Genomic DNA, 64,792 nt, shown 5'->3' with positions numbered 1-64,792 from the left:
ACTTTGACTTTTCAATTTTAACTTTCCTTCCTTACAGGTCAAATGCTGACTGACATTTTTCATACTAATTGTTTGGTCATTATTTACACACAGAATTATCGACGTATTTAGTCCGTTATTTACCGATCGTGACAAAGAGCAGACCGTGGGTGTGATTGGTCGGCAGGGATTGCTTACTCCTCCATGACACCTGATCCCACCTCTGATGTTTTACAGGTGCGTGTGTGCTCTGCTCCAAGATTTGTATTGTTTAATGGTCGGACTTTTGAGCTTAATTACTGTTCGATATCTCCATATATTTCATTTACTTATATGAAGGGCATTATCAAAAATAAGCAAAATTAATTAGAAACCATATACAGTGAAACCTGTCTAATCCAACATGCACTGGGAGATGAATTTTGTGTAGGAATAGACAGGGTGTCGGATTGCACAGTGTTAAAAATAAGGAAAATACTAAAATGGGAAAGAAAATTAACGTCGGAATCCACAGTGTATCGGATTATTCAGGTGTCGGATTAGACAGTTTTCACTGTAGTTTAAAAAGATTTCATTTCTGTTACTCAATTATGCCTTAATATAAAAGAAAAAAAAATAGCATAAATCTATTAACCTATTAATAATGTTTTTATTTTTCTTGTGACTTATATTAATCTATGTTAATGACGTTTTTGTTTTGTCTAACAGCTTGATTAATTACAGGCATACAAAGATTATTTAGTAATAACTATTGTTATACCATTATAAATATTATTCTATACATTTATTACTGACAGAAAGTCCAACAAAAGAACTGTTTATTACATCGGTCTAACAATTTCACTATTGACCGGTCTTACATAAGAATTGTTAGACCGCAACGTCACTCGTCTGTTACGTCACAAGTAATTAATCATCGTTCAATATCGTCGACGCGAAAATAACCGAAGTTAAGAGCTACAAGAGTTGTTGCTAACAGTAAGGTAAGGAAGAGGGGAAGAGCATGTTTTGTGATAAATAATTTTTGTTATGCAATAGATATGTAATTGATTTTGTTCTTTTTCAGCTTGATGTTTTATATTTACTGAAGAAGCCATAATTTTCCATATAAATAATTGATAATATAGCGTGTATTGATTAAATTGATCAATCTTAAATGAGCAGTGAAGGGTATAACAAAACAGTTATAGACTGGGATTCGGGCAACATATGATTTGTTGGACCTGAAGGTGAAAATGTTGCCCTTGGCCTGCGGCATAGGGCAACATTATCACCTTCAGGTCCAACAAATCATATGTTGCCCTCATGCCCAGTCAATAACTGTATAATATGAAACAAACATCTTTTAAACAGATTTTAATTACGTTAGATGCTATGGATTCTACATTATGATGACGTGCTTTTGCATCATATGCTTTGGTTTCTTCAATTTGCAGAGGTGCCTTTGCATTATATGCCACGACTGTGGTTTCTTCATTATTCTGAGGTGAATTCTATTCTCTGACCAGTTGACTGGAGATGCAAACTCTTCCATGGCACCTGCTCCCCACCTCTGATCATGTTTTTAGAGGTCTGTGCTGCTTCTGATTTGTATTAAGGTGGCTCTCTACGACGTCACAACATGGCGTACTTCCGTTGAAACACCATTTTGGTCCAAAATGATCTGATTCTGCCCCAAACAAATTCACTTAACACCGATAAATCACCGGGTATAACACAGCATGAGATATTGTGGACAGAATTTACAAACAATATTACCTCGAGGCGACGAGAGTGGTCAATATGTATCCTTTCTTTAAACATGAATTGTTTGTTAAGCCGGCCTTCCTTTTTGCCCCTCCGCTTTCTAGGGCTTTCATACTTCACATATGTAATTCTTTTGATAATATCATTGGAAACCAAGAAGTTAACCCTTTGACCTTGACCTTGGAGTTCAGTGATAATTTCTAAATAGATGACTTATGATAGGGCGTTGTTACAACGCGAAATGTAATAACAACGCGAATGTAATAAACATGGATTATCACATTTTGCGTTATTACATTTTGCGTCGAAATCAACGCAGAAGTAATCACGCAAAATGTTACAAAACACTTTTGAGGATTATTACATTTCGCGTTATTACATTTTGCGTTCGAGATCAACGCAATATGTAATAACGCAAAATGTAATAACACGATTTTTTGATTATTACATTTTGCGTTTTTACATTTTGCGTCGAGATTAAGCAAAAAGCTAGAACGCAAAATGTAATAACACATTCTTTAGTCAGCCAGATTGAGTACAATTTTTAACAGAGTAGTGGCCGATGAAGAGGAAATTAAAAAAAAAACAGATATATGCAATTCAATTGCTTCCAATTAATGAATTTCATAATTCATTTTAATAAGCTACTTAATTATATTTATAATCAGTTTAATAAATGTATTCAAATTATAGGTGCTGCAAATTAGAAACGCGTGTGTGTAGGTGGGGTTGTTGGGGATATTGACCAGAGTACTTTTGCTTTTTTTTTTATAGACAAATGCAATGAATCTAAAGAAAACCTTTTTATTTGTACTTGCAGGTGTAAATATATATATCGGAAGGGGTTTTTAACAATTGTGATACCATACTGTTCCATGCAAATCACCAGCATTGCAGACAAGCAAAACACCCCCCACCCCCTCTCTATCTCTCCATCCAATAATAAAATGGATTGTTTCTGCATGTCCATAATAATACAATGATAAACATACTAAGTAAACACTCCACCCTATCTCTGCCCTTCTCCGCTTGACACACACATACACTTCCTTGTTAACCAATGTACACATGGCAAACATGCATATCGAGAGCTAGTAATGAACCTATGGTCAATCTTTGGTAATTAAATAAATTATGTGCTATTGGTTAGAAATTTAATAAGACTACAAAAATATGCCAATCAAAGTTAAATTAGTGCTTCATAATTTAGCACAGTGTATTCAATATAACTAAAGTCAGAGTCAGAAAATGATGGATATGGAGATAACGAACAGTATTCAAACTCGAAGTCCATAAAACAGTACAAAATAGGAGCAGAGCAAACACGAACCTCCGAAACATCAGAGGTGGGATCAGGTGCTTTGGAGAAGCGAGCATCCTCTGCTGACGATACATTTTGATGTATTTATGTCCGTAAAAGCTCTAACTTTGGTCTCATTGTTTTAGTTCTAAATATTTTGTACAGCGTGTTTCCCATGTTGGTTGTGTGTATATTTTGAATCAATGTTATGATTTTTTGTTAAACGCAATCAAAAAAAATAATTGTATTTTGTTTAATTTCATATTGTTTTATTACATTTTGCGTTGTCTTCAGAGCAAAAATAAAATAACGCAAAATGTAACAACAAAAAAGCACGTTATTACATATTGCATTGATCTCGACGCAAAATGTAATAATCTTAAAATTGTGTTATTACATTTTGCGTTATTACATTCTGCGTTGATTTCGACGCAAAATGTAACAACGCAAAAAGTAATAATCCAGGTTTATTACATTTCGTGTTGTTATTACATTTCGCGTTGTAACAGGGCGTTCATATTAGACACAAAATGTCACAAAAAATGACATCTCACTCAAAAAAGACACCGAAAGCGGGGGACCACAATTCTTTGAATTTGCTTATTAGATTTTGTCGAATCAATGTTTTTACAATTCTCAATGCATTTCCTATGTAAAATGTTGATAAAAAGAACCTACATTATTTTTAACCATACGATTTCTCTAAAACACGTTTATTTCATAGACGTTTTGAATAAAATATATTGTTGTATCCTTATTTCCGATGACATGCATATATTTTGGCTGGAAATGCAAATATAGAAACAAGACACTGAAAATCCAGCACTGTTCTTGAGTTAATATTTCCCTTAACATTTTATTATTCGTAATAATCAAGAGTTTCTGTCACATGTAATTTACGTTATTGGAAACAAATTGTCATAAATATATTTTCATATATTATTTTTCGTAATTACTAAACGATGCCTCCTTCATGTCCTATAGAACTGTTCTCATCCTGATACCTAGCTTTCACCACTTCAGCAGATGTCACATGATTGCCCTTCCTAGCATAGCTATAGTAAATGACGACCTGTTGACTCTCTGTCCCCTTAGTTAACGCAATGTAAAACAATCACTGCTTTTCTTTCTTGCTGTATAGTTGATTCTATCCTTTAAAAACACATGACTGTGGTTTTGTTTACCTCAGTAACATATACGCTTTATTTCCAGGAGTAAAGAAGATTTTTAAAGATTGCATTAAGTTTGGTGCTTTTGGTTCCAACTTCTCAGGCCCCAGTGGGACAGGGACCATGAAATTCATAAAATTTGTTCCCCTTTGCCCATAAATACTTTTGTAAAATTTATTTGAAATTGGTTGAGCGGTTGCAGAGAAGCTGAAAATATTCAAATGTTAACACACAACGCACGACGACGGACGAAAACGGATAGCAATAGGTTACCTGAGTTTCAGGTGACATAAAAAGATTATGTTAGGTACAATTTTTGTTCCCCTTGATCCATAGATGCTTTGTGCCAAAATTAGTTAAAATTTGCTTAGCGGTTGCAGAGAAGAAGCTTTAAGTGTTCAAATGTTAACACATGACGGACGACGAGGGACGAAAACGGATAGCAATAGGTCACCTGAGTTTTACTCAGGTGACCTATAAAGCCAAGAGTTTGCCAGCTTTACTCTTAAGGATAAATAACACAAACAAACTTTTTTCAGAAATCAGCATTATTTCTCATAGATTTACATTTAAATTGACAACCTGAATAATGTTAACCAAGTGGAGTGGGAGAATTTTATAAGATTTTGTCTTGAAGTTAAAAAAATGTGCAAAATTTTGTATGGAATTATATAGGAGGCAAAATAAAATCTCAAATCTAAGCACCAAGGAAAACCTACGATTTCTTTATCTTTCAGGGATTTATTATTTATGTCATTACATATCAAAATCAGTCAAAAAATATATATCAACCCGCGCATCCATTTTTTGTTTGTGGTAAGTACCCTTAAAGTAATACACGCCGTATGGATGCCGATTTGTATGTGAAACAAAATGATTAAATGATTTGAAACACATAAAGTGTAATGAAAAAATAATATTTCCACAAAATTTAACTATAAAACTCGTTGTAATAACAGAACAATAAAGCAATATCTGCAATCAAGAATTCAGTCTTTTCATGAATATTGATAAAGGAAGTGCGTAAACAGTAGGTCTAAATATAGACACGTATGTCCACGGGAAATTATAGACAACGAGGCACGTTGCATTTTGACAACGATTATTAATAAAAGGTTAATATGCGTCATAACAGAGTATAGATGGTTGATACTGATTACATTTAAAGATAAGTTATATTAATAGTAACACGCCATCCATGTCAAAAGTGAGTTGTATCTCAAAGGGCTTACCTCGTTTTCTTGACGCCGTGTTTGTTTATCAATCTAAAAGTAGCGACGGCGTCACGTGGTGGATTTACTTAAAAATAGACATTATTCTCCTTGCAGGATCATAAATAATTATAATTTGTTAACTTTATAACGAATTTTATTTAAATGGTGTAATTGACAGCATTTTTACAGCATTTTCGTAACTTTTATTGGTAAACAAAATATATAAATTTCCAGCCGTATTTTAAAATGGCGCACGTTATAGCGTATATTACTTTAATTTGGAATAACCAATTTTAAAGATAGAGTAAGCTACTTTTAAGTAGGAAAATCCAATTTAGAAAAAATATATATTATACGTGGCGCTATTTTAAAACGCTTCTCTGATAAAGAAAACACTGTTCCTAAGTTAAAAATCGAGGAATTTTCCGAGAATTACTTTGGGACAACTCGCGTGAGAAGTAGCACATTGACCTAGTTTATAACACTATATAATCAGAGGTCTACAGTCTACAGACTGGGTATGCAAACATTCTCATGGAACTTTGCAAAAAAAGTAAACGATATCCTTAATTGTTTTTAAAACTTAATCATAAAAATAAGAAGGAGAACTTGAAACAAGTTTTATCTAATGAAAATATATAATGGCGATAGTGTGCGTCAATGAAAAGTAAACTTATATGACATTAAACAAAATAATTTAAAATTGTACCGGTGATTGCCTTTGATAATTTTAGCTGTTTGATACGTTTATCTCTCACATTAATCCTTATCTTACACATACAAATGAAAACTGAACGATGGAAAGGGGGTATAAATTCTTACGACTGATCATCACCCCATAGTTTGAGATTTTCAAAATGAAGCACGGTGTTGGCTTACTTCTTTTTCTTTTTATCGTACATGTACAATGTCTTTCAATTCTCACAGACAGCAGTGGCCAGAATATCACTCAGCTGGACACAAATGACATCGACTCGAAAAATGTGGACGTATTTCGGCAACTCCTGAACCAAGAAACCATCATACGAATAGCACTGGTGAAAAATGTTCACTCGCTGATGAAGGACATGGTCGACCTGAAACAAAATATGGAGACACTGGAAACTTCACAGCAAAAAACAGAAGTAGAGATCACAGCATTAAAACAGGAAGTGAACGAACTGAAACGTGAAAACGAGAGACTTAAGCTTGTAAACAGACAATGTGAAGAAACATTCAATATCGTGAAGGAAAATTTTACAAAGCTCGATGAAGATTTCCAAAGGGGTTTGGAACAGATTGAGGAGAAAAGAATAGACTTTGAGAAGAATACGAGCACGATACTTGGCGACTTGAAAGTTGAAGTTCGTTATTTGTCAGTCACTTTGCTGGATTTGAATAAACACACCCTAGAGGAAATTGATAGAAGTATTCCAGAAATGGTCCAGGAAAAGTACGACATATTATCATTGACATTGAATTCTTCACTGACAAATTTACAAAGCGATTTACTAGCTACAAACTCCAGACTTACTAGGTCAATATCAAATCTGGAAAACGATCAGATTACGATTAAATCATCGATTGTTGGTAGGTATACTTTACTCTTATTAGCACGCATAGTAGTACTTTCTTGATAATTAATTTTTTCTACGATGTCTTGCAGAAAAATCAAAATGCCCTTCAGTGTGTAGTTTTAACGTTATATACAAACTATCAAAACTAATTGTAAAGAGCGATATATGGTAAGTGTCTCGATTGGCCCCTTAAAATGAATATCTTAATTTTACTTCATATATAGCTTTAATTTGTACAGCTATATATGCGACCTTTATTGGTCATTTTCATTTTGATCAAAATGCCGTTATTTTAGAAATATGACATAATAAAAATCACGTTTTCCCGCCATTTTAGCATATTTTGTATAAAACTGCTTATTTTCAAACAGTTTTTCTTCCAGAAAATATAGAGCGCAGCCTAGAACAAGTTTTATATTTTTACCAAAGATGTATCTATCCAATACAGAAAAATTATGTATGTTCTACACTGCGCTCTATGTTTCCCAGAATAAAAAACATGAAGAAAAAGGCATATTTTTGGGTTTTTTTGTTAGATAGCAAAAATAGCATTATTTCTCATGTCATTTACAGCTAGTGAGTGCATATAAATGTGAAAAATATATTGGAAGTATTTCTATTATAATCTCTTCATCAAAATAAATATCAATTAAACATCTCTGAATGTCATTCTAAAATGTTGATTTTTAGGGGGCCAAAATTGGCTCTTATCATGTATACTCCTTTATTTCAGGGTTAAAAATCAACAAAGTTCTTTTTTACATAAATGAAGATTATATTATTCGGGATTTGTTTCATGTTTATCCGTCCTGAATTAGATAAATGCTTTTCTAATGATTTTTTTTAAATAAATAGAAAAATGGATTACTTTCAAATTAGTACATGATAATTGATATGTGTGTTTATTGATGGGAGACTTTGATGCAAGATCTGGCCACCTACCTGATTATTTTATATAGTTTCTTTTTTGTCATAAGAACATATACTAGTATGTGATGATTTTACTCAAGATGGAATTGAAGCAAAAAACATTTTTCATTTTGGAGATTTATTCAAAACGTTTAAAATGAAATGTTCAAAACTCGAAAATCAATAATTTTTGTTGTAAACTGACTAGATTTTTATATTTAAGAAAAAATATTTATTTTGCCCGTTGCCCGTTCACAGAAAGAAATATTTTTTATTGCGTTTAATCGCAATATTTATTGCGTTTAAACGCAAAAGATTGCATCTAAACGCAAAACATTGCGATTAATTGCAATAATTATTGCGTTTAAACGCAAAGTAATTTGCTTTTATTCGCAAAAAATTGTGTTTAAACGCAATCATTTGCGATTAAACGCAATAATTTTTTGCACTTATACGCAGTACTCTTTGTATTTTAAGACAGAAGTCCTTTCTTCTAAGGATTCATTTTGCATTTAAACACAATGGTTATAGTCTTGTAGTTTGAAATTAGACAGCGATTAGCAGAAGATTATAAAAAATACTACGGTCCGATTCTTTAAAGAAGAACAGTTTGGTTCTGTGTCTTTTTTCAAAATGTTGCAGCTATTGAGAATCGAAGTTAAACAGTGGCAACCTAACAACCAGAGTTTCTTACACCTGTTAGATTTTAATTTTGATTTCATATAATAATATTATAATTCCATCTCCTAAGTTCTCGTGCTTTCTTCATGTGATCAAAGGAAAGGTACATATAGATGATATGGACATGTACATTTATATAAGTCTTAATATTCCATCTGTTATTTCATTAACCCCTTTATACAATGTTTAAACTTTGTGAAAGCAACGTGGGATGATGTTTTTTATATCATTTTTCTTCTTCTGTATTTTATTTCAAAAATCATTTTAAATTGCTTGCATAGTTTCGAGGTTAAAAAGTAAAAAAAAAAAAAAAAAAAAAAACAAGAGAAATTGTAATTTGTGTTTGTAGGGGAATATTAAAAGGCTTATCTATACATGCTAAACTATGCTCCGTTCTTAGGTTGTCTTTGTTTCCACAGACAGACACCTCTTTCTCCTCTTTAAAAACACACCAATGATTTTTAAAACCGTTTAGAAAACAATGTTTGTTCTGAAGAATCTTATTCTATAAAGCTAAGCAATGTACAATTCTTTTAATATTTTTCTTTCTTTGAACTGGCCTCGATGGGTTTCCGTAGTTTTGTTCAACTTAGCTGGAGAAAATGTTTAAGAAGTTGAACAAGATATATTTTTTTAGGTTTATGCATAAAATTATCAAGCAAGCCACTCGATTGATCACATCATGAAACCAAAAAACTAGACAATTATTGCTTAAATGAATTATTGACAATTTTGACATCCCTATGATATACTGTACCTTCTTTTTAAAATTATTTGTTACATCTCTTTGTTTTATCTGAGTTCCTTTTGGACTTTTGTAAAGACACTGACTTTTACAGTTGACGGCTTACTTTTACACCAGGAAAATCTACGGGAACTCTTTTGTGAAAAAAATATTGATCTCAGCATTCAACAAAATGATAATAATGGGCTATTTCAAAGATTCTATTACGTTGTCTTGGAAGGATACTGCAACGATCCTACCCTAAACACCTTCTATACCAGTCTTGACTAACTCTGCCGAGTTTTCCTACCGAAATGTTTCTTTTTCTTTATTTCATTTCTTAAGTTATTGAAAATAAAAGGATATATTAATTCGCTTGAATAATGCATCTAAATAATTTTTTTCTACCATCAAATATATTTTTGGGTTTGATAAATTATTTCAAAGCATCGAATACAATAACTTTCACCTCAATGGATGTTTTCTTATTTTTTTCAATTCCGTACCTCCGTACATGTCGAAGGTTTAAATGTCCAAGTAAGCCGTCATCTGTAAAAGTCAGTGTCTTCGCAAAAGTCCTTTTGTGTGAAAATCATTGCCAATTTAAGTTTTGTAAAGCAATGTCCGTGATATATATGTATATAAAAATTAAAGTATATTAGTATTTTAAAAAGGTTTGATTTTATTTTTAATTTAAGAACAGCTAACCTCATCACTTATTTCGTTTCGATACATGTTTCTGAATTTCATTGTGAGTAATTTTTGGGGAGGTTCACGATCGACTCGTTCTTTTTATCTCGCATTGATGATTTCTTCTTGTATGTTTTTCAATTGCAGATGATTTTAACAAAACCATAGCCGGTCTACAAAATGATGTTAAACAATCACAGTATGACCAACTGAAATTATCTTCTACTGTCTCATCCCTTGAGGTGTTCCGAATGAATGTTACCAGCAATCGTTGTGGTATGTGAAATACTTTCTTTGTAAATATGGGGAAAACATTAAGTTTTGCAACGTTGCGGGCACAGTTAAAAGCCCATGGGGCACAACTAAAGTGAGTTACAGTACCCGCATCGTTATTCTTTACAAATCTATCGTGTCCTATCGTGCATGTATCCTATCGTATCGTGCGTGTATCCTATCGTATCGTGCTTTCCGTTTATCGTGTTTTGCGTTTTCTATCGTGTTTTCCGTTTATCGTGTTTTGCGTTTATCGTGTAGATCGTTTATCAGGTTCTATCGTGAATCGTGTTTTGCGTTTATCGTGTATATTCGGAAACCCTCGCTTTTTATCTTTACTACAGAAAGAAACTACCGAGGTATTCCAAGTTTCTTTTTCGTTTTGTTAACTAATTAAAATAAGATTATTTTAAGCGTGGAAGGAAAAGAATAAATATATAAATAATGTTATTAATAAATTGAATAATTAATTATAAATTAATTTAAAAAAATAATCAAATCATATTAAAGCAGAGAATCAAAATTAATTTTTGAAAATGAAATAATCGATTCCCTGCTTTTTAGGTCACCTGAGTAAACTCAGGTGACCTATTGCCATCTGTTTTCGTCCGTCGTCGTGCGTTGTGCGTTAACATTTGAACATTTTCAGCTTCTTCTCTGCAACCACTGAACCAATTTCAACCAAATTTGGCCTAAAGCATCTATGGGTGAAGGGGAACAAAAATTGTGAATTTCATTATCCCTGCCCCCCTGGGGCCTGAGGGGTGGGGCCAAAACCACTAAAATTAGTGCGATCTTTGAAAATCTTCTTCTTTACTCCTGGACATCAAGCAGTCAAACTGTTTGCATGATTGTAATCAGCATTGAGTCCTCTACCAAAATTGTGAAATTCATGGCCCTGGGGTCAAGGGTTCTAGTGCTAGGGCGGGGCTAAATAAGTATATAGTGAAAATGCATTATTTCTTTGAAAATCTTCTTCTCTGCTCCTGGGTATTAAATAAACCAACTAAGTGCATAGTTATAATGAGCAAGAGTGCCTCTACCAAAATTGTGAATTTTATGGCCCCAGTGTCAGGGGTTCTGGTGTTAGGGTGGGGCTCTATAGATTATATAGTGAAAATACATGAATTCTTTGAAAATCTTCTCTACTCCTAGGTATTAAATAAATAAACTAAGTGCATAGTTATGATGAGAAAGGGTGCCTCTACCAAAATTGTGAATTTTATGGCCCCAGGGTCAGGAGTTCTGGTGTTAGGGCGGGGCTTTTTAGATTATATAGAGAAAATACATGAATTCTTTGAATATCTTCTTCTCTGCTCCTAGGTATCAAATGAATAAACTAAGTGCATAGTTATGATGAGCAAGAGTGCCTCTACCAAAATTTTGAATTTTATGGCCCCAGGGTCAGGGGTTCTGGTGTTAGGGTGGGGCTCTATAGATTATATAGTGAAAATACATGAATTCTTTGAAAATCTTCTTCTCTGCTCCTAGGTATTAAATAAACTAACTAAGTGCATAGTTATGATGAACAAGAGTGCCTCTACCAAAATTGTGAATTTTATGGCCCCAGGATCAGGGGTTCTGGTGTTAGGGCGGGGCTTTATTGATTATATAGTGAAAATATATGAATTCTTTAAAAATCTTCTTTTCTGCTCCTAGGTATTAAATGAATAAACTAGGTGTATAGTTATGATGAGCAAGAGCGCCTCTATCAATTTTGTGAATTTTATGGCCCCAGGGTCAGGGGTTCTGGTGTTAGGGTGGGGCTCTATTGATTATATAGTGAAAACACATGGATTCTTTGATTTTTTTTTCTCTGCTCCTAGGTATTAAATAAACTAACTAAGTATATACTATAGTATTGATGAACAAGAATGCCTCTTCCAAAATTGTGAATTTTATGGCCCCAGGGTCGGGTTTCTGTTGTTAAGGCGGGGCTCTATTGATATTATAGTGAAAATACATGAATTCTTTGAAAATTTTCCTTTCTGCTCCTAGGTATTAAGCAGGTGAACATACCTATATAGTTATGATGAGCAAGGGTCCTAATCTTCCAGAATTGTGAATTTTAAGGCCCCTGGGTCAGGAGTATCATAGACGGGGGGAGGGGGGGGGGCTACTTATATACTAAAAACGAATGAATTGTTTGAAATCTGCTCCTTGGTATTAATCAAATATTTTTGAAAAGCAAGGATGCAATTGTGCAATGTTTGGATCTAGGCCTAAGGGTCAGGGGTTCATGTGTGAAAGGGGCACTACTGATTAGTTGACATGCATTTTTTGCTCCCCTACCCTGCCTTTGGGTATTCAGTAACCAAACTAAGCAACTGCTAAGTGTATTGTTATAATGATCAATGGTGCCTCTTTCAAAAATTGTGAATGCCATAGCATCTGGCTTAAAACATGAATCAAATTCAGTCACTGGAAAGTTGTTGCATAATGCTCAGGTGACCTATAAGGCCCATGGGCCTCTTGTTTTGTTTTTTTTTTAGTTCATCGAATTGTATGATTTTCTGTCAAAATTAAATATTAATAAGATTTTCTTGAATTAGTCAGAGTCACTAGAGGATGATTTTCGGTAAGTCACGGTGTATACGTAACCCCCCCCCCCCAAAAATTAAAATAATAATTAGCAAGGGATCTATATGTATCTTTTTTAAATGCAATATTCATTTTCTCCCAAACAATTTTCTGGTACTATTAGGAATGTGTTTTCACCTCTGATCCGCATGTATGCACGATTATTTAAAATCTTGAGTAAAAAAATAATAATAACGAAGCATTTAAGACATTGATCCAGATAACTTTTACACTGATTTTGTCCGTATAGATATTATTTTTATCACTATCTTAGTAGTTAAATTCCTTTATATGTCTAAATCTTAAAAAAAATCTAAATTATAAAATGTAATGCATGAAAACGCTCTACCCGATTTATCACACCATGGCAGTTACAATAAAATAGAAGTTTTTCATTAATTTTATCTGGCATTAGATAATCTAATAATAATAAACAGGAAAAAACATGATGACTTTTAACAGCTTACCTTTTTGGCGTGGAAATATACTGAAAATATAATGCACCTGAGTGTCAAATCGAAGATTGATTGATTGATTGTATACTTTCAACGTCCCTCTCCAATATATTTCACTGATATGGAGACGTCACCATTGCCGGTGAAGGGCTGCAAATTTAGGCCTATGCTCGGCACTTACGGCCTTTGAGCAGGGAGGGATCTTTATCGTGCCACACCTGCTGTGACACGGGGCCTCGTATCGTGTATCCTGTAAAGAATAACGATGCGGGTACTGTACATTCATCCTCATTAGATTTTCAAAAAAAAAAAAAAATTCCCTTCTTGTTCCCAAGAAAAATGCGCAATAGTAGTGATGAAACCATGAATCTACGTCAGATTTTACTGTAGCGCCTCCCCATAGGACCTCACTAGATGACGAGAGGCAAATCTATGAAATTACTATTTAGAGTAATGGGCAAACAGTTGACCAATACTGTCCAATCACAGTCACCTAGCATCGATTTTGAAAGAGGGGGTGGGGGCCGTCAGAGAATTTTTTTTTTACTCACCTAAAAAGTGTGTGGTGAAAAAGTTGACAAGCAAAAAAAAAAAAAAAACGGCCAGTTGCCAAAGTCGAAAATCCTATTTCGGGGGTTGGGGTGGGGGGTGGGGGTTGGGGTTAAGGGACTAGATGGACAAGAACTGACCAATCACTTGACGCAATTCATTATCATGGTTGTCATAGTTATTTACTGAAGGAATACATAGGGAATGTGGCCCTGACCAACCCCCAAGGGTCATGATTGGAACAAACTTAAATCTACACTACTTGAGAGTATTTCTTTAAAAATATGACTAAGCATGGCTTTGTTGTTTTTAGAAAAGGTTTTTGAAGATATTTCATATATACTGTAAATGTATTGTATTTAGCTTGTACGATATCTGGAGGAAACTGATTTTTGAAAAAATTAGCGAAGATTTTATTTAGCGCATTTACTTTTACTTGTGTTCCGATTTATATACCCGGGTATACATGTGCTAGACATTAAATAGCGTTGTATACTTGATTTAGCGGAGGTTTCTTTCCGCCAAAGACGCTAAAAAGAAAGCACAGCTAAGTTTAATATGTTTAAAGCATTCCCATGTAAAGCTTTGACCCCTTTTATGATCTATCTTCACCCCCAGGGTTATGATATAAACAAATCTAAACCTAAAGTATGGAATGAAGTTTTTACATAAGTTTCATCTTTGCTTGCTCAGTGGCGTACGAAGATTATTTTAAGAACCACATTTTTCACAAATTCTTAATCATCTTCCCTTGAAAGAAGGCGTGGCATTTCAAACTTAAATCCCCTTTGTCGTCCAAGGATGCTTTTGTGGCAAGTTTGGTTGAAATTTATGAGGCGCCGTTTTGGTATTTACTACCAAAGAGGGATATCACCTATTCGAATCATAGGCACTCCCCATCTTAATTGTTAAAAAAAAATATCTCTACTATACTATAAACAATTTTGTTTATAGTATAGTAGAGATATTTTTTTTAACAGTTAAGATGGGGAGTGCCTATGATTCGAATAGGTGATATCACCTATATATTCATTTCCAATAGGTGATATCACTTTTTGCCAATGGATTCAAAAGACAGCAGATAAAATATAAGCTACAGGTACTCGGTGATTTATAGATATAGTGTTGTGTTTTTGTATATAGGCCTAGTATGTACTATTCAGATATTTGAAGAATTGAATCATAACAGACGTGGTTGCAAGTAGATAATATTCAAAATACCGGGGGGAGGGGGGTCTGCTTCACTTTCATATCCATGTCGTACATGTCATAAAATCAATGTTTTTGTAGACTTGTCAAAAAGAGTGGCCTTCACCGCTGGAGTGACGTCTACCAGCAGTTCCTGGAACAGCGGAACATTGGTGTTCACACAAGTCATCAATAACGTGGGAGGAGGTTATAACCCCAACACCGGAATCTTCACCGCACCAGTGGACGGAGATTACGTGTTCTACGTCAGTATCCAAAGTTATAATCACAATCATGATATATATGTAGATATTGTACTTAACGGATCTAAAAAGGTTCGAGCGATGGCAGAAGTGTATACTTCTGATGATGCTTACGAAACTGGTACAAACCTGGTGACTTTGCCATTGGATCAGGGAGACACAGTATGGGTCAATCATTATTCTGGATCAGGTTATTATACCTACAGTGACGCTCCTGTCACCACCTTCTCTGGATTCTTGTTGTAAACAACTCGATGCAATATTTGAATGCACAAAACTCATATTTTATTGTATAAATATCGTATCTTAGAACTTGAATAAAAGAATTATGCATAGCAATTTGAATTTCATTGATATCTACAACTCCTTTTTTTGCAATGTCATTGTTATGTACAGTCAAAAGAGTTGTAGCAGGAATTGACATGCAAAGATGGACCAGTTCCTGAACCAATTTAGTGTCCAGGGAAGATGTGGTCGATTAGAATACAAGGTTCCCATCATTCAAAACATCCAAGGTAACAGGAAAGCAGTATACACCACGTTTTCTTAGTCCCTGTACAATCGAAAACGTAACATTATGTTACCTGTTGTGCGCCATTCTTTGCCCGTCTGGTCAGAAAAGCTCACTTGAGCCTTCGGCTCAGGTGCATGAGCTGAAAAGTAAGATTTTTTATCTAATAAACAACTGCTTCTTAAATATCAAACTGAATTTAACAATTTTCAAATCACAGAATTTATCATCACAAATATATATTGTTAAAAACCACTGATACTATTTTCAATTACTCTAAAGCTGATATTTAAAGGATGCTAGTTAAGTACTTCTTCATGAGAAAGAAGAAAACACTTGGATTTTTATTCATGCTATGACCATCCAAAATATTTTTCTATTTATGCGCATGTTATCTACATGCGCCCTGGTTTTTTTTTTTTTTACTCTACTGATCAAAAAGACAAACAAGAGCAGGAGACCTAGCTACAACCGATTATTCTGGTTGCATTTTCTTTAGTTTGCAATTTTTTTGCATTATTTATGAAACTTAATCCTTTGATGTTCTGAAGGACGTCATTTTCATGACAAACAAGCCTAAGTTCTATTTTTGACTTTTTGTGTGGACTTTTTGACTTTTGACTAGAGTAAAAACATAAGACAGTTGTTCTTTAGTTTGATATTTTATTTCAGTGATCAACCTTTGTGAACCAAGGAAAATTGAAAATGAGATAAATGACATTTTAGATCATGTAAAAATTACTGAAAGCAACCTAGCTAGTTTATACAACATAATTCTATAAAACCATATTCCTTCATAGCTATTTCCTACAAATAGCTTTAAAATGAACATGAATAACAAAGAATTTGATATGTAACAAATAAATAATGATTTAGACTCCCATAGAGAGAAAAGAGATAAAAATACTAGTAAATAAATATAATTAATAAATTATATTCTTCAAAATAAAAGAAAGACTTATCAAATGTACATGTACTTGTAAGATATTATGGACGGAGTTGCACAATACAGTCAATCTGAGCTATGTAAATTCACTCAGGATGGATACATTGAGATCTCAAAAATACTGTACATATGTATATTTTGCAAACATTTGTTAAGAACATTTGTAAATGTAATTTTTTAAATTATTATAATAATACTCATTTTTGTTTGTCATTTTTAATAGAACAACAAATACTTTTCAACCATTTCAATTCACATCAAAATTAAATTTGTTGATTTAATTCTTGAATGAATGTTATTTTATTATTACCAAGGATTTCTAGAGTAAGATTTAACATAAACAAGATTGAAAAAGTATATAAAAAGTTTTGTTTTTTTTAAATAATAGGCATATTTTGAGAGTGGGATGGGGGTGGGGGTGTTAAATCATGCTTCTTTTTTAATCATTAAAAGAGAAATTGTAAATACAATGTATATAATATAGAAAATACCCTGTTTAATATATTATAAAAATGTTTTAAATAAACACACTCTTTATATCATTAGAGATGAGACACATTTCCTTAATGGCACAGTTAAAAGTGTATATATAAACCATCCATCATTGTATTATCAATATTATTTTCTATTCAAAAAAATTAACTCCGATCAAATAACCATAAACTTAAATTTAGAAATGTTTGCAATAAATTTTTAAGTCATATTATTTAATGAAAACTATCAAATCCTTGATATTAAAATACATAACTTTCATTGAAAGATGAAAAAATTCTATTTGAAAATTTGATTTTAGTGTCTCAGTACAAAAATTTATAGACTATGTTATAATTTCAACAATTAATGAAATGGGAAAAAAACAAACTAAGGCTAGTCACATGACAGATCACATGACTTTTTTGTAAATATCACATGACAACACACACCCGACTGTCTCTGTCAGGATTAGAGCTGTTTCTTCCCTTCACTTTGGCTAGCTCACTCTGAAAAAAATCAATTAAACTGTCCATCATAAAATGATTGAAAGATGACAAAAATACTTGGTTCTATAATTTTGATGTTCTCTGTCAGAGGATTTCAAACTTACATACTTTTTTTTATAAACTTGAAATGAACAACAGTCTTAATCCTTATAATAAATATGTATAGATAGTCCTTCCTTTAACAGTTTACAGAGTGATTATGGTTACCTGTAAAGAAGTGAGTAACTTATGATTGTCCTGTAACTTAGAACAATGGGACTGTAGTTCTTGTTTTAACATTTGTATCTGAGCCTCCAAATTCCTTTCTCTCTCCTAAAACAATATACATGTATACATAGATGAGAAAAAAATAACATAATTCATAGATATTTACTTAATAGAGGTGTTGTACTGATAGACGGAACCAGTCAGCTTCATTTCAAAGTAAAAGGCAAAATTTTTACATTTCCCAACAAAACAAACTTAATTCTTTGTACTCTTAAAACAGGAAGAACAATACACCAAGACTGATGTGCAAATAATTTTTGCTGTTTCGTGTACCTGAGCTTTCCTCTCTCTGGTATATTACCTATACCTTACCTGAGCTTTCCTCTCACTGGTATTTTACCTATAACGTACCTGTGCTTTCCTCTCTCTGGTATTTTACCTATAACAGACCTGTTTACCCATAACGCTGTTTCTCAGTATTTTTTATTAGATTTTTCCGTGAGATTTGATATTTGCCAGTAAGATTTCACTTTCCATCAATTTTACATATATTAAAAGAGAAAAACTGCTTTACTGATTACAAAAACATGGTTTAACAACAAGGTCTTTGTCATTTAATAATACCACAGCGTTTTGGGAACCTAACATCGCTGTGTTTGAAATCTTTAGCGATAAAAAGGGGAACATACTAAAGACCTGATATTTTGACCTGATGAAAATATTTCGTATAAATTATCAATTTAAGCATTACAATTCATATTTCTGGAGCAAATATATCATTCATAGTAGCTAAAAATTATATACTAAAATACACTTTTAGTGGATAATAAGTAGACGTTTTGCTTTCTGTTAAGGTATATCCACAAAACTTGATGACCTGATATTTTGAATGACCTGATATTTTTACTTTATAGACCTGATATTTTAAAATGAAATGGAATTGCTGCAAATATTCTAATTTTATAAAGTTTAACATTGAAATCTGCTTTATTTTCCTAAAAATATACTACAAGAATGAATCAGGTCATTCAAACTCATCACATCATTTTAAAATAACAGGTCATTAAAAAATATCAGGTCATTAGTAGGAAATCATCAGGTCATTTCAAATCTAAGACAGATCATAACGAAAACTAACTGTTAAATTCCAAACTTATGTTTTTTCGATTTCCGTATTTTCATAATGGCAAAACGTGAGACGTATTTTAGACTAAAAATCCGTACAAAATACGGCGAAATCGTAAGAGTAAACAGGTCTGCTATAATGTACCTGCGCTTTCCTCTCTCTGGTATTTTACCTATAACATACCTGAGCTTTCCTCTCTCTGGTATTTTACCTATAACGTACCTGAGCTTTCCTCTCTCTGGTATTTTATCTATATATACCTGTGCTTTCCTCTCTCTGGTATTTTACCTATAACATACCTGAGCTTTCCTCTCTCTGGTATTTTACATATAACTTATCTGAGCTTTCCTCTCTCTGGTATTTTACCTATAATGTACCTGTGCTTTCCTCTCTCTGGTATTTTACCTATAACATACCTGTGCTTTCCTCTCTCTAGTATTTTACCTATAACATACCTGAGCTTTCCTCTCTCTGGTATTTTACATATAACTTACCTGAGCTTTCCTCTCTCTGGTATTTTACATATAACTTACCTGAGCTTCCTCTCTGTGGTATTTTACCTATAATGTACCTGAGTTTTCCTTTCTGTGGAATTTTACCTATAACGTACCTGTGCTTTCCTCTCTCTGGTATTTTACCTATAACGTACCTGAGCTTTCCTCTCTCTGGTTTCTCCATTTCTCTGGTATTTTATCTATAACGTACCTGAGCTTTCCTCTCTCTGGTATTTTATCTATAACATACCTGAGCTTTCCTCTCTGGTATTTTACCTATAACGTACCTGAGCTTTCCTCTCCAGCTCCCGTTTCTCCATCTCTCTCTGGTATTTGTGTTCTTCCTCCATTATCCTCAATCTCTCCTCTGCTTTCTTCTTTTCTTCACGGGTGATCTCTAACTCATTCTGTCGTCAAAATAATATGTACTATAAATTACTTGAAAAATCTACATCTTACATCATTCAATTTATGCACTATCACATTAGCACAACAACCTAACTAGGGGACAAGACCACATTTATCAGTAGAAAATGGGAAATGACTAGCCTACATACTCAGATATGACCATGGAGAGCATCTCTTCTCTAAAATAAAACTTTGACCTCTCACATAAATAACTTCCATTTGTTCTTCCCAATGTCTTGTATACTTCAAAATAAAACAAAACAACTGTACCTGAAGTGCCTCTTGTTTTCTTTTTACTGTGACGTCTGAGACAAAACCTCGAGCGGCCAATTTTTCTTTCCAGGACAAATCATTTCTGAAGCATAATACAACAAAATCTATAAGTAAACAGTTTTTCAAAAAAGCTTTTTTAACTAACAACACAGACAGGAAAATAAGACACATTTAGCAGAGCCAATTTTTATAAAAATGTATTTAGGTCAAGGTTGCTAAATTTGACTCACCCTCTTGTCCTTGGTTGACCTTTGCCCCGGGGCAGGGGTCTCTGTGGCCCTGGTGGTAGTCTGTTCTGTGGGGGTTTCTTGGCAGTTGTTTGTGGGCTCTTCCTGATCCCAGGGGTGTCACTAACCCTTCTACTCCTGGCCAAGCATATAATCAAGTTTACAGAATATGAATTTCTTGATGTCAATATGTAAGGAATGATAGAGTTAATGTAATCAGTATACCTGGTTTACTCCACTTTTAAAGTAATTTCTTTTTGGTTTAATTAGAATTCTTACCCGTTGTCAGTTGAGCAGTCAATCTCGCTCTCTGTACTGTTGGTAGATATTGACCGACGAGAGAAATCCTGGACCTTCACCAGTTTAGACTGAAGTAGAATTTCAAAAACTGTTTGATAACAATCTGTTATCTTTGTAAAATATTTTAATGAAAAAGATGGCATTTCTTTACTTTTCAAAGCACAGGGGAATGATAAATCTGATTAAGACACAATTATTTACTGTATTAGAGGCATTTGGTGTTTTGGTCTGCTCTTTCTTCTTGTCTCTTGGACTTATTTCTATAATTCCTGGATCTAAATAAGAAAAAAAGAGATTAAAGAAAAAGTAAACATTGCCATTTAATAAAATTATACCTTTGCGAAATACACAACCCAAAATACCAAAATCACTATTCTGATAAGTTTTTAAAAACTTTGACAAATTATGCAAATGTTACACCGAATGCTTCAATGTATATGTACTTACTTGGAGCTAAGTCTTTGTTGATCTGTATATTGGACATAGAGCTGTCAACAACTCTTCTATGTAAGGCATCATCTGATTGGTCACTTGTGTCGTCTGCTTCATTTCCATCATCCTTGGATTCATGTTCACTGAATCTAAATTCATTTCTTATCCAAGATGGAACCTAAAAAAAACGGTTTTTAATATATTTTTGTCTGATTGATCACTATGGACAAGCACATCATGGTTATAAAAAAGACACAAACTGATGAAGCATGTTCTTATCTCTATGAAGGTAAAGAAGATTATAATTCAGTCACCAAGTTCTTTTGTAAGAAATTTGCGTCACTTGTCTTTCAATAATTTTCCTCTATTAAATTATATGCTTCTTTCATAGAGAATAATACTACATGTACATACTGTGCCCTGAGTGTCGATTTCTGAGGCTTCTGATGAGTATTCATCCCCTCCCTCCCGACTAGAGGCAGTGTATAGGGCCTGGGTCTCCGCTGGAACATTGAGTGTGTTACCACTAAATCTCTTCCTAAAACACAGAATTAAAGTTAAGACTAGAGGCAGTGTACAGGGCCTGGGTCTCCAACTGAACATTGAGCGTGTTACCACTAAATCTCTTCCTAAAACACAGAAGTAAAGTTAAGACTAGAGGCAGTGTACAGGGCCTGGGTCTCCGCTGGAACATTGAGTGTGTTACCACTAAATCTCTTCCTAAAACACAGAAGTAAATTTAAAACTAGAGGCAGTGTATAGGGCCTGGGTCTCTGTAACACAGAATAAAAGTTAAGACTCGAGGCAGTGTCAGGGGATGACAAATCCCATTGCCCGACGCCCGGGGCTAGTTAATTTTAGGGGTGGGCAAGTGAAATTTTATCAACCACTTGCCCGTGGGCAAGTCACTTATCAAAAATAGAATTTATTTGTAGGCCATAAATTTAAAGCTCGGCATAGGGGCTTGTATTTGTCTTTCTCATTTTAAGCTCTACTGGTCAGAGACCAGAAGAGCTTATGCGATAGTAATGCGTCCGGCGTCCGTCCGTCTGTCTGTCTAGCTGTCTGTCTGTCTGTCTGTCTGTCCGTCTGTCCTAAAATTTAAAATCTGATTTCAATATTAATTGGCACACAAGTAGACTACACTAAGATACATAGAAAAGTACATCGGTTTTTAATTTCGATGAACGGTGTTGCCATGGTTACTAAAAATAGAATTCTCTGTAAAATTCCATAAAAACGCTACTCCTTCTACATTTTTTGTCTGATTTCAATATTAATTGGCACACAAGTAGACTACACTAATGTACATAGATTATGGCATCGGTTTTTGATTTCGATGAACGGTGTTGCCATGGTTACTAAAAATAGAATTTTCTGTGAAATTCCTTTAAAACGCTACTCCTTCTACAGTTTTGGTGTGATTTAAATATTACTTGGCACACAAGCAGACTACACTAAGATACATAGAATAGAGCATCGGTTATTGATTTCGGTGAACGGTGTTGCCATGGTTACTAAAAATAGAATTTTCTGTGAAATTCCTTAAAAACGCTTCTCCTTCTACAGTTTTGGTGTGATTTAAATATTACTTGGCACACAAGTAGACTACACTAAGATACATAGAATAGTGCATCGGTTTTTGATTTCGATGAACGGTGTTGCCATGGTTACTAAAAATAGAAGTTTCTGTGAAATTCCTTTAAAACGCTACTCCTTCTATAGTTTTGGTCTGACTTCAATATAACTTGGCACACAAGTAGACTACACTAAGATACATAGAATAGTGCATCGGTTTTTTATTTCGATGAACGGTGTAACCATGGTTACTAAAAATAGAATTCTCTGTGAAATTCCATTAAAACGCTACTTCTTCTACAGTTTTAGTTTGATTTCAAAATAAGTTGGCACACAAGTAGACTACACAAAGATACTTAAAAAGGTTCAATGGTTTCTGATACGTACAAACCAGTAGAGCTACAGTCTCAACAGAGACTTTTGGTTTTTTAAAAAACAAATATCTATAAATACAAAATTAGTTTATGGAGGGCAAGCAAAAATTCAGGTAGGGCAAGTCAATTTTGACGATCTACTTGCCCTTGGACAAGTGGCTTAAAAATCTATTTGTCAGCCCCTGAGTGTATAGGGCCTGAGTCTATGTAACACAGAATAAAAGTTAAGACTCGAGGCAGTGTATAGGGCCTGAGTCTATGTAACACAGAATAAAAGTTAAGACTCGAGGCAGTGTATAGGGCCTGAGTCTATGTAACACAGAATAAAAGTTAAGACTTGAGGCAGTGTATAGGGCCTGAGTCTATGTAACACAGAATAAAAGTTAAGACTCGAGGCAGTGTATAGGGCCTGGGTCTCTGTAACACAGAATAAAAGTTAAGACTCGAGGCAGTGTATAGGGCCTGGGTCTCTGTAACACAGAATTAAAGTTAAGACTAGAGGCTGTGTATAGAGCCTGGGTCTCTGTAACACAGAATTAAAGTTAAGACTAGAGGCTGTGTATAGAGCCTGAGTCTCTGTAACACAGAATTAAAGTTAAGACTAGAGGCAGTGTATAGGGCCTGGGTCTCCGACAGAACATTTAGTGTGTTACCACTAGGGCTGGGACGATACAACTTTTTCTATATCGATACTTATCATGATATTTGAGCCAAGATATGTCATGTATCACGATATGTTTAATTGCTTATAAAATCTTTTTCTGCATTGAAATAAACAAATTATTTTTTTGCAAATGAGAATAATTCATTCAAAATAGTTGTTTTTATGTTGTATTTTTTTTTTTCTCAAGTGGTGTTAATTATTATGTATTTCACTTCTATATTTATATTTAACTTAGTTATTTCATATATTAAACCCCAAATGTTAAATAAACAAAGAAAAACAGAAGTAAGATTTTTTGGGGCAATATTTCTATATTTTTTCAAATATATCAATATATCGTCCCAGCCCTAGTTACCACTAAATCTCTTCCTGGAACACAGAATTAATATAAAGACTAGAGGCTGTGTATAGGGCCTGAGTCTCCGCCAGAACATTGAGTGTGTTACCACTAAATCTCTTCCTGTAATTCCAGAATTAAAGTTAAGCATGATTTACCAAAAATCAAAGTTACCTCCCTTATTTTTTTCACCTTTTGCAAATAATAACTAAAAGGGGAAATCTAAAACAAGAGGCCCATGGGCCACATCGCTCACCTGAGAAGCTTTGACCATTCTGTTCTTTACCAGATTTCACCCTTGTTATACATAATGCATCCCCACATTACCCCACTGATCATAATTTAGACATTTTGAAATCTACACTACCCCATGATCCTTCCATTGGCACATGTGTTTCAGCTTTTTTGGCCCAGTGGTTCTTGAGAAGAAGATTTTCAAAGATTTTTCCTATATATTTCTATATAAAACTTTGATTCCCCATTGTGGCCCCGCCCTTCCCCCGGGGGTCATGATTTGAACAATTTAGAATCTACACTATACCAGGATGCTTCCACATAAGTTTCAGCTTTACTGGCCCAGTGGTTCTTGAGAAGAAGATTTTTTAATGACCCCACCCTATTTTTGTCTTTTCTTGATTATCTCCCCTTGCGAGGGGATATGTCCTTTCATTTTCACAATTTAAATTCCCCTTTACCCAAGGATGCTTTGTACCAAGTTTGGTCAAAATTGGCCCAGTGGTTCTTGAGAAGAAGTTGAAAATGTGAAAAGTTTACAGACGGACAGACAGACGGACAGACGGACGGACGACGGACAAAATGTGATCAGAAAAGCTCACTTGAGCCTTCGGCTCAGGTGAGCTAAAAAAGTCTTTGTGTACATGGAGATGAGGTCTTTCTGAAAATGGAAAAAAATATAATATCATGCTTGCTGACAAACCTGATTCCGATCTTTTTTCGTTTTTTCCGTCTTGGGGGTGGGGCGGTGGTCTCCATCTGAATGAAAAGATTCTCACCGTGGCAGAAAAACCCACTGATGGACAGCATCTCATCACCTGACTTGAGTATTCTAAAAATAAACATCTTTATAAGAAGGAAAGAATGTAAAAGCACCATTCATCATTATTTGAAATGTACAGTTCTGTGAGAAGGGATTATTTCATATCTTAACTAGTGCTAATTGTAACGGGAACCGTTACAGATGTTCCCCAAACGCTCCCCAAATCCCTTTTGATGCCATATTCCCTGTAAGCTTCTTTAAATAAGACAACATCTGTGCAATTTTTACTTTAACAACGTTTTCCCGAAAGGATACCAATTATATTCAAATTTTAACATTGCACGCGTGCCCATGTGAATGCACGTGCGTAATGATCATATAATCTTGTCTACACTTTCTATATATTTAAAAATTCTTTATATTAAAGCATTTAGTCCAAAAATATTTAAAAAATCACTCATTTAAGTGTATATTTAATTTCACTCGTTCCAAATGCACGCACGTGCGTGCACGTGCATGATGACCATACCCTCTTGTAGGAGGCCTTTATATCTATCTATGTTCTAAATCCCATCCTGATTGGTTGAAAACCAATGGAATTATTGCCATTTCAAGTTTCGGCAAATCAGATTGCAGCACACGTGCATCCACGTGATTTGAAGAATCTTTTTCTATATTATATTGTAGAATATCCTAATGCATGACTATGTTTTAAATTTCAAAGCATTTAGTCAAAAAACAAAGGAGATGTAGCCATTTAGAGTTTCAGCCAATCAGATTGCAGCACACGTGCATGCGCGTGATTTCTTGAAATTTTTTGTATATCATATTGCAGGATATCCTAATGCGTCGCTATGTTTTAAATTTCAAAGCATTTCGTCAAAAAACAAAGGAGATATAGCCATTCAAAGTTTCAGCCAATCAGATTGCAGCGCACGTGCATGCGCGTGATTTCTTGAAGTTTTATCCATATTGTATTGTAGAATATCCTAATTCATGACAATGCTTAAAATTTCAAAGTATTTTGTCGAAAAACAAAAGAGATATTGAGATTTTTGTTTCAGCCAATCAGAGCAAAGCGCACGTGCATGCGCGTGAGTTCGTGCTAATTTGACAGTGTAATTTTATTAACACTATTAATATATACTCATGTACTGAGTTTCAAAGCATTTTATCAAAAAATGTAAAAGTTATAGCTACATTAAGTAAATCAGTCAATTTACTCATTTCACGCGCACGCACGTGCAGGCGTATGCGCGCAAAATGACCTTCGTTCCGCACACCTACACAACACACCTATTAACCCTAAAAAGGTTTTAGCTCAGTTGGGTGAACAGTTTCTGAGAACACTCGCGGACAAAAAAGTACCGGAGAACAAATAAGAAAAAAAATAATAATAACTAGATGCGTTCTTGTTGCTGGGGCAACAAGCAGGTCTTCCGACGACTTCTGTTTTGGAATCTATGCTGTGTCAGAACATGGAATAGATTTCTTAATGTATTTTTTTCGTTTACGTTCATTTACAGTAGTTTCTCAACACAGATCGTGATTGGTCCAGGTATTTCACGAAATATCTCTAAATATAGCTTTTAAAAATCGGCAAAATCTTCCACACATGTTATAAAAGAGTGAAAAGTAAATTGCATCTGAAAAAAGACAAAAACAAACAAAAAATTTGGGGAACGCTCCGAGCGGGATTCGAACTCCCGACAGTAAGACAAATTTTGGTTCGGTCATATCTTTGCAATAAACGCACGCATGAAGAAAATGAAAACATATATAGATATCTTTGAAGACGCTCTATAAACCCTGTAAATTCAAAAGAAAATAATTGAAAAACCAAAAAGTTGAAAAATTAGACTTTTTGAATTCCCTTCTGTTTGCGACCGGAAGTCAGAACAACGAAAAATGAAGGTCGATCAACACATCTACAATCGATGTTCTAACACCTCAGCAAGTTTCAGTTTCATATCTTTTGCCGTTCTCGAGAATTTTTTGCGACAAAATTCCATTTAAAACTGAAAAAAGTGAGAAACAAAGAAAAAATTCAAATGCCCCCAGCGGGATTCGAACCCCCGACAGTGTGACAAATTTTGGATCGGTCATATCTTTGCAATAGATGCACGCACGAAAATGTTGAAACCATATTTAGAATTCTTAAAAGATACTCTATCAACCCTGAAAATACAAAAGAAAAATATTGAAAAGCAAAAAAGTTGAAAAATTGGTAGTTTTGAATTCACTTCCGTTTGCGACCGGAAGTCAGAACGACGAAAATTGAAGGTCGATCAACACATCTACAATCGATGTTCTATCACCTCAGCGACTTTCAGTTTCATATCTTTTGCCGTTCTCGAGAATTTTTTGCGACAAAATTCCATTTAAAAAATACAAATTTCCACAAAAATCGCGAACGGAGAAAAATCTCAAAAAAGTGAGGGACACCCCTGGAGATATTAATATGATACATCATCCCTGAGAAAATCGTTCAAATTGAACCACGCACAGCGGAGATATGACCTGTACTATGAAAAGTGGAATAATAATAATAATAATAATAATAATAGAAACCAGAAGGAAAACAATAAGGTCTTCCGAAGGAAGTCGGAAGACCTTAATAAACACCACTTACTGTCATTCTTTTCATTTACAGGACCTTTACCTTTGATATTTGATATTATAGACATAGTAAAACCTTTAATAAGCAAAAATTTGTGTAATGTATACCCCACCCCCTCTTTTCCCCCTGCGCAATGGCAACGTAGACTTTCTCTCTAAACTCTAAACCAGGCATCGTATTAACATAATATTTTCAGAATACTTTACAAAAGACTCCATAAAAACTTTCTGGATAGTTTAATGGTCATTATCTCATTTACCTACAAGATATACATTTTATCGGCAAGAAAAAGAAATTCAGAAGTGCCTAAAATTCCTTTACTGATGATCGAAAAAACAAAATATACATTTTATCTAGAATTTCTTCAGTATCTTTGATGTCCTTTGCTTCTCCTGTTATGATAAGTTAATTTCCTATCAGATATTTATTTTCTTTTTCAAATATCAGATTTATCTTATTTTTATTTAGAATTAATTCATCTTGTAAAATATGCTTCTTTCTTTCTTTTTTTTTTTTTAAATCATGGAATGGGTATTGATGTTTTTTTTTCCCTGTACATTCTAAGCTGACATGATTTGACTTTAATTAAAGAAAGTCTGTCTACGAAAACTTCAGGATCCGCGCCCGTATTTTAATTGTACGCATTTCAGGTAGCAGCGATTTTAGTTTCGTACTAAAGTCCCGGTCAAATATCTTAAAACACTGAGATCTCTCATGTTTGATGTGGTATTTGATGTAGCAAAATGAAAGGAACTATTATGGGATACATGACCAGTCTAGCAGAGCGCTTGTTGAAAAAGTATAGGTACGCAGCTAATAGGACCAAACCTTACTTTCGCTTTCTACGGTCACCAATCGTGCAAAGAACGATAACTCTAATTACGCGATGTTAAGAAGAGAGATCTAAAAGTACTAAATTTTTAAGGCTCTGAAACTTCTTTAAGGGGTCAAAAAGTGATCCCACGGATCATAATAATTAGAGTGTGCTCATTTTGCTGAATTCAAATCTGAAAACTGTTTGAAAATCCATTGACAAATAAAAAAAAGTTACAAAAAATCGACAAAATCCTCAATACATGTTTTAAAAGAAAGAAAAGTTATTTCAAACTGAAAAAAGTGAGAAACAAAGAAAAAAAATTCTAATGCCCCCAGCGGGATTCGAACCCCCGACAGTGTGACAAATTTTGGATCGGTCATATCTTTGCAATAGATGCACGCACGAAAATGTTGAAACCATATTTAGAATTCTTAAAAGATACTCTATCAACCCTGAAAATACAAAAGAAAAATATTGAAAAGCAAAAAAGTTGAAAAATTGGTAGTTTTGAATTCACTTCCGTTTGCGACCGGAAGTCAGAACGACGAAAATTGAAGGTCGATCAACACATCTACAATCGATGTTCTATCACCTCAGCGACTTTCAGTTTCATATCTTTTGCCGTTCTCGAGAATTTTTTGCGACAAAATTCCATTTAAAAAATACAAATTTCCACAAAAATCGCGAACGGAGAAAAATCTCAAAAAAGTGAGGGACACCCCTGGAGATATTAATATGATACATCATCCCTGAGAAAATCGTTCAAATTGAACCACGCACAGCGGAGATATGACCTGTACTATGAAAAGTGGAATAATAATAATAATAATAATAATAATAATAGAAAACAGAAGGAAAACAATAAGGTCTTCCGAAGGAAGTCGGAAGACCTTAATAATAAGAAACCGAGTAAAAACAATATGTTCCCAAACTCCGTTTGGGGAACATAATAAGGGGCTGATTTAAGACACTCGTACATGTGACATATCATGTAAATTGATACCTCATCAAATGCATGGGAGGGAAGATTATTTCTGAGTTTTCCTGGGGTCCCTGCTCAGATTCTGGCTTCAAGCTGCCTTCACTGGGGGTCCTCTTTCTGACACTACCTGTAGATACAACGGGGGATAATAGACAATCACAGATCTTATTGCTCTTAGATGCCTCATGTGAGCATCAAATGCAAAAACAAAGATAGGAAGTCAGAAAAAATTACCATGATTATATCTTTTAAGATACAAAGCATAAAATTATCAGAATTCTACTCATGATTTCCAAAATTTTTTATTAATTACAAACAGAAACACATCTGTAAGTGTTTAGTTTGTTTTACTAAAATTGGTATAGGTGCTTGCTTATCAAACTTCCTATTAATTGTTAAACATTACCATCCACTTTGATAATGTCATTTAACTCACTGAGTGGCCTGAATCCCATGGGTCCCTGAGGGGCTGAATCAGAGGGGGTGTTCCCACTTGAGCTGGGGATACCACTGTCTGTAAGACTGGCTATACTGGCCACACTGTCGATACTTTTCTGGCGTTGGTGGGCGGGGCTCTTCATCAGAGTGGCAGCCTCTCTTTCAATCTCTCCCTGGACTGAGGACTGGGATCCTACATCAATGTAAGCAAATCATCTGGGTATACTTTTAGGTCAGAAAAAGATCAAATGAATAATCAGAGAGTTAATAGTAATCATAATTCATGACCTTATTAGCTCTACCTAATATAAAAATGCAAGACAATAGAAAAGATGGAGAGACATGGAGCTTGACAATATTGGATACCAGAACATCCACCAACAATATCTTTAAGAGGTACATGTATTACTGTAAAAGTTTTACACTAGGCTGTGTTTTACAGCAATTTTGGTGGAAAGCAACCACACTAATTAAAGCATTAGGCTAAATTTAAATAAATATAAATATTAACAAATGCCCTAATTTCCCCACCTTGTACAGAGTCCATGTTGCTGGTGACACTCGTGACACTGGTGATGCTGGCCTGTCGTGAGTGGGCCTTAGTGACCCCTGACCTCGGGGTCACGCTCTCTAATCTCATGTTGTTGTTGTTGACGAAGCTGTCCGTCGTGCTGGACTTGGAGTCGTTATCCTGTGGGAGCCCCGACACAGGCGTCTTGTTTCTGAGGCCCCAGTAATACAGCTCATTAGAAGTTGTACTACACACTGTATAATGGTCCCCACATTGTACCCTCTGGAAAACATTGTCAATGTAAGAAAACATATATACAGTGCATATTGTTTACATTGCCATCATAAAACACATGGTCGAATAAAATGGTAGGATTGAAATTCTTGAATAAATTTATTCCATTTTAGTTTTTTAAAAACCAAGGCAATTTTTTGAAATTTGAATCCTTTTTGTGTACTATTTTTCATTAATGTTGTCTACAGTGATGACTAGTCGTAAAGGTAGTGCCTGGATTGTACACACATTTACCACTGTTTCCAGCATGGCCTTGACCTCTACAGGGGCCCGCGAGGGTTTAGTGTCGCCGATCCCTAACTGTCCCTCGCTGTTTTTACCAAACGTATAGATGTGTCCCGGCTCCACAATGACAGCTGTGTGACACGCCCCCATAGATATATCCTGGACTCGGTGTCGAGCTAGGGCCCTCACTGGGGTGGGGTTACTAGCCCCCTCTACCTCCGTCTGCAAGGGAATAGAAAATGTTACATTATCTCAAGCTCTATTTATATTCTAGGACTTTAAAGAATATCATAAATCAATCCTGTCATTTGATTGGATAAAAAATTAATCTAAATTGTATAATCTGGTTTGCCTACGTTACAATGACTTGCATCAAAAGTGTATCAATCCACTTGATGTTATGTTTGAAATATAAACAATTTGAAGAGTGAGGCATTTTTATGGGATAAATTGTCTTGTTTGATATAATTAATGATTGAAAATTAAACTATAAGGAATGAATCAAAGAGCAACATGTTTACCATGTTTTCAAAATCTTACATCACCTAGCTGTGGCATTTAAACAATGATGTCATGTGGCCTTTATGACTATATTACAAAAAGGCAAAGGCAAAGGAAAAATAAGTCATCAGCTTTATATTTATGAACTCAGAATAATGGAAAATTCTTAATCACTTTTTATTCCATTCTAAAAATTTAGGCTGGCTTCTGACCCATTCCTTCCCTCCAATACCTTGTGCCATGAGAAATGCCAAAGTTGACAAAAGCATAATTGATTTAAACATAAATAAAATTTATGCTAAGCATATCTGCAGCTAGGACAAAGCAATTCTAGCTGAACTGATTATTTAGAGCTGATATGGCAAGGGTGCATTATACATGTACAAGATTTCATGTGACAAGTCAAAAATATCATAGGTAAAGGACAATTTCGTTTGCCAATATATGTTAACACAGTTTTTATTTTATTAATATATGTGTCATCTAATCAACTGTGTCAGAGATAAAGAGTTTTATATAAAGGATAAATGTCTTTAGTACACATTCATCTGTATCATCACAAGACCATATAGACTCAAGTACATGTATAGCTGAAATGACAGTTACTTAATCTGGGAAGAAATTCTGCATTGAAAGGTAATTCTTTATAAAGACTTTAAAACTTAAGTTCAAAAGCATAACATTTATTTATATTTAAAATATAATAAAACATCTTGATTTCAAAATTCTTTTCAAGGGCTATTATTCATAAATTTGGGGAGGGGAGGTTTTTTTTAAAGGATAGTTAACTTTTCTTTGTAATAATTGGAGAATTCTACTTAAGGATATCCGATCCTCAGCCAGGAAGGATAACTCCAAAAATTAATATTTAATTTGAAATGCATCAAAATGAAGCTTGAAAATGAAATTTTTTCATGCAACAGTTTTCATTTTATCCATCTTTATAAGATTCAAGGTTTTTGGAAGTCTTAGAAAAGGTCTTATAAAAGTTGACATTTGTAGCCGATAATAGGGAAAAAAATAATACTAACAGTTTTAGAGAAATACGATTTTCTTGAAGACAGACTTAGATATCAATGCTTATTAGTATGATATTAAATAAGTGATTTGTGGTGTCTTGCAATGATAGCAAAAGCCTTTTGCACTAAGTATTACAGAATACATGTATATGACGGAAATAGAAGACAAACAAGAGGCCCATGGGCCACATCGCTCACCTGAGAAGCTTTGAACATTCTGTTCTTTACCAGATTTCCCCCTTGTAATACATACCGGTATTGTGACCCCACCCTACCCAATTGATCATAATTTAAACAATTTGAAATCTACACTACCATAGGATGCTTTGATTCAACATTGTAAAACTTTGATTCCCCATTGTGGCCCCGCCCAACCCCCGGAGGTCATGATTAGAACAATTTAGAATCTACACTATCCCAGGATGCTTCCACATAAGTTTCTGCTTTTCTGGCCCAGTGGTTCTTGAGAAGAAGATTTTTCCTATATATTGCTATGTAAAACTTTGATTCCCCATTGTGGCCCCGCCCAACCCCTGGGGATCATGATTAGAACAATTTAGAATCTACACTACCCAGGGATGCTTCCACATAAGTTTCAGCTTTTCTGGCTCAGTGGTTCTTGAGTAGAAGATTTTTAAAGATTTTTCCTATATATTTCTATTTAAAACTTTGATTCCGCATTGTGACTCTGCCCTATCCCCGGGGGTCATGATTTTAACAATTTAGAATTTATACTACCCCAGGATGCTTCCACATAAGTTTCAGCTTTTCTGGCCCAGTGGTTCTTGAGAAGAAGATTTTTTAATGACTCCACCCTATTTTTGTCTTTTCTTGATTATCTCCCCTTGTGAGGGCCGGGACTTCGCCCTTCATTTTCACAATTTAAATTCCCCTTTACCCAAGGATGCTTTATACCAAGTTTGGTCAAAATTGGCCCAGTGGTTCTTGAGAAGAAGTCGAAAATGTGAAAAGTTTACAGACGGACAGACAGACGGACAGCTAGACGGACAGACGACGGACAAAATGTGATCAGAAAAGCTCACTTGAGCCTTCGGCTCAGCTGAGCTAAAAATACCAAAATAAGTATGAAAAATCATGACAAAATCTCTGAATGCCTAGATACCTATAATTTTTTAACTTCAAATATATTTTGTTGATCAATTTGCAATTAGAAAATGCATTGTTGATATTACAATTTGCCTTTTCTGCAAAAATGTTGGAGATTTGACAATTTTCCCTATATAATATGATTAACTTTAATCTTTAACTTTAAAGAAATACTGTGGATCAATTTTTACATAACTTTGTGGATTCAAAGATACTTTTATGAGTATTTTTGATTACTTAACTGCAAATTTTATAAACCTGAGGATTGCACTACCTTAAAAGATGTATTTATTGGCAATTCCATACATTTTACAATATTATTGCAAGTACTTGACTTATACTCCTAACTTTCTTAACAGAAGCATCTATCTGTGTCATTCCAAATCTCAAATGGATCCCAGGTACAGTGCCCAAGACATTCTGCGCTGTAATTTATGTGATACCTCTGTGGTACAGAGTCACTGTGAGCTCTGTATGATAAACCTATGTAAGAACTGTGTTGGGGAGCATCTCTCTGATCCATCAACAGAGCACCGAGTCGTACCATATAAAGGAATTTCTACGCTATATAGTAGAAATAATATTTCTTATATTTCTATGGTATATAGTAGAAATAGTTCTAAGCCAAATCCACCATGTCCAACTCATGCCCCAAAATACTGTGAATTGTTTTGTGAAAAATGTGACATTCCTGTCTGTTCTACCTGCATTGCCTCTGGCAAACATCAAGGACATTAAATAACTGATTTCCTTCAGAAAATCAGCTCCAAAAGAGGAGATATAGAAGATGATTTGAAAGAATTGCAGGAAACAATTTCTCCAGGTTATAAGAAAATTGCCCTTGAAATACAAACTGAAAATTCAGACTTATTAAATCACTATGAAGAATTGACAAAATCAGTAACAAAACATGGAGAAAACTGGATTAGAAAAATTAACATAGCTGTCAATGAAATGAAAGTTAAAATAAGTAAGCTGAAATTGAAACACCAGTCAGTCCTAAAAGAACAGGAAGACAGAGTCACAGAAATCAGCTCCCAAATCGATCAGTGTATTACTGAGCTCAAGAAAATTATTGCTTCGGATGAAGTTTCCCTTGTCTTAGCATATAAATCCAGAAATGCTGAATTCATCCAAACACCTCCCAAAGTCAAGTTTTCATTTCCAATCTTCTCTCCTGAAGAGATCAATTCAGAAAAGTTCAATCAACTATTTGGCTCTCTACAAGAAGACTTAACTACAACAGGAAAAGTGGAACCCGAAATTTTGTCCCTTTCTTTAATTAAAGCATCCCTCGTCCAGCCAGAGCTTACTACCTCCATCAGCACTAAGAATAATAATGGCAAACTATGCAGTGTTGCCTGTCTCAGTGACGAAGAAGTCTGGACATGTTGGAATAACAAAATCATGGTTCTTTACGACCTTCAGGGCAAACTACTGAAGCGAATTCAAACCAAGTCAAGAAACAAGCCAAGTGATATAACGGTGACAAGGAGTGGAGAACTAGTTTACACCGATCCCGATTCAAAGTCGATCAATGTAGTGAAAGATAAAGAAATTGAAACTGGGATCAGATTACAGAAGTGGAGACCACTCAGTATATGCAGTACCTTCTCTGGTGACTTCCTGGTTCACTTGCTCAGTAGTGATGGAAGGCAATCAAAAGTTGTCCGTTATTCAGATTTCACTACGAAACAAACCATTGAATTTGATGATCAGGGTAAGCATTTGTATTCAAACAGCGACCTTAAACATATAAGCGAGAACAAAAACCTGGATATCTGCGTCTCTGATCATGGAGCCAAAGCTGTAGTGGTGGTTAATCAGGAAGGGAAACTCCGATTTAGATACACTGGTCATCCCTTTACCAAGGAAAAATTTAATCCACTAGGCATCACTACAGACAGCCATTGTTGGATCCTGGTAGCAGACAGTGAAAACAATCGTATCCATGTCCTCGATCCGGACGGGCATTTCCTCCGTTTTATTGATAACTGTGAGCTGGTCCTTCCCTGGGGTTTATGTGTGGACTCCACTGACAGCCTCATAGTGGGTGAGAATGGTGGTAAAGTGAAGAAAATTAAATACAGATAGATAAGTGAGATTATTTCTGGTAAGGACAGAGGAAAGTGAAAAAAATAGCATTGTGATTTTATACAGCAGTGATCAAAATGCAGGAGACTTGTGACAGCATTTGAAATCCTAAATTAAATTGAATTCCTCACGATCTCCATAAAAATGTTTTCCTATATGTTTTCCTATGTCATTACATTAACTGTATAGCAGGTTATTTTAGCGGGGTACTTATTTTGGCATTTTGATGATGACATGCTAAAATTTTAATCACTTAAATATTAAGTATTCTTCTTAGTGTTCATTTGCATAGGACTGAAACCCTGTATTCATTAAAATAAACTACCTGTATGCCAAAATTATTGGCATACCTTTGAGCAGGCAAAACACTAAATTTTAAACCCCTCCAAGAAAGCTAGCAAAATGTTATACATGTAATACAAATAATGCATCAATCATATCAATAGACATAATGTACCTGATAAGTAAGTGGACTGAATGTGCAAACAATGTCAATATCAACACTAAACTACATTCATTTTTTGTATAAATCAACAACCTATGGACTGGATACTGTCTTACATGTTTTTATTTTTGCGTGTTACAATGCACAGTAGGTGTTCAGAAAGAAGATAAATTTGATGCATGGTTATTGACCTGATAAAGACATTGGATGAGAAAAGCAACCCTGTATCAAGATTTGACTTTGCTCTGTAAGATAATTTTTTTCGTTTTCATATCAGGTGACTGACTTAATTAACTGTGTCATATTATTTGACACACTTAGGTGATAAAACCTTGTTAATTAAGCTAATAGAAAAGGAAGTTTTATTATTTGAAACTTTTGGAGAGATTTATAGTGTCTGAATCAACATATTAAAATGGTGAAAAGAAAAACTGAATCAACTCCACTTCTTCTTTAGAATGCATATATTGGTTTTCTTGTGCTATTCAGTTTCAACATTGAAATATGAATGGCACCGTAAAATTGTTATCCTGGAAACAGTTAAGATTACATGTAAATCTTTGATTTTAATATCATGTACTGTAGATCACTAAATTTTCGTGACACCTTATTTTCGGGAGATAGTCATTGACTCTTGATTAGCGAGACAAAATTTTCACGAATTGTGGTTTAATATTGTTCTATATAATCTTAAGGTATACTTTTATACGCAAGAATTTAATTTTCGCGAGCATACTGTCTCGCGTAATTACGCAAAAATAAAGTTCTCGCGAATAAAAAGTGATTTACAGTATTTGTAATGTATTTGTGTGATTTTCATACCTTGTAATTTTAATGAATACATTTTATAATATTGCCACATTACTAGTTTCCATTCTTCTTATCAAATTCAAATAATAAAGAGGAATATATTAGTATAAAATGCAATTTGTTGTCAATGCTGTATCATGATTAAGAATAAATTCTACCAAATACTTTGTTGTTCTCAGGATATTGTTCATCGTATGCTCTGAATTTTTTTTCAATCCAATCTGTGTCTTTCACAATCAAAATCTTCAATAACCCCATAAAATGTCTGAATAAAGGCACAGTGTGAAACTTGACTTAACCTATTGCTGGATACAAAACATGTACAATAATTGGTTTACATTGACCAATTGTCTAAATATGCCATATAACCCAGGGATCATAAAAATTGTCCCTGTTCACTTATTGATATTATTTCATACCTTTGTGAAGATATTTTTCATGGCCATGATGAAGCCTTGCCTGTTGTTAAGGCCTAGTTTGTTCTCTGAGTTACTGCCACAGGCAAAGACACTTCCCACGTCTGTCAGAAACATGGTGCCATCCACCCCACAGAAAACATCTCTAATGACAACAGGTTCCTCAATGGTCAGCTCCTGGGGCTGACACCTATCAATGTTAAATTATTGTTTATAACTTACTCAGGATTTTTTCCCTCTTTTTACAAAAACTCTTTACACTTCTATTCATCAATCTTAAGAATAGTGTTACAACAAAACATCCAAACCGATTGGTTGAATATGGCCTAAATTAAAAACTTTTTTTTTTAAATCTAGGGAACAATTACTTTTTAATGCATTCGGAATATAGAAAATTTAGCATCAATGGACATATTTCACACATTCCTCGGCATAAAGCTCATTTTTCCCACTTTGTCCTTTGTAAGTTAGCTGAAAATTTTTTTAATCTTCAAACCTTATGGGAAAATTTCAATATGTACCTATATTGCCAGGGTATGGGCCTATGGGGCAACATAAACATATTCGTACAGATTTTATTTCCAAGATACTGACCCATAAAGTTACCGGTAGTAATGTTATAGAGGAATAACAGTACCTTACTCCATTTATCTCCGGATTGACCCCACAAAGGGAATAACTTTTGTAAATGTGAAAGTCACCTATTTGAAAATTTTCTGCAAAAAATATTTTTTCCTCTACCTACCAACCCAAATTTTTCATCCTGAGTCAGGATAGGGCAAACAAACATTATTTTACATTTGAGCTTAGCATCATGTACTTATTGATCATAGAAATCAAACAAAGATATCTAAATGGAAGAGATGATAATCTTGTTGATATGTCCTAGAACTTACTGGTTGTCTTCGTTACCCAGTCCCAGCCGTCCATCAGCCCCACACCCCCAGGTCAGAACCTCACCCTCACTCCCCACCGCAGCTACGTGCTTACTTCCACAGGAAATGGAAATCACATCCAAACTACAACAACAGAAATTAATTAATATAATGATATTTAAAAGATATTTTCACACCACAGACACTAATTAGATTTTATATGAATGTATTACTAGATCACAAATAAATTTCTTCTGTTTAATTACTCCACGTTTTTGAATGCAGTAATTAAATTTTTACTTCTTAATGTAGAAAATTTTTTACTTCTTGATTTTGCAATTTCTATATATCACGATGTGAGAACTAATTATGATTTTTACTATGCCCAATTTCTATGAAAATTTTATGACAGTAAATTATAAATATTTAAGAGTTCAATGCAGCAACTGCTGTGTGGTAAATGATAAATAAACAAAATAGCCCCTGTACCTGAGTAGTGTCTCTATGAGTCTGGGTCGGTAGCAGGAGAGGGTGTCTCCGTGACCCAGACATCCATCTGTCCCGTCCCCACAGGTCAGGACAATCCCATTGTCACTGGCAAAAATACTGAAGCCATCACCACAACAAGCCCTGGAAGGAGAAAATCAAAATATTATCCACTCTAAAAGCAAGCTGAATTTTAAAATACTATTTTTTCATGTAACATTATTTATAGTTAACAAACAACTTTTAATGTTTGGATATAAGCATTCTAGAGAAATAATACATATTTCTAATGCAATTTTGTTTTTGTTTTTTACCTTGATATAGACTTTCCATTCAGTGATTGGACAAGTTCTGGCTTGACCTTACTCTCTGTGTTCCCATGACCCAATTGACCTTTGACCCCTGAACCCCATGAGTATACTTGTTTTTCAGTGGTTACAACAATCACATGATCTTCTCCTACTGCAGCCTGTAACAGCAATAAAGGTCATAGTTAAAAGTGCATATTCTACTTTTCAAACAAATTAATAGTCAGGTCTTTTTTCCTGGCAACATAATACTTGTATTATGTATACTAAGAAATATCAATGACCACATACAAGAAAAGCTGACTGTACATGTATAAGCATAATTCACTTGCAACAGGTATAATTCTTTAACAATTGGTACACAGCAAAACTCGGTTATAACGAAGTCAACGGGACCTACGAAATTACTTTGCTATATCCCCAATTCGTTATGACGGTTTAAGAAATTCATTAGATTTATATAGCTGGGGATCCAAGATGACTTCGCTATATCCGTAAATTCGCAATATCGGTGTTCGTACTAAACGAGTTTTGCTATAATTCACTTACATGTCTTATTTTGATTTTGGGTGGCAGTTCAATGGGAGTCATGCAAGCCGTGCAGCTCTCAAAGTAGAAAAACACTGACCTGTAAAATAACGGGAAGGTGAGTGAAAGGTAGATAATGGATATCTCAGGTGCAGATATTTGAAAACAAGAAAGTTGTGGGTCATACATGTAACATTAAAAAAATTAAATCATGGAAATGTGTTTCACTCTGTAAAAAAAAAAAACATGCTTATCTAAAATGTTTATAGTCATCACAGATGAAACATGCAACAACTCACACATAAATAATTTAAAATTCTAATTTTTGAAACCAAATAATTAATACATGTATGATTTTTTTTCTTCACTTAAATACTGTGTATATTACAGAGTATGTACAATTCACTGAATGTAAATTGAAGATATTTTGAATCTGCAGGAAAGACCCCATGTGTACAAGGTGTTTAAAGAATAGAAAATTTACAGAGTACAAGTGTTTGTTATTTTTCTTCCTTTCCAAAGTTATTTAAATTTGTATTATCATGTGTAATCCATTTTTTAACCTATCTTAGATTTGACATTTATTTGAGCTGTGATATAAAAGTGTAGAGAAGCAATTAAGGCATGCATAAATAGTGAACTTGTTAATAAGCTAGTGATCCATAATTACTTCCAGATTTCGATCTTTTAACATTATTACATTGATTCACTTCTGTATTTTACATTAAGAAACAAAATTTTTTTTTTCATCTTGTAAATCACTTTTTTTCATCTCCTCTTCCATTATCTGGTTATAATCATAATAATTTCAAAATGTCAACAGAAATAGTAACTTAAAAATAATAATGGTACAATATGCATGATTTATGTCAAAACAACACCAATGACAGGAAATGTGACTTCCCACGACACCCAGTGTATTACCGCTTGTCCAGAGCACGACTACTGTACACAAAACCACAATCACACATTATTACAGTACATCCCTACTGAAGTCAGTTTCATGTTTACTATAATTATGGAAGCAGTCTAAAATGTGTTTTTTGGTCAGAAAGAGTATCTCTAAATCATTTCATTCTTTGTCTCAAAATATTCAAGTAGAAGAAAGTATTTTAACTAAAAAAAAAATTTCTTTTTTCAATATCTGACACTGTTTAAAATAATCACAAAACATGTACTTTCACAAAACTTAGCTAAAAGCACAAAGATGTAGAATATTATACTCTACTTGTTAAGTCTTCAGAGTATGCTCCCCTTCCTCTAACTTTTATAGAGTGAGCTCCCCTTACCTGAGTTTTTTCTTGGCCTTGGGGTCATTAACATTCCCCTGAGACAAGACTAACTCGTCATCAGTGTCAGGGTCCTCAAACTTATTCATCAACTGTCAAATATCATTATTTATTTATTCACAGAAATTATCAAAGTTCCAATGATATATGAATTGGGTTGATTCAAAATTATCTGATAAATACATAGATGTATCTCAATAAGCAAGGGAAGAAAGACAGTGGATGAAAAATAATATCTTAGTGTGGAAGATAATTCAGAATTCTCATACATAAAACTGTGGAAATATTTTACAGTGACAAACCTCAGGCAGCCTGGTGTACATGATTTCATTGGCTGATGGTCTCTCGTCAGGATCCTGTTTTAACATATCCATAATCAAAGACTTGAACTCTTCACTGTAATTCCCTTTTACAGGAGCAAATTGTCCCTACAATCACAAAAACATGAAATACACAATGCACCATATTTTTGTTTTAATTTTATTTTTATTATTCATTTATTTTTCTTTTTTTACTTTTCAATTTTTTATACACTGTAGCTCTGCAGAATTAATGCCTTTACTTAGAAATGGTCCGTGAATAAGGATACCTTCATGATTTTGTTGACCAGAGCTGGTAAGTTGGATCCCTCAAATGTTTTCTGTAGACAGGCCATCTCATACAGTATACATCCCAAGGCCCAGATGTCAGATTTATCATTGTACGGCTTACCCTCACACTGTAAAAGAGAAATACCATAAATAAAACTTGTCAAACAGAACAATAACTTTCTTAGATTTATGCATTAATGAATGAACAAAACACAAGGAATCAATTTAAGAAATAATTTAACAAATAATGATATTTTAGGGTGGAAGATATTAAATTCTAAGCTACGGGAATGGGGTATAATTACAGGCAATTCTAACATACCATCTCTGGGCTGATATAATAAGGTGTCCCTAGGACTGTGTTAGCTCCCTTGTTAGCAGAGCTAAGCATCTTAGAAATCCCAAAGTCTCCCACCTTAACCACACCCTCCTTTGTCAGGAAGATGTTAGCAGTTTTCAGATCTCTGTAATAATATAAGAAAGAAATGAAGAGGACATGAATAAAATATTCAGATACTTAATGTACTTACATGTACATGATACTTAAAGAAAGCTGGTAAAACTAGTGCTCATCCTAATTTTCTCTAAACATATTATTATTTTCTTATTTTCTGTAAACAGCTAATGTACAGACATTAGAGAACACAAACCTATGGAGTATGTTGTGTTCGTGGATGTGTCTGATGGCTGCCACAATCTGCTGGAAGATCTGGAGGATTTCCTTTTCCTCCAAATTCTTGTCCTTGGCCGCCATTCCAGCCAGCTTCTGGGCAAGAGTTCTAGACAAAAAAAAACATAACTTACATCAGAATTTCACTTTGAAATCTGTAGAGAACTCTTAAAAAGTTGCATCAATTATTCTGGGTTTCTGACCACACATAGTAAGTTGAGTAAATCTGTGAGGACATCACTTACCCTCCATCAGCATACTCTATTTCTATCATTAGAACACCATCCTCCTCAAAACTGTCATAGTAACTGATGATGTTAGGGTGGTCCAACATAGCCAGGATAGAGACCTGATAAATAACAAAACTGTCATAGTAACTGATAAATAACAAAACTATCATAGTAACTGATGATGTTAGGGTGGTCCAACATAGCCAGAATAGAGACCTGATAAATAACAAAACTGTCATAGTAACTGATGATGTTAGGGTGATCCAACATAGCCAGAACAGACACCTGATAAAGGACAAATGTCTAAATTACATTGTCACTGCTTTTGTTTTAGAATTGTATAAATTTTAAACAAGAATTTCCTGGCTGTTTTGATACTTTGTACAAAACTTGTTTTAGAAGTTATACAAATGTTGAATATTTCCATTATTGTCTTTTTCAAACTATGATTTTCAAACTACATGTGCATGCACAGAGAATTAAAAATAAATTCTTGACATTTATCCTCAGTATTAATCTGTCACCTCATTCAGAGCTAGCTGTCTCTCCGCTGCATTCAGGTCGTGCATGTTAATTTCTTTCAGGATGACAAGAGAGTCATCATCTTTCTTTCTATACAATACTGCAGCACCATATGCCCCTAAAATGTTCATCTCAAATTATAGTACATGTATAATTTGAATGTGATGACATATTCCAATTAATAAAAGTTGAATTGTGCTTTGGACTTTCATATTTTAATCCCCTAAAAACAAAAATGCTTTTTTTTTTTAGAAATCTGGACAAAATTTTATTTCGTTTACTCACTGATTGTCATTTGAGTAAATATTTGATTCTCTCCCCTTGGAACATTTATTAGGACACATATATATACTTATATATACTGTACCTTTTCCGACAGTTTGTATTTTCTCAAAACCTGCTAGAGACTGCTGGTTGTTCCCACTCAAACCTCTCAATTTCTCCATCCGAAAATAAAGTTTACCGACACTTCTACAAGAGGTTTAACATACAGTAACATGAAAATAAATTACTTTCCCAAAATACGATTGGAATTGACTTTGGTAACCAAACTGAACAAAAGGCAAGAAAACCCCTATCTTTATATAACAAACTTTAAAGTAAAGCATCTTAGACAATACTTACATTTTATTTTCAGAGCTCTGTTTGCTGTCATTTCCAGCTATATCTCTTGCCATAGTCACCTTGACCTAAAATTATCACAGCAGACCTTAGCACTATACACATCATCTTTTCTGATGATAAAGCAAGACTGATTTTCAGCTATATCAGACTAGTAGAATTAATTTCCTCTACAACATTTTTTACAAAAACATCAAAAAATATAACTCACTTTCACTAGATTTTCCAGCTCCTTTATAATGGCCACTCCATCTGGGTGAAGAACAGCATTACAGGCCAGAAAATCAAGGTGAGGACATTCACTGTCAAAGTTCAGGTGAGAGGTCACTAGGTTTGTGAAGAAGTCCTTGACCTGCTGATTCTCACAAAATGTGTCCTTTGATGCAACCTTACAGCAAAACAAAATCTTTAAATAGTACATGGTTATGGTAAATGTCTTTGATTGTATTGGTATAACAAAGATCAACTGTAGTTATCAAATTAAAGAATCCAAACAGCAAGGGCTGGTCTTTACTAGGAGTGAGTAGATCCTCACCTTGTCAACCTTGCCTGATATCGGGATGTTTGGACCTACCTTGTCATCCTTACCTGATATCTGGATGTTCGGACCTACCTTGTTGTCTTTGCCTGAAATGTGGATGTTGGGACCTACCTTGTCATCCTTGCCTGATATCTGGATGTTGGGACCACAGCAGCTCATCATCAGAGCTATACTATCCACTTTTCTGTCACTCAGAGTCTGGTTCACAAGGCCTACAACAATTAAATTTACAGGTAAACTGTTGAGACTAATTCAAAAATGAATATCATGTTGAGAAATGAAATCTCTCTTATGGAGTCAAAACAAAGTTTAATATATCAAAAAAATAATTTATTATAAAATTTGTAAATGAATTATTTAAAAAATTTGCATCCTGATGATGTTTATGAAAAATTTTCAATTAATAACATTCAATATCTTTATAAAAGAATTTATGAAAGATAAAAATTACCCAGAATTCCTTCTGTTGTCATGGAGTCATACTTGTATTGTACAAAAATCACATTGGGCTTGATGCTATGCCTGAAATAGATGCTGTTCCTGATTTTTGTGGACACCAGAAGTAGACGAGGGGGTTCCCCAACATCAGTCTGGGAGGAATCATTGGACTGCCCTCCTCCAACTTTTCCAAGAATAGCAGCTTCGTCTTGGAACTGAGGTGGACTCCCACTGCCTTCAAAACCAGAATCTGGTATCTGAAATATTGAAATATCTGAATTATTTATCTGAAATTTTGAAATACCCATATTATTTACCAGAAACTGAAATCTGAAACATTGAGAAATCAAAATAATTTACCAGAATCTGATATCAGCAATACATGTACTGAGATGGCGAAATAATTAACAAGAATCTCATGTATAAGACAGGGGAATAATAAACTTATATGTGGACATAAGTTGTCTTCAAAAATCCTATTTCATTCCATATACATCATCTTTTAAAATGTACAAACCTCTTTTATTCCAATAAACTAGTATTTGAAAACAGAAAAAAATTGTTACTCAGGCCCATGATGCACTTACAATTATACCCAAGATGATTTTATTTAAAATAAATAATTGCCAGCTAAGTCAAAGTTTCAAGCTAAATGTAATGATTAGTAGGAAGAGAGAAAATGCAATGGACCAGATCAGGATTCAAACCTGGGACCCCTGATTCTCAAGTCAGGTGCTCTATCTACAGAGCTATCGGGACATTTAACTAATTATATACGTTACCAAATCTTATCTTACACTCTCTGGTTTAGAGATCTGCCCTTTTGTTTGTATTTTGATCTGAGATCCACACGAGGTAAGGAATTCTGTCACTTTCTTTTCTTCTGAGTTTCTGACAGCCAGCTGCAGGTCATGTAGTGATTTTGTCTCTCGTCTTGAAGGGGACTACACAAAAAACAAACTTATGTATATCAGGGAAAAAAGACTTGTAAGCACATCAGCATAGTGTTTTTCAGTGTTCTTATCACAGGAATTCATTTTTAATAAGATATATGCATTATATCTTCATACCCCTTCAGGAACTGGGAGGTCATGGGTCACGTGAAGGTCATCATAGCTGGCATGATGTGACCCCGCCTCCTTCTGAGCCATTGTTACATGTAATTACTCATTGTCTTCAAGTCTGCTAGCTACTGCTTATGATCCAAATGATCTGAAAGAATAAGAATTAAGATACCACGACAACTGAGACATAAAGCAGATTAAAAAAAAATTATATATCCTAGATATTTAATCAATGTTGCAATATTTTATTTTAATAATTTTTCCCCGTCGTAAATAATAAACTAAAAATCGGGAGAAATGAATTAAAATGACCCATAACATCATTTTTAGTTGTACGGTTGACTCTTGAAATAATACAATGTATATATTCAGATGAAGCCTATAATCGTCAAACAAAGTAGATCTATAAGAAATTAAAAAAACAAAACAAAAAACCCCACAAAAACACAAAAAACAAAAATTCAGTATCATTGTTTATAATGGGAGCCCTAAAAAAGATTACCTATTAACTGCAAGTGCAAGATGTAACAACTGTGTAAGATCACCAAAAAAAAAAAAAAATCCAATCAAAAATCCGGCCGAGGCTATTCGCACGACGGTCGTGCTAATTACCGATGTTATCCGCACGACGGTCGTGCCGATAACTAGTTATTCGCACGACGGTCGTGCGAATTATAAACGTTATTCGCACGACAAACTTCAAAATTAATTTATATTAATTATACGTTTATTTGTATTATATTTTTACTTTGATATGATTTTTCACGTATGTCATTTTGCTTAATTGTACGTTGAAACTCAAAACAAATTTTATTTATTAGACATCGACATAAAGTTAACCTACCTTTTTCCATGCTTACTATTCAAGAGTTCCTATGCAAGAGGTTTTTTTTTAAAATGTGATTTAGCCGTTTTTTGCACTGATATGATTTTTCCAAGAAAAAAAAGAAGAAAAAAAGAAAGACCCCCCCCTAATAAACGGCAATTTTATTTTCGAAATACGACACGAAAATTTTAATTTTATACTATACACCCTTGTTATGATACATGAACTAGCATAATATAGGATCTCCCTATGGTTATAATTAAAAGAACAAACAAGGTTACCCTGTTTCTTTCATGTTTTGTGATGTTTTGTTTTATCCATCAGGTTCACAGTTGTGTTGTTTTCTAAATAAATTCGCATTTTTATACTGAGTAATAGTTTTCTTATTTGTAAAATAATGCTGTACCACAGACACTTGTTTCGAAAATGATTTTTAAACCCATAGTATAATAATAACACCTTTTGTTATCATTATACTATTAAAATTATTTCCGAAACAAGTGCCTGTGTGCTGTACATAAAATAATAAAGCATAGAATAGATTTAAGCTAAACATGATTATTACATTTTTTTAGGGGTGGGGTGTTATTTTGGAAATTCAAAACATTTTATACATGCAGTACATATAACTAAAATGCAACTAATGAATGTTTATCATATTTATAAACAAGATTAACATATACTGGATTCTCTCTATCATTTTGGGGACTAGGGGTCGTCCCTGTCTAACAATCCGCGAGGTTTTTCACACTTGAAGCAGTTCTACTTACCGCATGGTCAATTTCTCGACTGTGGTCGCGATTAACGTGCACAATTTCAGCGGCACTTAGGGACTTACATGTCATGTACACATCTCAAAAAATAAATACAGAAAATTCGACATAATATTTTACCCATATTATAATTTTTACGTGAAGTATTCGGAAGAAATAGGAGAGAGAGAGAGAGAGAGAGAGAGAGAGAGAGAGAGAGAGAGAGAGAGAGAGAATTAAAATAGGAAAGACTAATTAAGACCGTAAATAAAGGAAAGTATATTATGAGAAAAATATTTGTGTACAGGCTATGATATATATAATTTTTGCTCCAATCACCATAACCTTAGAAAAATACCCAAGAATTAAATAATATAAAGGATGAATAATATTTAAAATATATGTCAATTTATTTAGACACGACGAAGAATATTCAACAAAGGCAATTTGAAAGCAACTATATAAAGGAATATTATTTATTTATTTTGTGTATTAAGTGCATCCCTTCTCCTTGGAATAAATTATATTTATTTTGTATTTTGGTTCGTGAAAAATATACGTTGGTTCGTTGGTTGGGGGGAAAAAGTATACGTTCGTTGGTTGGGGGAAAAAGTATACGTTCGTTGTACATATATAATTTCCCCCACCAACAGCGTTCAGCGTTGATATAATTAATGTTAGAGTTATCTCTCTTGTGTCGTGCGGATAAGAACTGTTATTAGCACGACCGTCGTGCGGATAACGAAATTTATCGGCACGACCGTCGTGCCGATAGACCACCGGATGTTTGACTACTAAAATTAAAATGAAGATCGGTTCGAATGAATTTCCCGGACAGTAACTTATGAATTTATTGTAGGAAAAACTGTTATACCTTCAAATGATGTCAATGACAAATATATAACCCATAATTTAAATTAAATTATTAAATCCAATCATATTTTAGGAGGATAATAAAAAATTATTGTTTTTCTTTCCAAGGCTCCATCCGGATCAAGTAGCTTTGTTTTTTACTTTCTACTTTCCTTTTGATATTCAGGCGTCTTTGGAAACGAGCTTCTGTACAGTATAACCAGAGACTGGTAACACAGTATCGATATCGAGTGGTGTTGATTGGGGTTCATCCAATATTTCACAAAGTTCTGAAAATTTGCGTTATCAGATTTGTTTGTTGAATACTGAAGCAATCAAAAATGTCTGTGTCTGCACGAACGGACTCATGCGAACAGGTAGATTGGGCGAACGGACCAAATGCCCTTTTTGAGTAAATCAGTAAATGATACCCCCGCATCCTCAATCTCCTATGCAGAGTTGTCATTCGTTCCTCTGTCGTATGAGCCGATGGTATAGTAGAGAGTGCCGCCTTCCATATGATTATAATGGCAAAGTCCATGTTTTGCTTTGGAAGACCCGTAGAGTGTCAGATTTTTAAAAAAGTAAAATAAGGAGGTGCACAATGACATTTTTTAAATAAAAATCTGTGGAATTATTATTATTAGAAAGTGATAAAGGAAGAGTTGCTGATAAGAGATGGGTATACGCTTAAATATTATAGAAAGAATGGCAGCTAGGTCAAAGTTTAGCTAAGGGAAAACCGATGTATATGTTTCCAGGAAGTCATAATATGGCACTTATGATGCAACAAAGATTCTTTGAAAGTCTCATTTAATTCATTCAGTGGTAAAAGAGGAGTTGCGGATAAAAGATGGGTACCCCAAAACGAAACAGACGGTCGGACATCCCGATCACTATATACCTCCAACTCTGTGTGTGTGTGTGGGGGGGGGGGGGGTATGAATATCAGACTTTTTACGAATTTGATATTTTCCTAGCATAGGCACTTGTTTCGTATACGGGTATCCCCTACCTATATAGGTAGGGGTACCCCATATACGAAACAAGTGCCTGTGATTTTGATGAGGAAAAAGAAAAACCATATAGTTACTCAGGTAAGCGTTTTATAGTCCATGGGTCTCTTGTTTGCAATGTTAAAAATGCTGTGCATGAATTCTCAGATTTTTTCACAGTATCATGACTTGGCCAGACTCGTAATTTTTGGTTTACAACTTGGGATTTGCTTTTAAAACCTCAATTGCGGGATGATAGTGGTGTTTTTTTCTTCCATTTTTCAGTTACTATTAGTGCATTTATTCACGTGGAAACCTTCATTCATGATCTAGAAGGTTCTGTCTTTTGTGAACAGTTCAGGCTTGTCATCAGATTCCATCCTGATGAATTTTTTTGAAAAATATATATGTCATGTTGGACTAATCGACAATAAGTTTATTCATTCGAGAGCACAGGCACTTGGGGTATGCATGGACCCCCCTTTCCATTTTTCCTTTTTTTTTTAATCTGGGGTCGGTTACCTTTTTCCTATTTTTGTATTTTAATATGCACTATATATTATCAAAAATGTAACTCTTTCGTCTCTGTAAGCTGTTTTTAAAAGTATCGTTTTCGACTGATACATAAAAGAGAGTAATCAATGTATCAGTCGAAAACGATTTTTAAAAAAAACCTTATAGAGACAAAAGAGTTATATTATTGATAATATATAGTGCATATTAGAATACAAGAATGGGAAAAAGGTGACCCGAAAGAAAGAAAAGAAAAATGGAAAGGTGTGGGGGGTCCATACCCCAAGTGCCTGTGGTCGAGAGTTTACACGACCTTCGATTTTTGAGTTAGTTTTCAAGACATTAACAGTGAACTGAACAACTGGTGGACTATATAGTTTCTTCAATTAATTATTGTTAAATTCTTAGCATGTCTGAATTTTTGAAAAAGGGCGAGATAGGCCCTATTCGTAGTCATTCCGATCATCTTAAAAAAATTGTTTGGTTGCCCTCTTTCGACCAACTGGCTAAAAATCAACTTTTTCAACCTCCAATAATTAAAAAAAAAACCTACAATGTATCTACCCAGGCGCGGATCCAGGTGGGATCCACCCCGGTCCAATAAAATTTTCAACCAAGAATTTTCTTGACCAAAATAAAAAACAAAAGACGTAAAATCACTAATTTCCCATGCATGAAAAAAACCTATTTCATGGTGGAGGGGGGGGGGGCTACTCGTTGATTTTCAAGCTTCAGATGTATGACTTTTAATACCACTGACACATAGATTATGACTTTTCATACCAATTTCAAATAGATCTGCGTTTTCTAGAGGGAGGGTGGTGGTAAAATGTCACTCTACTTGAGTAAATAAAGACATACATTTGCAAATTCTGGGGGGGGGGAGATGGGGTCGCAGCCCCCTGCCAAAAACACACACTGTAGATCCGCACATACTACCGATCAAAACTCTAAAGATGAACTAAAAATCGATATAAATATGAAAAAAGTCAATCAAGTATGTTAACTTTTGAAAATTGACTATCATTTGGAAGTAGGCGGGAGAACAAGTTCGCAATTATTTCACTCGATCCTTGGTTTACTACCGCCGTCATAGCAATCTAATTAAAATTGGATGTTAGATCCGCTCACATACTCACTGCTCAAACGTTAGTGTACAGTGTATTGAGTACATGTACATGTATGCAAGCCGATCTAACATCTATAATTTTATTTAGATTGCCGTCATAGTAGGCGGGTATTTAGGCCTAGACTAGAACGTCGATCCTTCAGTATAATTATCCATACTTTATACTTATCAGAGCATATAATATTTCTTTTGTGCTTTTTTGGCAAGCATAGATTACATCAGGGTACTTAAATGTATGCTATTTCCCTTATCTTTTTTTTAATCACATGACAACAGCAATTAATTGTCAGGATCGTTGTAGTTTCTCTTAACATACAGGTGAACTTCAAGGAGGCCATCTTGAATTTTAAGCTAACTAAAGGTAAATTTTCTTCTCAAAATTTCACTTAATACTGTCTTCAACTAATTGCAGTCCAATTATTAATGAATTTCATAAACTTTAAAAAACGATAAATGAAAAATGAAATTCAACGTAATTTAATCACATTAAATCAAGGGTTCCGATTTTATTGTCCCATTAGGCAAGTATTTCTTTCAAAGGAAGTGACCAGGAAGTACAGGGGCATTAGAGTCCTTAGTGTTTGGCTTTCACTCAATTATTATAAATAATGTGATTCAAATCACAAACAAGGTGTGTTTGTGAAACACTGATGCCCCCGAAGGGCAACATAGCTCAGATTAAACTTTTCTGAAATGCAAATTTAATATATTGGCACCCAAAGTAGGGTATTCTCACTGGAAATACAATTGTGATATATGAAAGTAGACCAAGGTTAAAGTTTTTTCATAAGTACGGAAATCTCCAAGGTCAAAGGGTCAAGGTAATTGGTGTCCAATGAAAGGTCTTGTCACAAAGAATACATATGTGAAGTATGGAAGCCCTACCCCTAACCCCTCAAAAGTTATGATCAAGGTACAAAAGTATTTAAAAAGTAGGTAAAACTCCAAGGACAAGGTCAAAATGTCAAAGTTCTTGGTATCCAATGAAGGGTCTTTCCACAAGGATTACATATGTAAAATATAAAAGCGCTAGCCCTTACTGGTCATAAGTTATGGCCAAGGTTAAAGTTTTTTCATAAGTACGGAAATGTCCAAATTCAAGGTCAAAAGGTCAAAGTTGTAGGTATCCAATGAAAGGTCTTGGCACAAAGAATGCATATATGCAGTACAAATGGTCCTGGTATCTTATCTGTTCAAAAGATATGGTCAAAGTAAAAGTTTGGAATTTTTGTGTAAAAGTGGGTCAAACTCAAAGGTCAAATTTGGTGGTACCCAAAGAAAGGTCTTGTCATAAGAAATACACATGTGAAATATGAAAGCCATAGCTCTACTAAATCAAAAGTTATGGGCAAGATTAATGTTTTTGCAGACAAACAGACAAACACCTAGACAGACGGACGGACACGACAAAAAACTATATATAGTTTATATACCCCCCGAAACTTCGGCATAAAAAGACATGAAGAATCAATCTTTAATTCACCAACCATTTATTTGTTTTAGTGCCATCTACTTAGTTCATGTTCAAGATACCGGAAATGGATACCCCAAACTGTGCCCAAGACGTCTTATGCTGCAGTCATTGTGAAAACTCTGTCATACAGAGTCATTGTGAACTTTGTAATGCCAACGTTTGCAAGGATTGTGTAGGGGAGCACCTGTCCGATTCGTCCAAAAATCATAGAGTCGTGCCTTTCAAAGCAAAATTTTCTACCTTCACTTACAACTATCCTAAATGTTCAATCCATGCTATAAAACATTGTGAGATGTACTGTGAAACCTGTGACATTCCTGTTTGTTCCGGCTGTATCTCTTCTGGAAAGCACCAAGAACATAAAATTGCAGACTTTTTTGAAAAACACAGTACCAAAAGAGAAAAATTAGAGACAGATTTAAAAGAACTAGAGGGACAACTTAATCCCAGATATGAAGGAATATCTTCAAATATACAAATTGGAAAAGCAAATTTGGAAAAGTATTGTACGAAACTAACAAATGACGTCATCAAACAAGGCAATGATTGGCATAAAGAAATTGATATTGTTGTCGACTTACAAAAGAGTGAAATTACTGCACTGAAAAATAAACATGTGGCTTTTCTTAATAAGCAGGAAAATGAAATCAAATGTATTACTTCTGAACTTCAAAACTGCATTCTTGAAATGAAGAAAATTCTCAAATCTAGTGATTTGTCCCTTATTTGTGCATATAAATCAAGAAACGGTAATTTTAGAAAATTGCCACCTAAATTCAAAATTTCATTTCCACGTTTTGTACCCTCACAATACGACAAACAAAGTACATGTCACCAACTTATTGGTTCTTTGTCAGCATTATCAATTATGACAGAGGAAAGGGGTTACAAGAAAAAAGCATCAGAAGACGTATCCCCCCTTTCCGACAAATCACTACTTGATGAACCAAAGCTCATCTCCACTATAAACACCGGATATGGACTCACTTCTGTTGCTTGTCGAAGGGATGAAGAAATCTGGACCTGCGAAAGAGACGAAATCATAAAACTTTATAACCTCCATGGCGAGCTACTGAGTCTAATCGAAACCAAGTCAAAGAATGAACCAGGGAACATAGCAGTGGCAGAAAATGGAATTTTAATCTATACCGATCCCGTCAGAAGAACTGTAAACGTAGTAAGGGATAGACAGACACAGGAAAGGATCAGACTACAGGAGTGGAAGCCCTACTATGTCTGTATTACATCCTCCGAAGATCTTCTGGTTACCATGCTCAGAGATGATGCAGGGCAATCCAGAGTAGTTCGTTACTCAGGATCCAAAGAAAAACAAATCATTCAATATGACGACAAAGATTGTCCGCTGTATTCTTCGGATTACAGGAAATATATTTGTGAGAACAGGAACCTGGATATATGTGTGGCGGACAATAAAGCTAGAGCTGTAGTAGTGGTCAATCAAGCTGGGGAACTCCGATTTCGATATAATGGCCATCCCTCATCTACAACCAAATCAATTGATCCAGTCGGCATAACGACAGACAGTCAGGGTCTCATCCTGGTAGCAGACAGTGAGAACAACTGCATCCACATCCTGGACCAGGATGGGGGATTTCTCTTTTATATCGACAAATGTAATTTACACCTTCCATACGGTCTGTGTGTGGACACCAAAGACAACCTCTTTGTGGCCGAATTGATAAGTGGTAAAGTGAAAAAAATACAATACAAATAAATGTCATTAATGACTGAATACTTCGGGGACTTACAATGTAACATTCGGCAATAAACAAAGAATTAATAGCCTTCAAGTCTTGTAGATTTATTTTATTTTAACAATCTGCATACTGTATACAGGGTTATTTTCGCCCTGTGTTATTTTCACCCTTTTACATTTGTGAACAATTTTGCCCAGTTTTAAATTCGCCCACTCACAGTTTTGTTTGAGAATTAATACTGTTATTTTTTAATTCGCCCCATTTTAAATTCGCCCACTTGTGACGAGGGCGAGATGGGCGAAAATAAAACGGGGGCGAAAATTTCCCTGTATATAGTATTTCTCTAATTTATCCGCAGTTTTAAACTTAGTTATTTTTAACAATCTGTGAAGTCAACCATTTTGCAAAAAAAAAAAAAAAAAAAAAACAAGATGTGTTTGTGAAACACTACATGTATGCGCCCGTCGGCAACAAAGTTCGTAAAAGCTATTTTAAGCATATAGGTCACTGTCAAGGTTACAAGGTCATTTACCTTCAGTTGGTGTCAATTGGAAAAACTTCATTAGTAAAGTATTCATACCAAATATGAAGTCTCTATCTCCTATGATTCGAAAGTAATGATGAAAGTTCGAAAAAGCTATTTTTTGCATACAGGTCATAGTCAAGGTCACAAGAACATTGACCTTGGTGTCATTTTTAAAAGCTTAATTAGTGGAGTATGCCTATACTAAATATATGAAGTCTTAATCTCTCATGGATCAAAAGTAATGGCGGAGGTTAAAGTTGACAATAGACAGATAAACAGACAGGACGAAAACAATATACGCCCCGGATCTATTGATTCAGGCACATAAAAAATAAAACAAAATTTGTTTGTGAAACACTAAGCGTCCGGCAGCAACAAAGTTCGAAAAAGCTATTTTTAGTATATACGTTACAGTCAATGTCACAAGGTCATTTGAAAGAAATTAATATTAGTGGAGTATGCACACCAAATATGAAGTCTCTATCTCTTATTGTTCAAACGTTATGACGAAGGTTCAAAAAGGCTATTTTTAGCATCCAGGTAAAAGTCAAGGCCATAAGGTCATTGATCTTGATGTCATTTGAAAAAAAACTCAATTAGTGAAGTAAGCAAACCAAATACGAAGTTTCTATCTCTCGTGGTTCAAAAGTTATGGCGAAGGTTAAAATTGACAACAGACAGAAAGACAAACAGGCATACAGCTAAACAGATAAACATACAAACAGACAGCCTGGACAAAAACAATATGCATCATCGGTCTATCGATCTGGGCTCATAAAAAACATCACAGCGACCAAAGGATTTGTGGAATGCTGAATTAAAACAATACTAATGACAGCACTGAGATATCAACCTGATTAGCCTTGTAACATTAACATATTTGCAAATAGCAAGTTTCTATCTAAATATTGAATTGCAAAAAAGACTCTTTTACATGTACAAGAGGTGATCAAAGAGTTCGCAAACTATTATAATAATGTCCATATCTACAAAACCACAATTCGGATCAGAATGATCATACACATGCTCAATAAATAGCATATGTAATGAAATGTTTTGCTCAATGTTTGTGACGTAACAGTGTGAAAATGATATCAATATTATGTAGATCGCGCGTGTGACAAAAAAAAGATTGGTTGACTCAGTCGAGCAACGAACGACTTTAAAGTAATAAAACGTATATCTTGGAATTTTCTTTATGAAGTTTATGAAGACAAAAGACTAGCAAGAAGTTTTGTCTTAAAAATGATGTTTGTTCCGTTGAAAGAGACGAGTTCTTTGTTAAGTAATTTGATATGAAATATCGCCAACTTACAAGTAGAAAAATATAGGCGAATATCTTTACAATTATATAATATAATGATTAAATCCCTAAAATATCGTTTACTTTAGACTTTAAACATAACAGATATGATAAAAAGAAGGCATATACAGGGGAACCAAAGCGTCCGGATAAATGAGGGTCCACTGTATATATACGTACTTTTTTATCCTAATTGAATAATCGACGCTCCAAAGACCGAGGACTAGCGCGTGCGTGGGTTTTGAATGTCATCATGCTCAATCTGGATAAGGATATCATTATATACCCATACGATTGCCGAGATTTGGCCATTTCTGACAAATGGACTATTTTTGTTATAAAAATGATAACTTGCAATTGGTAAGAAATATATAGATCTAAGAGTCGAAAAAATCTTTAAGGTATTCAATCGATAATAGTAACAAATTCATTGAAATTGAATACAGTACAGATATGTAGGCATTGAAAGCTCAGTGTATTTAGATATATTAACGCAATTGTAAATTGTGGTCATATCCCTGTTTGCTGGAAACGTGGTCTGATAGTTCCATTATACAAAGGTGGCAATAAGCCTAAAAATTCCTGTAACAGTTACAGGCCTGTAGCCTTATTGCCTTGCTTTTTTAAATTGTTTGAAAAAGTTATACATAATCGTATTACTAATTATGTTTTACTCAATAAAGATTTCCCACACGCTCAACAACAGGGTTTTCAGAAAGAGTTAGGTTGCCTGACAGCGTCGTTTAATCTACAAGAGACAATTCTACATAACTTGGAACAAGGTAGTAATGTTTACGTGAGTTTTCTTGATACCAGGCAAGCATTTGACACGGTGTGGAGGCCTGGTCTCATGCTCAAGTTATACGATCTTGGCATTATTGGTAGATTATGGTCTCTAATCAACCAATGTCAGCAAAATACAGTTCGTTCAATTGTTGCAAACCAAACCCAGTCAGATTGGTTTCCGGTTAATCAAGGTGTCAGACAAGGTGGAGTACTTTCGACCTTCTTATACCTTGTCTTTATCAATGATCTCATTCGTGATCTACAGTTGGGTAGCCCAAATACTGGGATATTAGATATCCCTAGCAACTGCCCCTCCTTAGCTGACGACCTGTCATTAATTGGTATTTCACCATTAGCACTCCAGGTACAGTTAGACATCGCATACAACTACTCATGTAAATGGCGATTTACATTTAATGCGTCTAAGTCCTGTGTCTTACAATTCCAAGCCAAAGGTTCAACCTTAGATCAAAGATCATGGCACTTGGGTCCTTCAGAAGTATCATGTGAACATTCCTATAACCACTTAAGAATCGTTATCAACCATAAGTGTAAACTATCTGACAGAATACACGAAGCTTACAATAAAGGACGCAAATCTTACTTTGCAATATCCGATCTTGGTACACAGTTTCTTAATCCCAAGACGATGTCTCATTTGTACAAAACGATCGTGCTACCGTCAGTACTTTACGGGTGTGAACTCTGGAACAACATGACATCCGCTGATAAAGTTCGACTCAACACATTCCAACACTTTATTTGCAAAAACTCACTCAACTTACCAAAATTGTGCCGGTCAGACATGTGCGAATCATTCTTTGACGTCTTACCTATATGCTCTGAAATTGACGCACGTAAACTTTTATTTTTTGGAAGATTAATTCGTTTGAATCCAAAGACATTAACAAAATCAATACTAGTATTTCTTGTAAGACTATTTTCTTACCTCCACAACCTCTCGGATGATCAATCTGGCTTTATTCCTGATATCATAAGGACTCTCCAATCATACAACCTTGTCTCCCATTTATGGAAATTTCTGGAGGATGGCTCTTTCCCTATGAAATCTGCTTGGAAGAAAATGGTACGCAGCAGTGTTAGGGCTTCACACATATCTCAGGGCCAAATACGAATGTCTCACGACCCTGATTTTAATTCCTTCACACAAATTTTCTCGGACTCGAAACCCTCTTCTATCTGGGACATAGCCGAAAATTACAAAGAAATTGAACTCTGCAAGTTCATCTGTAAACTGTGTACCTACTCATGCTCAAAGGAACATCTCGAAAACTGTGTCATTTGTGGAAGAACATTCTCTAATGTTTTTCAACATTCCACGTGTACATGTCCTGCAACCAGTGAAGTAAGAAACAACTGGTGGAATGTGATCACGAACGGTTTTGACGTACGTCTATCCGCAGAGCTGTGTGGCTTAACCGAAAATGAATGGTTTTTAGTTCTACTAGGACGCCATACAAATTATGAATCAGACAATGAATCTTTTCGGTTATTGAATTTTAACCTTGTTCGAAGCGCAGCCGCACACTACAACAGGGCACTTCCTTAACGCTGTCAGGCACAAAATAACGTGTAACTTCCCCCTTTTTTTTCTTTTTGCCCCCCCCCCCTTTTTTTTCCATTTTCCCTCTCATCCTCAGCAGTCCTTTAAAGGTTTTGTAAATATGTTTCTGTTTTGTTTATGTGTATGTTTTCTCATATATTGTCTTTTTGTGTTTTTCATATTTTGTATGTTTATATCTGTTTAAATGGAACTAGTGTAATATTTATTTAATTGTATGTCATATTTCATATATCTCCATGAGGAGGAAATAAAGAATGATTGATTGATTGATTGATCCATGGACTTCAATGCAATCTTTGTTAATTAACTACTGCTTAATTAATGAATTTTTTTTTATTTTCTCACGGGCAATCTTTTTCCACTATATAATACTTTAATATAATATCAGAGTACTATGTTCATGACAAACATTTAAGGGTAGGGAATTAGGTTCCATTAGGGATGGAAATCCTTAAGCTTCTGTGACAGAGCGCTTCGGAGCATATCACGTGGCCAATGGGCAGAACGTTTGCTGGTGAGCGTTAAAATCGAAGATGACTACTTTGAAAAATTTTACCAACATTGACATGAACACCGTATGTTAGTAACGATGGAATCTTTTTTAAAATTAGAAATACACGTATGTTCATCGTAGATAAATCCACCCTCCCAAGACATATTTGTATTGCAGCATGGAAAGAAAATGAACGTACATTACTTCTTACTTCTTGCTTTCTGATAGCATACGATTTTGACAATGGATATTTTATTTTCCAATTTTGGGCCCAGAAGGCATAAAGGTTTTTTTTTTTTTTACAATGACAAGATAGAAAGTTCTGAAAGAAAGGTTAGTAAACATACACAAACATAAACACACACACACATGTATATATCTGATATAATATATACAAGTAACTGTACATGTAGATGCAGCAGTTGGGGTTATAAAATCGTTAATTAACATGCGATCAAAATCAATATTATCAATATACATATACGAGTATACAAATAAGTATGTGTCTATATTATTTTTATTATATATTCCAAGCTCTCTGATTGGCTCAAACTTGATCACATGATTAAGTATACAACAGCATATAGACTTGAGTTACTATTTATAGAATTTGAAATGCATATCGACTTGATGTTTCCTAAAATGGAGATGATTTTCTGTAAAAAAAAAAAAAGTACTGATTTAAGAATTATAGCTAATACAGTGTATGACTTGAGGTTTCTGGGGAAAAATATGCTTCAACTTATATTTATATTTGTCTTGTTCTGTAATTGATAAGACTTAACAATGCCTTGAATTAGAATGTACTTTATATTAGAACATAATGAATATGTTTGTAAACAAGAGGCCCATGGGCCTTATAGGTCACCTGAGCATTATGCAACAACTTTCCAGTGATTGAATTTGATTCATATTTTAAGCCAGATGCTATGGCATTCACAATTTTGAAAGAGCTGGCGGTCCATTGGTCATCATAACTATACACTTAGCAATTGCTCAGTTTGGTTACTTAATACCCATAGGCAGGGTAGGGGAAGATGTGTATATATATATATATATATATATATATATATATATATATATATATATATATATATATATATATATATATATATATATATATATATATATATATATATATATATATATATAAGATTAGCATACGAAAAGTTTAATCTGCGCTATATTATCATATAGGGACACAAACATTTGTGTTTCACAAATGCATCTTGTTATTCAATTATACTGAATCAGGCTAAAGGGAATATATATTTCTTTATTCGTCAACCAAATATTCATGAATATACATTTAGACAATCTTAAAAACAGACATTAAAATGTACAAATGGTTTTTTTTTAAGTATCGACAATATTATATTATATTAATGTCAACTTAGAGGTACTGTGAGCAATGAGCTTACTAAATGATACTACACCCCCACCCCACCCCACCCATATGATTATAGTGGGAAAGTCCATGTTCTGGCCTTCGAGACCAGAAATAAGTGTCAGATCAACAAGTAAAGGAGGTACAAAATGGCACTATTTAATTTTTTTTAATCTGTGAAAGTGTCATCAAATTTTGTTCATTGATATGAGGGGGATTGCGGATAAGAAATGGGTATACGTACCCTTCAATATTAAAGAAAGAATTATCGTTTTCATGTTTTGCCCTGGGAAACCCAAAATATGTGTCTGATCAAAATGTAATATAGGAGGTGCACAATGGTACTATTTAACAAAGACTATGTGAAAGTGTCATTAAAGTTCATTCATTGGTATAAAAGGAGAACTTTGCAGATATATAAGATGGGTATTCCAAAGTAGCAGACGGCGGACATCCCGATCACAGGCACTTGAAGTATGGAAAATCCCCCCCCCCTTTTTAATGAAAAAAAAAATGTAAGAGTGTATAATTAATACCTCGAAAATATAAAATTTCCCCGTCAAACACATCTATATGTCGTTATATGCAAGCAGATTGTACTTTTTCTCACGTTTAAAGAATGGCCATATTCGGGTATAATAAAAATACACAAGGTAAGAAACAAAAGTTGTAAACAAACGGGGGACCCCTGCTTCGAGACAGATTACCAAGGTAATAATTAGTGTTACCTATCATAATTTTGCAAACACTCTGTCTGGGAGATGTTCTTTTACTAGTTTCTTTAACCTAAACCCCGCTATTAGCGTTTGATATGCCGTAATCGGACGATTTGTTAATCGGATACATAAAATTTTCTCCATTGGCAGCGTTGGAGGAGGTTTTGGAGCTGCTTTTCTGTTTCGCCTTATCTGATTGGTTAGATATAAGATGAAAGTTGATGTCACAAAGTGTATTTTTTATCTTTATTTTTTTAATTATGATATTTCAAGAGATAAATAATGAGAATTACAAATTAATGTCCTTAATATTGCTGCATGTCCTTTTTAAAAGCTCGATCTAGAACTGAAGAGGGGAGGGGGAGAGAGAGATTTTCAGAGCTATTAATTAATAACAATAAGACCTTTAAAAGTTTTGATTCCCAGGGGCCTCATCGTACGTCTCAAACCACGGCCATGTACCATCTTCTCCCATTCTGGTAGGAGAGAGCTATACGCGGACTCCGAACCGTGGCTTTAGACGATGCATTGGCCTATTCTCCTATAGAAGTTGATGGCTCGTTTTATTTAGTTTTTTTTTTTTACTAAAACAATCAAACCGACTTCTCAATAGAGAATATGACCCCCACTCCCCCAAAGAAACACAATCCATAATAGACCCCCCTCCAACTGTAGACTAGACGTATAAGTTTGCGTCAATTGTGATTTTTTTCCGTCACAGAATGTGCTTAAATTCTCTAGTGACGAGACGACTGTGCACCTGTTATGATAATTAGTGTCACTATTACCCCCATTGGGATTATAAAATAGGTATTTGGTGGTTAACACCAAACTTAATTTTATTCACTTCATTAATAAAATATATGTTTATTCCATTAATTTTCTTAATCACGCTGCATAAACTAACGAGGCCCTCTATTTCGTTGAATATAATATTAAACCCATATGGATGATACTATACAGTTGTGTGGTTATGAGTTCTATATTTCACTTCCGACAACGACTTTACAAACTTCAGAAACTAACAGGAAAAAATGATACCCGAATAAAGGAGGTAAATACATTTCAGTCGTTTATTCACGATTCAGTTGGGTTTTCGCAACAGAAACATATTTCCTGTCGGGGTTTAGCCTGTTTGGGGTCTATAGACTCGTTACAGGAGGGCACAGTGTAAAGACCTGATGAGTGTAATGACCTGATTGACCTGATGAACATAATTTCAAAAAAATAAATGATAAAATACCAAATAAAATAAACTTTTATAAATTAATTTTAAATATTATGTCATTTTCTATTATAAAACCAAAAAATAAAATTTTATAAGTCATTTATTTGCATGAATGGGAGATTATTCAAATCAATTCAGTGTAATGACCTGATATTTAGTGTAATGACCTGATGAACGTTTATGTTGTTTTGATAAATATATATCCCTTAAAAAACTTTTTTTTTCTTAAATTTTGGTTACTATTTGTATAATGTTTTAGTAAAAACATATAAACTTCTTATATTTTGTTTTAACAAACTTTTATATTCATTTCAATTTTGCTACGGTGTAATGACCTGATATGGAATGACCTGATCTATATTGACAAGATACGTTATTTGCGGATCAGAAGATATATACCTGGTGAATTATTTTTTTCAATTATTTCTTAATGATTTAATAAAATATACAGTTCGATCCTTAATTTCTTGCATAGAAATTTTTAAATATATATATATATTTTTTTTACATTAATTCATCGGTTGAGACTTTGTTTTATGTGCACATGGGACAGTGTTAGATGCAATCAAAAAGGAATTATATTATCATAAAAAATATTATGAAGTCTCTTTATTACTTCTTTTTCTTGTTTAGAATTTATTTTTTTACTAGTTTCTCTTTACATCTTAAAATTTGTTAACTGTATCTATGACTTGCGCCACATGTGGTTTTTGTCAAATTGAATAAATAAATGAATATAATACTTCACATAGAAAAAACAATAACATGGCGTATTGATCTGAGCTTAAAAAATTAAAATACGAGATTAAGAGTAATTTACATGATATTTGCTATTTATGTTCAAACTAAATTTTTCAACGATTTGGAACTAAATATCTTTCGTTTCTATAGTTAAAAGAAGTTTTTAACTGTATCTAATATTTTTGAATTCCAAGTCAGAAAAAAATCTGCTACAGATTTAAATCTCTGATATCTATGAAACGCGAATGATTGAAATTATGTAATTTACAGGAAAGTCCTATCTTTTTTTATAAAGTATCGAAACAAATTATAGAAAGATCTTTTTTAAATTTAACTTCAGTTAGTCTGAACATATCAAAAATACGCCATATATGACCATATATTAACACATATCATTAAAATAATCTAAATAAATCTAAGAAAAGGAGCAATGCTACTGTTCTGTTTCCTGCTTAAGCCAAACTTTTTCAAAAGAAGTCTTAATTATTCGTCCTTGTAGACTTTTTTTTTTTTTTTACATTACTGAACTATATTTTAGACGTTTTTTTTTTTTCAAAAAATGTCGATGTTGAAAAATGAAAGTGGTTTTGTTTTAAGTATAAGAATTTTTTTATAAAATATTTTTTTTAAATAAAATGTATGTATCTTACATTTTCTGTATTTAATAAATGTATATGCAAATAATAACAAAGTTAAATGTGTTATGTGTTTGTTTATCAATTCACACGAGTCTTGGTTTACCGTGTTGACTGGGATTACACAGGTGACATATACAGAAGCCATATCCAGGGGATTAACTGGGTAGGGGATATACACATGTACAAACAAGGGGGGGGGGGGGGCAGTGTCTCTTAGACACTATAAATTACCAATGCATTATTCTCTAAGAAATGGTCACTTAAAATAAAAATAAATTAAAAAAAAAAAAACATACAATTTATAAGTCTTTAAATGAATTGAAAAACACAACAAAAATTAAATATTTTACATTGTTTGTGGAAGATTAACAAATATTTATTTTTAATTAAAATGTTTTTTTTTTTAAATTAAACTCTTATTAGAAATTACATTGTGCAATTATCTTTACATTCATTCTTTAACAGTAGAATTTGAGATGAATAAGGTCATATCTGAATTGCTAATTGAATTAATATTCCTATATGCCATTATAAATAATAAACATTACACACTTGCTCTCTTTATACAATAAATATGGAGCTAAATATATATTTATTTAATATTTTGAAAAAAGATAAATGCATGAATGTATGTGTAGTTACTGAAAACTCAATTTTTATCTCACAAACATGTAGATATGTTATATATCTTTGAGATCATGCTATCCATAAAAGATTTATCAGGTCATTGGATCCATCGTGTCGATCATTCAAATATTTAATTATAGGTTAAATATATTGAAAAATATTTCCAAAAAATATCAGGTCATTGTAACATTATTGATTTTAACAAACGTCTTTTATTGAAATAAAGATTACACAAAATGTTTCAACAAAAGTTATAACAACTTAAAACTCAGGAGGTTCTCTATTAAATTGTTGCACAAATGACTTTAAGTCTTGAGGGGGGGGGGGGTAAAAAAAAATTAGCACACACAAGTTTGTTTTATATACATTCATTACATATTCATTCTTTGTATAACTTATTCAAGTTTTTTGTGTAAAGACAAAAATGATTAACGAAGTATAATAATTCATTCAAAAGTATAAGTTTTCAGAAGAGAAATATCAGGTTAAAGAAATCAAGTCACGTCAAAGTAAATATTTTCAGAAATTGCTAAACAGCTAAAAGATTTAATTATATATTAGTTTTCTAAAACTATATTACACGTACAAGTCAAATTCAAAATAAATCAACAATTATATGCAAAATAATTTACTTGGGATAAATCCATCAGGTCTTTCTTAATCAGGTCATTACACGTTGAACGGGGAAAGTTACTTTAAAAAACCTTTATAAAATTCCAGTTTATAAAACTTAATACTTTATACTTAAAGAAAATAATTGACTGAAACATATATTAATTTAGTATAACATATCTATACCACAACTTTAGTTAATCATCGGGGAAAACGTTCCATCAGGTCAATACACTAGATATCAGGTCTTTACACTCTTTCAAATGGGATAAACATCAATAAATCTCATATAACACTTTGAATTAAAAAATTTTGTGACC

General features: G+C 34.0%; 2 protein-coding genes across 4 annotated transcripts; one reads left to right on the top strand and one right to left on the bottom strand.

Annotated features, from left to right (window-relative positions):
* The first annotated feature begins 6,248 nt into the window (after positions 1-6,248).
* On the top strand, positions 6,249-15,615 carry LOC134263132 (multimerin-2-like). The gene is made up of 3 exons (XM_062745442.1): positions 6,249-6,977; positions 10,116-10,244; positions 15,116-15,615. The coding sequence occupies exons 1-3, from the start codon at positions 6,266-6,268 to the stop codon at positions 15,520-15,522; spliced, it is 1,248 nt and encodes a 415-aa protein (XP_062601426.1). The 5' UTR covers positions 6,249-6,265; the 3' UTR covers positions 15,523-15,615.
* A 1,952-nt stretch (positions 15,616-17,567) lies between these two features.
* On the bottom strand, positions 17,568-45,701 carry LOC134263131 (uncharacterized). 3 transcript variants are annotated; one of them, XM_062745439.1, is made up of 33 exons: positions 45,578-45,701; positions 45,305-45,451; positions 44,521-44,764; positions 44,181-44,281; positions 43,740-43,916; positions 43,532-43,596; positions 43,275-43,378; positions 42,910-43,025; positions 42,401-42,504; positions 42,136-42,264; positions 41,808-41,949; positions 41,485-41,613; positions 41,198-41,323; positions 40,896-40,987; positions 39,628-39,706; positions 39,085-39,239; positions 38,774-38,914; positions 38,306-38,428; positions 37,413-37,599; positions 31,021-31,239; positions 30,519-30,780; positions 29,986-30,180; positions 29,571-29,676; positions 25,071-25,199; positions 21,595-21,718; positions 21,196-21,358; positions 20,950-21,023; positions 20,728-20,816; positions 20,452-20,586; positions 20,219-20,303; positions 19,828-19,947; positions 17,921-18,025; positions 17,568-17,713 (listed from the first exon to the last, which is right to left on the bottom strand). In XM_062745439.1, exons 1-33 carry the CDS (start codon positions 45,656-45,658, stop codon positions 17,639-17,641), a joined length of 4,323 nt encoding a protein of 1,440 aa, XP_062601423.1. In that variant the 5' UTR covers positions 45,659-45,701; the 3' UTR covers positions 17,568-17,638. The 3 variants fall into 3 exon arrangements, with proteins under 3 accessions (XP_062601423.1, XP_062601425.1, XP_062601424.1); XM_062745441.1 differs by having other exon boundaries at positions 31,027-31,239; XM_062745440.1 differs by having other exon boundaries at positions 43,275-43,375.
* Positions 45,702-64,792: the final 19,091 nt, after the last annotated feature.

The sequence above is a fragment of the Saccostrea cucullata genome, unplaced genomic scaffold (genome assembly GCF_032062105.1).
Source record: "Saccostrea cucullata isolate Sc308-1 unplaced genomic scaffold, CSIRO_AGI_Scuc_v1 ctg1012, whole genome shotgun sequence".
NCBI classification, from domain to species: Eukaryota; Metazoa; Mollusca; class Bivalvia; order Ostreida; family Ostreidae; genus Saccostrea; species Saccostrea cuccullata.
This window is presented reverse-complemented; position numbering and strand designations above follow the sequence as displayed.

Excerpts from the sequence above, each read along its gene's own strand:
- LOC134263132 (XM_062745442.1), top strand. The coding sequence starts at position 6,266 with ATGAAGCACGGTGTTGGCTTACTTCTTTTTCTTTTTATCGTACATGTA. Across the intron at positions 6,978-10,115 it reads GATTAAATCATCGATTGTTG|ATGATTTTAACAAAACCATA; the intron begins GTAGGTATACTT and ends TTTCAATTGCAG. Across the intron at positions 10,245-15,115 it reads TGTTACCAGCAATCGTTGTG|ACTTGTCAAAAAGAGTGGCC; the intron begins GTATGTGAAATA and ends ATGTTTTTGTAG.
- LOC134263131 (XM_062745439.1), bottom strand. The coding sequence starts at position 45,658 with ATGGCTCAGAAGGAGGCGGGGTCACATCATGCCAGCTATGATGACCTT. Across the intron at positions 42,505-42,909 it reads GACAGCTAGCTCTGAATGAG|GTCTCTATCCTGGCTATGTT; the intron begins GTGACAGATTAA and ends GTTATTTATCAG. Across the intron at positions 17,714-17,920 it reads AGTTACTCACTTCTTTACAG|AGTGAGCTAGCCAAAGTGAA; the intron begins GTAACCATAATC and ends GATTTTTTTCAG.